General features: G+C 43.6%; 3 protein-coding genes and 1 long non-coding RNA gene across 6 annotated transcripts; 2 read left to right on the forward strand and 2 right to left on the reverse strand.

Annotated features, from left to right (window-relative positions):
- Positions 1-18,475: 18,475 nt before the first annotated feature.
- Positions 18,476-19,936, reverse strand: LOC127312663 (arogenate dehydrogenase 2, chloroplastic-like). The gene has a single exon (XM_051343202.2). The coding sequence runs from the start codon at positions 19,831-19,833 to the stop codon at positions 18,685-18,687; it is 1,149 nt and encodes a 382-aa protein (XP_051199162.1). The 5' UTR covers positions 19,834-19,936; the 3' UTR covers positions 18,476-18,684.
- Positions 19,937-20,023: 87 nt separating this feature from the next.
- LOC127312662 (uncharacterized) lies at positions 20,024-24,797 on the forward strand. The gene is made up of 6 exons (XM_051343199.2): positions 20,024-20,357; positions 21,649-21,800; positions 21,972-22,094; positions 22,316-22,517; positions 22,992-23,106; positions 23,210-24,797. The coding sequence occupies exons 1-6, from the start codon at positions 20,076-20,078 to the stop codon at positions 24,373-24,375; spliced, it is 2,040 nt and encodes a 679-aa protein (XP_051199159.1). The 5' UTR covers positions 20,024-20,075; the 3' UTR covers positions 24,376-24,797.
- Positions 24,798-31,296: 6,499 nt separating this feature from the next.
- LOC127312660 (uncharacterized) lies at positions 31,297-34,214 on the reverse strand. Of its 3 annotated transcripts, none has more exons than XR_007858489.2 (5): positions 33,876-34,214; positions 33,525-33,805; positions 33,370-33,419; positions 33,125-33,264; positions 31,297-33,024 (listed from the first exon to the last, which is right to left on the reverse strand). It is a non-coding gene; the product is annotated as an uncharacterized lncRNA (long non-coding RNA). The 3 variants fall into 3 exon arrangements; XR_007858488.2 differs by having other exon boundaries at positions 33,525-33,741; positions 33,876-34,211; XR_007858490.2 differs by lacking the exon at positions 33,876-34,214 and adding an exon at positions 33,806-33,830 and having other exon boundaries at positions 33,525-33,741.
- A 945-nt stretch (positions 34,215-35,159) lies between these two features.
- Positions 35,160-36,595, forward strand: LOC127312659 (arogenate dehydrogenase 2, chloroplastic-like). Its single transcript, XM_051343198.2, has one exon. The coding sequence runs from the start codon at positions 35,218-35,220 to the stop codon at positions 36,352-36,354; it is 1,137 nt and encodes a 378-aa protein (XP_051199158.1). The 5' UTR covers positions 35,160-35,217; the 3' UTR covers positions 36,355-36,595.
- Positions 36,596-72,089: the final 35,494 nt, after the last annotated feature.

Here is a 72,089-nt window from a genome sequence, read left to right on the forward strand (position 1 = left end):
GCATAACAAGTTGCAACAATATCATCAAAGTACCAACTACGGACACTAGGCACTATGCCCTAACAATCTTATGCTATTACATGACCAATCTCATCCAATCCCTACCATCCCCTTCAGCCTACAGCGGGGGAATTACTCACACATGGATGGGGGAAACATGGCTGGTTGATGTAGAGGCGTTGGCGGTGATGGCGGCGATGATCTCCTCCAATTCCCCGTCCCGGCGGAGTGCCAGAACGGAGACTTCTGGCTCCCGCGATGGAGTTTCGCGATGTGGCGGCGTTCTGGAGGGTTTCTGGCGACATCGACTTCTCCCCGTGCGTTTTTAGGTCGAGGCTGATAAATAGTCCGAAGGAGGGCGTCGGAGGCCGGCCGAGGGGGCCACACCACAGGGCCGCGCGGGCCCCCCCTGGGCCGCGCCGCCCTATGGTGTGGGGCCCTCGGGCCTCCACTTCAATTGCCCTTCTGGCTCCGTAAGTATCCTGGGAAAATAGGGCCTTCGCATAAATTCCGAGGTTTTTCCCGAAAGTTGGATTTCTGCACAAAAACGAGACACAGACGATTCTGCTGAAAACAGCGTTAGTCCGTGTTAGTTGCATCCAAAACACACAACTTAGAGGCAAAACAATAGCAAAAGTGTTCGGGAAAGTAGATACGTTTTGGACGTATCAACTCCCCCCAAGCTTAGCTTATTGCTTGTCCTCAAGCAATTCAGTTAACAACTGAGCGATAAAAGAACTTTCATGAACACATTTGCTCATATGATGTGTATATTCTCATGCTATGGCTAATACTCGAGCAGTTCATAATGAGATATATGCAAATAAGATCATCTAACAGCTATGTCAATCATGGAGAGGTACCAACAATTAATAAGAAGCATCATGAATCATGTGTATAAGCAAGATTGCAATGTTCATAAGAGAGTATGATAAAGTGGTATCTCGCTGGCCTGTATTTGGTTGGCAAAACATAAATGCCCGGGCACCTCTGGAGTTCATAGAAAGACTAGAAGTAGTGATTGTCAAAAGATAAATGCATCAAAGTTATACCACAATCAATCATATTTTGAGACAAGCATATTGTACTAAGAATGACAGTTGTGCTCTCAAGATAGTGCTCAAAGAAATAATGGAGACACGACATAAAAGTAAAAGATTGACCCTTCGCAGAGGGAAGCAGGGATTAACATGCGCTAGAGCTTTTCATTTTTATAAAGACAGGAGTAAAATTATTTTGAGAGGTGTTTGTTGTTGTCAACGAATGGTAATGGGTACACTAACTACCTCGCCAACCGGACTTTCAAGAGCGGCTCCCATGAATTATTGCATATTTATTTGGCACTCCTTCCAACCTTTCTTTCACAAACCATGGCTAACCGAATCCTCGGGTGCCTGCCAACAATCTCATACCATGAAGGAGTGCCTTTTTTATTTTGGTTTTATTATGATGATGACACTCCCCCCAACCTTTGCTTACACAAGCCATGGCTAACCGAATCCTTCGGGTGCCGTCCAACAATCAAAAACCATGGAGGAGTGTCTAATTAAGTTAATTAATTCGGGACTGGGAATCCCATTGCCAGCTCTTTTTGCAAAATTATTGGATAAGCGGATGTGCCACTAGTCCATATGAGAGTCCGTCAAAGTAAATGACAAGGTTGAAAGCTAAACACCACATACTTCCTCATGAGCTATGAAACATAAACACAAATTGAGAAGCATTTTGAAGGTTTTAAAGGTAGCGCATGAGAATTTACTTGGAATGGTTTGAAATGCCATGCATAGGTATTTATGGTGGACACTCTGGAATAACTTGGTTTTCATGTGTTTGGAAGTACGAGCAGCGTTCCCGCTCAGTACAAGTGAAGGCTAGCAATAGACTAGGGAGCGACAAATCAAGAGAGCAAAGAATCGTCATAATCATGCTTGCGGCAAAATAAATTAACGGAGGCATAAAAGTGATACAAGAACTCTGAAGCAATATAAATCATCGAGGCTTAATTGACTTTTTGTTCAGTCATATGCATGCGTGAGCATGTGCCAAGTCGATATAAATGAATTATTCAGAGGAGGATACCACAATGCCATACTTACTTATGAATAAAACAATGCAAACAAACATACATGACATGCTACTCATATTAATAAATTGGAGCTAAACATGAGAGGTCATGAACTACTAGACTTTCCCAAATAACATATACCTCACATGAACCAACTAAGCATGCTCACATGGATGAGTATATGTACAAAAATGAAAACAAATAGAGTTCATACCAGCCTCTCACCACAATCAGATTGTCGTAGATCGTCATTATTGCCTTTTCACTTGTGCAGCTTGGATAATATGAAATGAAAACCACGCTCCAGCCACCGAAGACCATTGAACTCATAAAGAACTTTACAAACCAGAGAAGAACAGCAAATATTTTTGGTGTTTTCAAATTGCAAATAAGAACAAGAGGAAACAAACAAACAAAGCAAAATCTTTTTGGGTTTTCTTATAGCAAACTAGCAATAGCAAATAAAGTGAAACAAATGCAAGAAACTAAAGCAAACAAATGGTGAAGAGAAATAACAGAAATATTTTTGGTATTTTTGTGTTTTGGGAAGGAAACAAAGCGAAATCAAGAAATAGCAAACTAAAAGAAACACAGAAAAGCGAAATGGCAGAAATCTGCCAAAACCTGACAGCAGTACAGAAATCGATTTTAACAAAAATCTTACTTTGCTCAGATCGAAAAGTGTTCAACTAATGAAAGTTAGATAACAACCTGGGGAACCTACACAAAAATTTGCAGCTCAAAATGACGCTCTGGCTATTTTTGACGATTTTTACGGTAACGTTCCAGAATCTGTTTTCAGGCAGCACTTCCCCAAATATCATCTTCCTCTCATTAGAAAACCACTCAATCGAACAAAACAAGTATGTACAAGTATCCAGCAACCATAATATGCAAAGAATGAGTGATGCTGGTATACCTCCCCCCAAGCTTAGGCTTTTGGCCTAAGTGGAGTTCAATCCCATCGATCCCATGAAGTAGTGTCTCCGTAATATGAAGATGGGTCGTATTCCGGGTATGTGCTAGAAGAAGCACCCGGATATGTGACGGTGTGGTCGTAGGAGGTCCCGACGTCCTCGGAGTTATGTTGCTGGTGGAAGTCTCTTATCTTCAAATGTTCATCCACCTCCTCCTTAGTACACGACCATGACTGCCTGTCAATACTCAACAAACTAGGTTGGGGAAGAGGGATTTCCTTCTCCTCCCCGTCAGAAAACAACATTCTATACACCATACTATCTAAAGTAGAGTCAGTAGTAACAAAATGATGACTCTTCATAGCAGTAATATCAAGTCTCCTAGGGGCCAATGGCACATCATTAGGATCAATAGGAAGATTAAGATATGTTAAAACGCGCAGAAGGCAATGGTTCCTCCAAAAATAGGCCCCCTGGTAGTCAGGCGGCGAGCAATAAGAGCACCAAGGTGATAGGAGGTTTGACCAGTAAGTGCAATATTCAGGAAAGCAAGATGGTAGCTAGAGATATTACTAGTGTTCTCCCTACCAAGAATGCTAGTAGCAATGTAGTATGCAAAATATTTAATGGCGGGGAGTTGAATGTTCCTTATCTTGCCCCGCTGAATGGTGCGACAATCATCGTCGGTGATCCCACGGTAGAGCTCCAGCAAGTCCCGGGGGTTGTCATCAATCCTACTTGCTGTACCTACAGGGGCAATATCCAAGGCACAACAAAAATCCTTCAATGGCATAGTTACAGTATTACCATAAATCCTGAACGCAACTGTTGGCTCATAGTGTTTGTTGTTGAACTGGAAACTCTCGACGAAGATTTTGGTGAGCAAGTAGTATTGCTCCCTTTCATCGCCCATATAAGTGGTTAACCCTGCCCTGTTGACAAGGGTTAAGAAATCCTCCGTATCCCTGCATTCCTTAGAAAATCATAACATGGAAAAGTAGAAGCATTAGGAGGACCGTTGTCCTCTTCAGGCGCGAAGCTAGGCGCGAGGATATCTTCATTATATGATTGCCTAATCCGGGTGGCGGCCCTAGAAGGTCTCCCGGTGCTGGTTGTCCCCTTCTTGAACAACTCTCCAAAGCTAAACTTCTTCATAGCTTCTCTGAAATTTTCAACAAATGACATAAAAAAATTTGATTTGGTGACATATAATTGAGGGAAACTACCATAGGAACTTGCTAGAGTACTAATCATGCATCAAAACTAGTTTCTACCACTTAGAACAAGCATGCAAGCTCACTAAACATGTTACCTACAGCAGCAAAATATTCAAGATGTACTCAACCAAACGAAATTCCACTTGGATGGGTGGAGGAGTCACATACCGAAGAGCAAATGTGCCAAATTTCAGACAGAAATCTGGGCTGAGCAAAGAGATCGAAAAATCCGGAGCTCTGGAGCAAAAACGCGAGTGAGAGGAACTTGGTACGAGTTTTTCGGGAGAGAGACTGTGCAGGCGAAAGAGATGACAAAGTGGGGCGAGGGGGGCCCACACCACATGGTGGCGCGGCCACCTCCTTGGCCGCGCCGGCCCGTGGTCCGGCGCCCTCTCGGTGCCCCACAGTCATCCTCTCGGTGTTCCCAGGTGCCTCGTCGAAAAATAGGACCAACGGTATAATTTTTGTGAATTTTTGAAAACTTTGAAAAACGCACATTTACGGGTATTTAGTTTATTATTACCGGCCGAAAAATTTCGAAATCTTCAAATAACTAAAGAACTTTGCAAATTAAAAGTGCTACAGCAACTAGAGCAAGTGGAGGAAGAAAGATATGTTGTTTACCTCCTCTATGCATATAAAAAGTATCCTTAACAAGGTTGATCAAGTCTTGTCACCAAATAAATTTTACATAGCATAAGAAGAAATAAACCTCAAATCAATCATGTTACCTTGAATTGTATTGATATGGATCCAATCACGAGAATTTGATATTCTTCCTTAGGCTCATATATAGGACAATCAATAGTTCCCACTTTGATAGTTCTCACATTAGAAATAGTATTAACTCCACACGCTTTCTCAATCTTCTTAGGAAAATAAACGGTATGCTCCCTATCATCAACATTGAAAGTAACCTTTCCTTTATTGCAATCAATAACAGCCCCTGCGGTGTTAAGAAAAAGTCTCCCAAGAATAATAGACATATTATCATCTTCAGGCATTTCCAACACAACAAAATCAGTTAATATTAAGCAGTTAGTAGTAACTTGAACAGGAACATTCTCACATATACCAACAGGAATAGCAGTAGATTTATCAGCCATTTGCAAAGATATATCAGTAGGTATCAACTTATCTAAGTAAAGTCTCTTATAAAGAGAAAAAGGCATAACACTAACACCGGCTCCCAAGTCACATAGAGCAGTTTTAACATAATTATTCTTGATAGAACAAGGAATAGTAGGTATAACTGGGTCGCCCAACTTCTTCGGAACTTTGCCATTGAAAGAGTAATAAGAAAGCATACTGGAAATTTCCTCATTGGGGATTTTACTTTTGTTATTAACAATATCTTTCATATACATTGAATAAGGTGGCAATTTAATAGCATCAGTCAAAGGGATTTGCAAGAATAAAGGTTTCATCCAATCGCAAAATTTATTATAGTGTTCTTCTTCCTTTGATTTTAATTTCTTAGCAGGAAAAGGCATTTGCTTTTGCACCCAAGGTTCTCTTTCATTACCATGTTTCTCAGCAATAAAATCTTCTTTAGTGTACTTTTTATTTTTAGCATGCTTTTCAGGTTCTTCTTCAACCTCTTCTTTATCAGAAGCATCATTCTTATCATTATCATTATCATTATCATGTTCATTACCACTTTCAGTTTCAGCATCAGAAATAGAAATACTATTAGGATCATTAACAGGTTCAGAGGATTCTACAACATTTTTATGTTTCTTCTTCTTTTTCTTCCTAGAATGAGCACTAGGTTCAATGCGTTGAGAATCTTGTTCAACTCTTTTGGGATGCCCTTCAGGATATAGAGGATCCTGGGTAGAGACACCACCTCTAGTTGTTACTTCATAAGCATGTTTCTCTTTAGAATTATTCCCTAACAAGTCATTTTGCACTTTAGTGAGTTGATCAATTTGAGTTTGAGTCATTTGAAAATGTTTAACAAGCATCTTAACATCATTGGAGGTTCTCTCCACAATATCATGCAATTCACTAATAGCTTGAGAATTTTCCATTAAATGATTCTCTACTCTCATATTAAAATTTTCTTGCTTAACAATATAATTATCAAACTCATCTAAGCATTGTGCAGGAGGTTTCGAATACGGAATATCTTCCCTAGTAAAGCGTTGAAGGGAGTTTACCTCAATCATGGATGAAGGGGGAATTATCTCACATATATCTTCAATAGGAGGTAGATTCTTCACATCTTTAGATTTAATACCTTTCTCCTTGAGAGACTTCTTGGCTTCCCTCATATCTTCATCATTCAATTTAATTAAACCCCGCTTCTTCAATATTGGAGTTGGAGTTGGTTCAAAGCGTAGTCCAATCATCATGATTCCGGCTTATTTTAGCCAATAATTCTTCAGCGATGCCCTGGAGTTCTTTTCCTGAAAACACAACCAGCACAACTATCCAGGTATGCCCTAGACTCAATGGTTAGTCCACTATAAAATATATCAAGTAAATCATGCTTTTCCAAATCATGCTCAGGTCGAGCTCTAATAAGAGAGCAGAATCTCGACCAAGCCTCGTGCAATTTCTCTTCATCTCCCGATTAAAATTATAAATTCTCTGCAAAGCAATATGTTGAGCACTAGCAGGAAAGTATTTGCGGAAGAAAACATCAAGCAATTCTTTCGGACTTTTAATAGAATTAGGTGGCAAATTATTATACCAAGTTTTAGCGTCATCCTTTAATGAGAATGGAAATATTTTAGCAACAAAGTAAGTACGCATCTTAACATCATAATAAAACAAGCTACTAAGAGTAGATAGCTCAGTCATGTGTTCAACAGCACTTTCTTTTTCAGTACCACAAAAGGGTGTTTTCTCAACAATAGCTATATGAGATAGATCAAGAGAAAAATCATAATCTTTATCCCTAATGTTTATAGGAGATGTGGCAAACTTAGGATCAGAGACAGTTTATATCTAACAGCATGTTCTGCAAGCAACTTTTTAATTTTTCTTGCATCAGTAGTAGCATTGCATTTTTCAATAAAATCATCATTAAGCTCCACATAATCTTCCTCAGGATCATCACTAAAATAACCAAGTTCAGGTGAACTAACAGGTGTAGTAGCATTAGGAGTTTCAGTATTTTCAATTTGTCTAGACCTAGCAATTGTAGCATCTAGAAAAGATCCCAATGAACCACTATCATCAAGCACAGCAGAAACATTATCAATATTATGAGAGTGTTCAGATTCAGCAGATGTACCCGCATGCGAAGCATGTGGCGGTGAAACAAGTTTATCAATCACAGATGGTGAATCAAGAGCAGCAGAGGTATTCAGAATTGTACCTTTTATTGTAGTGGATGGTAATATGGCGATCTTAGTATCGCGAGGTTTACCCATGATGGAGAATTTGCAGCGAACAATATTAATCCAAGTGAACTTCCAAATAAAGCTATGCTCCCCGGCAACGGCGCCAGAAAATAGTCTTGATGACCCACAAGTATAGGGGATCGCAACAGTCTTCGAGGGAAGTAAAACCCAATTTATTGATTCGACACAAGGGGAGACAAAGAACACTTGGAAGCCTTAACAACGGAGTTGTCAATTCAGTTGCACTGGAAACAGACTTGCTCGCAAGGGTTTATCGAGGTAACAGGTTTATAGCAGTAGCGATAGTGAAATAACAAAGAACAGAGTAACAGAGACAGCAGTAGTGATTTTAGTAAACAGCAGGATTAAAATACTGTAGGCACGGGGACGAATGACGGGCGTTGCATGGATGAGAGAAACTCATGTAACAATCATAGCAGGGCATTTGCAGAGCCAAGTACAAAGCAATCAATAGGCATGTGTTCCATATATAGTCGTGCATGCTCGCAATGAGAAACTTGCACAACATCTTTTGTCCTACCAGCCGGTGGCAGCCGGGCCTCAAGGGAAACTACTGGATATTAAGGTACTCCTTTTAATAGAGTACCGGAGCAAAGCATTAACACTCCGTGAACACATGTGATCCTCACATCGCTACCATTCCCTCCGGTTGTCCCGATTGTCACACTTCGGGGCCATCGGTTCCGGACAGCGACATGTGTATACAACTTATAGGTAAGACCATAAACAATGATTATCTTGATGAAACAATAACATGTTCAGATCTGAGATCATGGCACTCGGGCCCTAGTGACAAGCATTAAGCATAACAAGTTGCAACAATATCATCAAAGTACCAACTACGGACACTAGGCACTATGCCCTAACAATCTTATGCTATTACATGACCAATCTCATCCAATCCCTACCATCCCCTTCAGCCTACAGCGGGGGAATTACTCACACATGGATGGGGGAAACATGGCTGGTTGATGTAGAGGCGTTGGCGGTGATGGCGGCGATGATCTCCTCCAATTCCCCGTCCCGGCGGAGTGCCAGAACGGAGACTTCTGGCTCCCGCGACGGAGTTTCGCGATGTGGCGGCGTTCTGGAGGGTTTCTGGCGACTTCGACTTCTCCCCGTGCGTTTTTAGGTCGAGGCCGATAAATAGTCCGAAGGAGGGCGTCGGAGGCCGGCCGAGGGGGCCACACCACAGGGCCGCGCGGGCCCCCCCTGGGCCGCGCCGCCCTATGGTGTGGGGCCCTCGGGCCTCCACTTCAATTGCCCTTCTGGCTCCGTTAGTTTCCTGGGAAAATAGGGCCTTCTGCATAAATTCCGAGGTTTTTCCCGAAAGTTGGATTTCTGCACAAAAACGAGACACCAGAGCAGTTCTGCTGAAAACAGCGTTAGTCCGTGTTAGTTGCATCCAAAACACACAAATTAGAGGCAAAACAATAGCAAAAGTGTTCGGGAAAGTAGATACGTTTTGGACGTATCAGGGTCCACAGTTCACTAGAGGTGTCTCTCCCATAAGATAAATAGCATGTTGGGTGAACAAATTACAGTTGGGCAATTGACAAATAGAAGGCATGACCATGCACATACATGATATGATGAGTATTGTGATATTTAATTGGGCATTACGACAAAGTACATAGACCGCTATCCAACATGCATCTATGCCTAAAAAGTCCACCTTCAGGTTATCATCCGAATCCCTTCCAGTATTAAGTTGCTAACAACAGACAATTGCATTAAGTATGGTGCGTAATGTAATCAATAACTACATCCTCGGACATAGCATCAATGTTTTATCCCTAGTGGCAACATCACATCCATAATCTTAGAGGTTTCTCTCACTCCCAGTTCACGGAGACATGAACCCACTATCGAGCATAAATACTCCCTCTTGGAGTTACTAGCATCAACTTGGCGTAGCCTCTACTAATAACGGAGAGCATGCAAGATCATAAACAACACATAGATATAAATTGATAATCAACATAACATAGTATTCTCTATCCATCGGATCCCAACAAACACAACATATAGCATTACAGATAGATGATCTTGATCATGTTCGGCAGCTCACAAGATCCGACAATGAAGCACATAAGGAGAAGACAACCATCTAGCTACTGCTATGTACCCATAGTCCAAGGGTAGACTACTCACTCATCACTCCGGAGGCGACCATGGCGGTGTAGAGTCCTCCGGGAGATGAATCCCCTCTCCGGCAGGGTGCCGGAGGCGATCTCCTGAATCCCCCGAGATGGGATTGGCGGCGGCGGCGTCTCTGGAAGGTTTTCCGTATCATGGCTCTCGGTACTGGGGGTTTCGCGACGAAGGCTATTTGTAGGCGGAAGGGCAGGTCAGGGGGCCACACGAGGGGCCCAGATGACAGGTTGGCGCGGCCAGGGCTTGGGCCGCGCCACCCTACCATCTGGCCTCCTCGTGGCGCCACTTCGTTGACTCTCCGGTCTTCTGGAAGCTTCGTGTGAAATAGGCCCCTGGGCGTTGATTTCGTCCAATTCCGAGAATATTTCCTTACTAGGATTTCTGAAACCAAAAACAGCAGAAAATAGCAACTGGCTCTTCGGCATCTCGTTAATAGGTTAGTGCCGGAAAATGCATAAATATGACATAAAGTATGCATAAAACATGTAGATATCATCAATAATGTTGCATGGAACATAAGAAATTATCGATACGTCGGAGACGTATCGTGGGCGCCAAGGCACAGGCCGCGCCACCCTCAAGGCCCGGGCCCACAGGGCCCTACTCTGGTGGCTCTCGGGTGTTCTGGAAGCTTCGTGTGATTCTAAGATGCTGGGCGTTGATTTCGTCCAATTCCGAGAATATTTCCTTACTAGGATTTCTGAAACCAAAAACAGCAGAAAACAGAAACTGGCCCTTCGGCATCTCGTCAATAGGTTAGTTCCGAAAAATGCATAAATATGACATAAAGTATGCATAAAACATGTACATATCATCAATAATGTGGCATGGAACATAAGAAATTATCGATACGTCAGAGACGTATCAGCATCCCCAAGCTTAGTTTCTGCTCGTCCTGAAGGTGTAAACGATAACAAAGATAATTTCTGGAGTGACATGCCATCATAACCTTGATCATACTATTGTAAGCACATGTAATGAATGCAGCGATCAAAACAATGGTAAATGACATGAGTAAACAAATGAATCATATAGCAAAGACTTTTCATGAATAGTACTTCAAGACAAGCATCAATAAGTCTTGCATAAGAGTTAACTCATAAAGCAATAATTCAAAGTAAAGGTATTGAAGCAACACAAAGGAAGATTAAGTTTCAGCGGTTGCTTTCAACTTATAACATGTATATCTCATGGATAATTGTCAATGCAAAGTAATATAACAAGTGCAATATGCAAGTATGTAGGAATCAATGCACAGTTCACACAAGTGTTTGCTTCTTGAGATGGAGAAAAATAGGTGAACTGACTCAACATAAAAGTAAAAGAAAGGCCCTTTGCAGAGGGAAGCATTGATTGCTATATTTGTGCTAGAGCTTTGATTTTGAAAACAAGAAACAATTTTGTCAACGGTAGTAATAAAGCATATGTGTTATGTAAATTATATCCTACAAGTTGCAAGCCTCATGCATAGTATACTAATAGTGCCCGCACCTTGTCCTAATTAGCTCGGATTACCTGGATTATCATTGTAATGCATATGTTTTAACCAAGTGTCACAAAGGGGTACCTCTATGCCGCCTGTACAAAGGTCTAAGGAGAAAGCTCGCATCGGATTTCTCGCTATTGATTATTCTCAACTTAGACATCCATACCGGGACAACATAGACAACAGATAATGGACTCCTCTTTAATGCTTAAGCATTCAACAATTATTAATTTTCTCATATGAGATTGAGGATATTTGTCCAAAACTGAAACTTCCACCATGGATCATGGCTTTAGTTAGCGGCCCAATGTTCTTCTCTAACATTATGCATGCTCTAACCATTCTAGCGGTAAATCTCCCTTACTTCAGACAAGACGGACATGCATAGCAACTCACATGATATTCAACAAAGAGTAGTTGATGGCGTCCCCAGGAACATGGTTATCGCACAACAAGCAACTTAATAAGAGATAAAGTGCATAAGTACATATTCAATACCACAATAGTTTTTAGGCTATTTGTCCCATGAGCTATATATTGCAAAGGTAGAGGATAGAAATTTTAAAGGTAGCACTCAAGCAATTTACTTTGGAATGGCGGAGAAATACCATGTAGTAGGTAGGTATGGTGGACACAAATGGCATAGTGGTTGGCTCAAGGATTTTGGATGCATGAGAAGTATTCCCTCTCGATACAAGGTTTAGGCTAGCAAGGTTTATTTGAAACAAACACAAGGATGAACCGGTGCAACAAAACTCACATAAAAGACATATTGTAAACATTATAAGACTCTACACCGTCTTCCTTGTTGTTCAAACCCAATACTAGAAATTATCTAGACCTTAGAGAGACCAATTATGCAAACCAAATTTTAGCAAGCTCTATGTATTTCTTCATTAATAGGTGCAAAGTATATGATGCAAGAGCTTAAACATGAGCACAACAATTTCCAAGTATCACATTATCCAAGACATTTTACCAATTACTACATGTAGCATTTTCCGTTTCCAACCATATAACAAATTAACGAAGAAGATTCAACCTTTGCCATGAATATTGTGAGTAAAGCCTAAGGACATATTTGTCCATATGCAACAGCGGAGCGTGTCTCTCTCCCACACAATGAATGCTAGGATCCATTTTATTCAAATAAAACAAAAACAAAAACAAACCGACGCTCCAAGCAAAGTACATAAGATGTGATGGAATAAAAATATAGTTTCACTAGAGGAACCTGATAATGTTGTCGATGAAGAAGGGGATGCCTTGGGCATCCCCAAGCTTAGACGCTTGAGTCTTCTTGAAATATGCAGGGGTGAACCACCGGGGCATCCCCAAGCTTAGAGCTTTCACTCTCCTTGATCATGTTGTATCATCTCCCTCTCTTGATCCTTGAAAACTTCCTCCACACCAAACTCAAAACAACTCATTAGAGGGTTAGTGCACAATCAAAATTTACATGTTCAGAGGTGACACAATCATTCTTAACACTTCTGGACATTGCACAAAGCTACTGAAAGTTAATGGAATCGAAAAATCCATCAAGCATAGCAAAACAGGCAATGCGAAATAAAAGGCAGAATCTGTCAAAACAGAACAGTTCGTAAAGACGAATTTTATTGAGGCACCAGACTTGCTCAAATGAAAATGCTCAAATTGAATGAAAGTTGAGTACGTATCTGAGGATCACTCACGTAAATTGGCATAATTTTCTGAGTTACCTACAGAGAATTAGGCCCAGATTCGTGACAGCAAAGAAATCTGTTTCTGCGCAGTAATCCAAATCTAGTATGAACCATACTATCAAAGACTTTACTTGGCACAGCAATGCACAAAACTAAGATAAGAAGAGGTTGCTACAGTAGTAACAACTTCCAAGACTCAAATATAAAATAAAGGTGCAGAAGTAAAAACATGGGTTGTCTCCCATAAGCGCTTTTCTTTAACGCCTTTCAGCTAGGCGCAGAAAGTGTATATCAAGTATTATCAAGAGACGAAGCATCAACATCATAATTTGTTCTAATGATAGAATCAAAAGGTAACTTCATTCTCTTTCTAGGGAAGTGTTCCATACCTTTCTTGAGAGGAAATTGATATTTAATATTACCTTCCTTCATATCAATGATAGCACCAACAGTTCGAAGAAATGGTCTTCCCAATATAATAGGACAAGATGCATTGCATTCAATATCCAAGACAACAAAATCAACGGGGACAAGGTTATTGTTAACGGTAATGTGAACATTATCAACTCTCCCCAAAGGTTTCTTTGTAGAATTATCAGCAAGATTAACATCCAAATAACAATTTTTCAATGGTGGCAAGTCAAGCATATTATAGATCTTTCTAGGCATAACGGAAATACTTGCACCAAGATCATATAAAGCATTACAATCAAAGTCATTGACCTTCATCTTAATGATGGGCTCCCAACCATCCTCTAGCTTCCTAGGAATAGAAGTTTCGCGATTTAATTTCTCTTCTCTAGCTTTTATGAGAGCATTTGTAATATGTTTCGTGAAAGCCAAATTTATAGCACTAGCATTAGGACTCTTAGCAAGTTTTTGTAAGAACTTTATAACTTCAGAGATGTGGCAATCATCAAAATCCAAACCATTATGATCTAAAGTAATGGGATCATCATCCCTAATGTTGGAAAAAATTTCAGCAGTTTTATCACGAGTGCTTTAAATAGATTTAGCAGTTTCAGGCAGTTTTTCGCGCTTTGCATTAGAAGTGGAAACATTGCCAACACCAATTATTTTACCATTAATAGTAGGAGGTGCAGCAACATGTGGAGCATTAGCATTACTAGTGGTGGTAATAGTCCAAACTTTAGCTATATTATCTTCTTTTTCATTTTCTTCTTTCTCCCACCTAGCACGCAATTCGGCCATCAATCTTATATTCTCATTAATTCTAACTTGGATGGCATTTGCTGTAGTAACAATCTTATTATTATGATTTTCATTAGGCATAACTTTCGATTTCAAAAGATCAACATCAGCAGCAAGACTATCGACTTTAGAAGCAAGTATATCAATTTTCCCAAGCTTTTCTTCAACAGATTTGTTAAAAGCAGTTTGTGTACTAATAAATTCTTTAAGCATAGCTTCAAGTCCAGGGGGTGTGTTCCTATTATTGTTGTAAGAATTTCCATAAGAATTACCATAGCCGTTACCATTATTATAAGGATATGGCCTATAGTTGTTACTAGAATTGTTCCGGTAAGCATTGTTGTTGAAATTATTATTTTTAATGAAGTTTACATCAACATGTTCTTCTTGAGCAACCAATGAAGCTAACGGAACATTATTAGGATCAACATTAGTCCTATCATTCACAAGCATAGACATAATAGCATCAATCTTATCACTCAAGGAAGAGGTTTTTTCGACAGAATTTACCTTCTTACCTTGTGGAGCTCTTTCCGTGTGCCATTCAGAGTAATTAATCATCATATTATCAAGGAGCTTTGTTGCTTCGCCAAGAGTGATGGACATAAAGGTACCTCCAGCAGCTGAATCCAATAGGTTCCGTGAAGAAAAATTCAGTCCTGCATAGAAGGTTTGGATGATCATCCAAGTAGTCAGTCCATGGGTTGGGCAATTTTTAACCAAATATTTCATTCTTTCCCATGCTTGGGCAACATGCTCATTATCCAATTGTTTAAAATTCATTATGCTACTTCTCAAAGATATAATTTCAGCAGGGGGATAATATCTACCAATAAAAGCATCCTTGCATTTAGTCCATGAATCAATACTATTCTTAGGCAGAGATAGCAACCAATCTTTAGCTCTTCCTCTTAATGAGAAAGGAAACAATTTTAATTCTATAATGTCACCATCTACATCCTTATACTTTTGCATTTCACATAATTCAACAAAATTATTGAGATGGGCAGCAGCATCATCAGAACTAACACCAGAAAATTGCTCTCGCATAACAAGATTCAGTAAAGCAGGTTTAATTTCAAAGAATTCCGCTGTAGTAGCAGGTGAAGCAATAGGTGTGCATAAGAAATCATTATTATTTGTGGTTGTGAAGTCACACAACTTAGTATTTTCAGGAGTACCCATTTTAGCAACAGTAAATAAAGCAAACTAGATAAAGTAAATGCAAGTAACTAATTTTTTTGTGTTTTTGATATAGGAAACAAGATAGCAAATAAAGTAAAGCTAGCAACTAATTTTTTTGTATTTTGATTTAGTGCAGCAAACAAAGTAGTAAATAAAATAAAGCAAGACAAAAACAAAGTAAAGAGATTGGAAGTGGAGACTCCCCTTGCAGCGTGTCTTGATCTCCCCGGCAACGGCGCCAGAAAATCTGCTTGATGTCTACGGGTGCTTCTATTCTTGTAGACAGTGTTGGGCCTCCAAGAGCAGAGGTTTGTAGAACAGCAGCAAGTTTCCCTTAAGTGGATCACCCAAGGTTTATCGATCTCAGGGAGGAAGAGGTCAAAGATATCCCTCTCAAGCAACCCTGCAACCACAAAGCAAGAAGTCTCTTGTGTCCCCAACACACCTAATAGGTGCACTAGTTCGGCGAAGAGATAGTGAAATACAGGTGGTATGAATAAGTATGAGCAGTAGCAACTACGCCAGAAAAGTGCTTTGCTGTCCAGGACTGGCGTGTAGTTGATGGTGGTAATATTGCAGGCAGTACAGATGGAGTAGAACAGTAAACAAGCAGCGATAGCAGTATTTAGGAGCAAGGCCTAGGGATCATACTTTCACTAGTGGAAACTCTCAACATTGCAATCATAAAGGAATATAAATAAGCACCTCACTATGCTATTCTGAATTACTCTCTGGCAAGATAACGAACTCTAATTCATCATGTAGGCAAACCTTAAAGATGTATTCCCAAGTACTAATGAACACCCCACACTGTCACTTTGAGCATTCACAGGAGGTACTAACACACCACAATTTCATAGAGACATCCAACTCAAATCATAACTCAGTGAATAAGTATTCTGTGAAATATAGCCTAAGAGACCCACACGGTGCACACACTGTCACCTTTACACACGTGGGACAAGGAGTCTCCGGAGATCACATAAGTAAAATCCACTTGACTAGCATAATGACATCTAGATTACAAGTATCATCATATGAATCTCAATCATGTAAGGCAGCTCATGAGATTATTGTATTGAAGTACATAGGGAGAGAGATTAACCACATAGCTACCGGTACAGCCCCTTAGCCTCGATGGAGAACTACTCCCTCCTCATGGGAGACAGCAGCGGTGACGAAGATGGCGGTGGAGATGGCAGCGGTGTCGATGGAGAAGCCTTCCGGGGGCACTTCCCCGTCCCGGCGGCGTGCCGGAACAGAGACTCCTATCCCCCAGATCTTGGCTTCGCGATGGCGTCGGCTCTGGAAGTGTTTCTCGTGCCGTGGCTTTTCCGTATCGAAGATTTAGGTCAGGGACCTTTTTATAGGCGAAGAGGCGGAGTCGGAAGGGCGACGAGGCGGTGACACACTAGGGGGGCGCGGCCAAGGCCTGGGCCGCGCCACCCTGGCGTCTGGGGCCACAGGGCTCTACTCTGGTGGCTCTCGGGTGTTCTGGAAGCTTCGTGTGATTCTAAGATGCTGGGCGTTGATTTCGTCCAATTCCGAGAATATTTCCTTACTAGGATTTCTGAAACAAAAATAGCAGAAAACAGGAACTGGCCCTTCGGCATCTCGTCAATAGGTTAGTTCCGGAAAATGCATAAATATGACATAAAGTATGCATAAAACATGTACATATCATCAATAATGTGGCATGAAACATAAGAAATTATCGATACGTCGGAGACGTATCAACGTCCACGAAGAGCGTGTTGCGGCGGAAGCGGTCGACCGGGAGGGAGTGCAGGACGGCCTTGGCGGAGAGGATGGAGGTGGCGAGCAGGACCACGTCCGGCTAGCTCTCGCAGAGGTCGTTTGCTGGAGAGGGAATTATCTTCACAAATGTAGCATACGTCGGGTAGATACCATCAGCTAGATAGTACTCCTTGTGGTATGCGTGACCGTTTACCTCAAAGTTCACGGCAGGAGCTTATCCCTCAGCTAGCCTGGCAAACACCGGAGAGCGCTGCATCACGTTAAAATCATTGTTTGTTCCTGCCATGCAAAAAAATGCATGCCAAATCCAAAGGTCCTGGTCTACCACCGCCTCAAGAATGACACTGCACTCACCAGGATGCCCCTTGTAGATCCACTGCCAAGCAAAAGGGCAATTCTTCCAGCCCCAATGCATACAGTTAATGCTTCCGAGCATCCCATGAAACTCTCTTGCTGCATTTTTTTGTAGGATCCGAGTTGTATCATCTTCTCTTGGTGCTCTCAAAAAGTCTTTAGCAAACACCGCTATGACGGCTCGGCAAAACCTGTAGAGAGTTTCTATACATGTCGACTCTGTCATCCGTAGGTAGTCATTGAATGTATCTGGAGGAGCTCTGTATGCAAGATAGCGCATTGCAGCAGTGCACTTCTGAATTAAGGTGAATCCCCACAAACTTGTGCAATCTTGCTTGGCAATGAAGTACTTGTCGTACTCCCCGACGCCGTAGACAATCTTCAAGAAAAACTCCTTCTTCATCCTAAACCGGCGCCGAAATACCTTCGGCGAATGAGTCGCGTCGTCGTTGAAGTAGTCGACATCAAGCAGCATTGTGCCGGCTTGACGATGCCGATTGATGTTCCTCCTCCCTGGCTTTGAGCCGCCGCACCGAGGCACGACGAAGAAAGGCCGGCGAACGCGCAACATGCTCGTCAGAATCAGCTGCTGATGTTGCCGCCGGATAGCCTCAACGTTGTGCTCCTTCGTGAACAACTGCACCATCATCTCATCATCGTTGTCCATCGCGGCAATCGGACGAACACCTTGCGGGCTGGGCGGTTGTGCCACGGTGACGGCGAGCTCTGTTCCGGGCGAAACAGCGACCACCGATTGCGGGGGTGGTGGCCGTGTCGATGGACGATGGTTCCTAGACAGACTGTGGTGTCTATTCGCGCCCTTGGTCAAGGGCCGACACGGGGATGCCAGCGATTCTATTGGGTTCGAAAACTAGCCGGCGCCATTTGGGGCGCACCAATGCGAGCCCAAAAACCATGTTGGCCCCCAAAACGCTATCGGGGACACCGGTGGAGATGCTCGTTTTCGGTTTCTCAAGATTTTATATTGGTTGTGTTTGTTAGTAAAATTTCTTGATCTACTATGTTTATCATGTTTGTTTAAATTTCAAACTCATAGTTATTCAACTAAACAAATAGTTGAAACCCAAATTGAAGTGACAAGATTCGCAAAAGTTTCGAGCGTACATACGGGTCAGCAACTTTTGAAGACTGGACCCAACAAATACGAGCTACACTGCATTGACTCCATTCATCATGAATTCTTGATGATATCAGGGAAGGACCACGGTCCACTGGGCAGATGGATGCCATGACAGGATATAAAGGGCGTTTAATTATTGTCCTGACTTGTCATCGTGGGCGTCTTGATCATGGTCGGTTGACTTGGTGGCGGAGGAGGAATCCGACGGGCTGCCAGTGTTCAACGGCGGCGAGGAGGAACCGGGACTGTCCGTGTTCAACGGCGGCGACCCCTCAAAGAGCTGCTTCCGGAGCACCTCGTGGAGCTCGTCAAAGAGCCTCCTCTTGATTTCGTCCATGGCGGACTCGAGGCGGTTGAGCAGCTCGGTGGAGTTCTGGTTGTACATGAACAGCCCATTGTAGAGGTCGAAGCTGTCGCTGCAGGTGTTCGCCACGAGCCGGAGCAGCGCCTGGTACCCCATGGTGTCGATGGGCGTCGGCTCGAGACCGAGCAACGCGAGCATCCTCCCGACGGTGTGCGTGAGGAACTGCGTGGCGGCGGCGAGCTCGTCGTGCCTGGCGCAGGACATCTCCTCCATGCGGCACCCCTCGCGCGCGAAGACGTCCAGGAAGGCCTCGGCGCGCGCGCGGCGCGCCGGGCAGTCGCCGACGCGGACCCTGTCGAACACGAACGGGTGGCCGCGCCAGCCGCCGCCCGCCGACTCCGGCCCGAACATGGGGTGCGTGCAGATGATGTCGAAGTCGTCCGGGAGGGAGGCGAGCAGGAGGTTCTTGGGGAACTCCTTGACGGAGAGCACGTCCACGAAGAGCGTGTTGCGGCGGAAGCGGTGCACCGGGAGGGAGTGCAGGACGGCCTTGGCGGAGAGGATGGAGGTGGCGAGGATGACCACGTCGGGCTGGGACTCGCAGAGGTCGTGCGGGTCGGCGAAGAAGGTCGCGCCCAGTGCGGCGGCGGCGGCGGAGTGGTCGGTGCGGGAGTGGGCGAGGAGCGTGTGGCCCTGCCGCGCGAAGGTCCGCGCCAGGAACTGGCCGAAGTTGCCGAACCCCACGATGGCGATCTTCAGGCGCGGATGCTGGTCGTCCGGCCCCTCATCGGCGCCGGACCCGGCGTCGATCGGCTGCCCCGCGGCGGCGTCCGTGGCATGTACGGCGCGGAGGCGGAGCGGGGCAGCGGCAGCTGCCACGGGAAGGAGGCCCTGACGCCGCCACCGGCATGTCGCCTTAGTGGTGGTGGCGTGCCAGGACGAGGGTAGGTGGAGGCGGCTGGAGGTGGAGGAAGACATCGCGGCGTCGGCGCGGCGTCGGCGGCGGCGCACTATTTATTTCGCCAGACAAACAAACGGGTAGGAAATTAGGTCTGGAGCCGGGCCGGGCCTCTTTCACGGGCCGCGTCGGCCCACTGGGTAACCGTCAAGCAGACGGACGAGGACACGGAGAGGCCCAGGAACCCACCCACCCCGGCTCGGCGGCCGGGGGAAATTGGGATTTGGGGGAGGACGAGGAGCAGGGAGGTGACGGCGGCGAGATGGAGGAGGGGGTGGAGGGGAGCGGCGGCGGCGGGCTGGGGCGGAAGATCCCGGCGGGGGAGGTGGAGCTCAAGGAGAAGTCCGGGACGGCGTGGAGCCACTCGTTCCTGAACCAGAAGCCATGGCACCCGCTCTCCTACCCCAACCAGCGCCGCAAGTGGATCGCCGAGCAGATCCACACTAACCGCGCGCGACGGGACGAGGAGGTGCAGCGCGAGTTCGCGCAGGAGCAGGAGTTCTTCCGCCAGACCGCGCTATTCTCAAAGAAGGACAAGGAGAAGGTATGCATATATAAAGACGCCGTGCTTCTCTTTTATACCAGTCAGCTTCTCATGGATACTAGCCTGAACTACTGTGATTGCCATAGTGGTAGTCTAGGGGTGATGGTTTCATGGTTTTGTTCATTATGGTTTAGGCTTTCATGTGCTTAATCGTGCCTTGATGCTGTTTTTTGTTGAGTAATGACCTAAGCTATAGGTTTATTGCCTGTTTCGAATGGTTCTAACCTTTGTGTGGTAACCTGTATTTTAGCTCACAATCATTACAACCATTCCAAACAGAGGCCCTTACTGGAAATAAAAACTATTCGTCCTGCGCAATTTGTTCAGCTAACATGGTGGATCGCCCCTCACTAGCCTTTCTCTAAGACCTTTCTTTATTTTTATCAATCCAAAATCCATGAATGGCTGAAGTTGGAGTGTTACTGAATTAATGCTGACTAGCTGAATGCTCGTGCGCTGCTAGTGCTACGGCCTCTTAACATTTCGAAGAGGTCAAACTTTCCACTTTGCAGTATCAAGTTATGGGCCACGGACATCTCTATGAGTGTTCTGGATATTAATTTGTCCCTCGCCGGTGCAGCGACTCTTCTATTAAGACTACACTGCCGCGAGCACCTGACGATTTTCTTCCTTCCCTCATTGCGAACCTCTCTTGCTGCCATCCTCATTGTTATCGATCTCCCTCGCCGACTCTCTAAAATATGAAAACCTGGAGTACTTACCTGCAAAAACTGGATGTTTGGAATGGTTCTAACCTTTGCGTGGTCACCGGTATTTAGCTCACAAATATTGCAACCATTCCAAACAGGCCCTTACTGGAATAAATAGTGACAAACAATTTGTCCTACGCAATTTGTGCAGCTAGCATGGTGGTCACCCCTCTTTAGCCTGTCTCTAAGACCTTGCTTTATTTTTACCAATCCCAATTTCCATGTATTTAGCCAGATGTCATCTGCTTCATGCAGATCGCAGCGCCAGGGTAAAGAATAAACTAATGGCTGTACAGCCCTGCTCTTGCCCTATCTAAAAGTTAGAAATATATCGGCAAGTATATAAATTACAGGTTTGACAAGAAATGAGAAAAATCCACTTCTTTCTTTCTCTGCACTTATAATGAAGGTTCTCAAATCCATCCAGTGCTTTGATACCTACCAACTTTGGTTGCTTCAGACAAATCTTTAACTGCCTGTACCTTGTAATAAACATCATCCCATATTTGAACATTACATTCGACTTTTATCACCCATGGAGAACCGCTCTCATCAATCTTCAATTTGCTTTACAACTTCAGATGGAGGTAATGAAAGCTGTGAGTTTCATGTACGTCCGCCCACCTGGATACAATCCAGAGAGTGCAAAAGCTGCTGAAATTGAAGATGAGAAGAGGAAGATGGATCAAGGTGATGCAGGTGAAGGCGCTGTAGCTGCAAGTACCTCTTCAATGTAATGGCACTAACCTTTTTTCCTGTCCCAAGTTACACTCTAGTATCGTAAAAGCTTGGTCTGACACTCTAGTATTTGGAATGAACTTAGCTTGCTTCTCTGATCAAGTAGATATCAAGTAAGTTGGTGCCCTGTTTTTTCTCCATTGATTGTATATTATGTTTGCTGCAGACCTGACAATGAACTCGACAAGACCCAGTCAGGCCCAGATAAGAAAAGGAGTAGGCCGAAAGATGTCTTTGGCCGTTCATTGCCTACCGAGCAAGAATTTGAAGTTCTGAAAAATGCTCCGAGGTACTTTTTTCTTGTTTTTTGATGATGTTTTCAACAACAATTCAACATGAGACTTTGAACTTCTTCCGTCTGGACAGACATTTTCCCCGCTCTCTCAGAAACTGCCAACAGACAAGAGACATATTTTACATTTATTTCTTTCCTTTTTTTTCATTTCTGTATGCTCTCCTTAGGTTACTGCTAATTCACTGATTTGATACATGTTTTGCTCTTATTCTCAGGTTGGACACAGGTGCCCCTGCTAGACCTAAACCATTTGGAGTTGAAGTTCGTAACGTTAGATGTTTAAGATGTGGAAACTATGGCCATCAGAGTGGTGACCGGGAATGTCCCATGAAGGATATTATAATGCCTAATGAGGAGAGTCGATTGAAAAGGGATGATCCACTTACAGCGATAAAGGCGCAAACTGATTCAAGTGAGGTTAGATTTTTTTATTGGAAGTGTACTTCATTTGCAGCTTAAAACGAAATAAGGAATACTGGAAATAGTGAGCTATACCTACCGGGTTTATAGCTGTCTGACCTTTCCCCTTGTTCCATACCTCTGCATAGGATCTTGTCTTTTATAGTAATCTACTTAATTTTTCATATTTCGATGTATCCTTGGTGTAATAGATGTGCTAGCTTTGTTGTCTTTTAGCCTTTTCTTCTAAGAATCAGTGGTCCTGAAAGTTCAAATATTGTGTTGTTGTATTGATTTCAAAAGGCAGATATTAACTCCTTTTGAGCTGAATATTTATCTGGTATCTGTTTCAAAGATATTTAAGCATGGTTATTGTTGTGGTATGGATGAACATATACATCCTTCTAACAAAGAACAATGTCTTTAGACTTATTTCTTATCTCATTGTATTTTGTTTAAAAAATAAGTTTTAATGTGAGAATTCCGTGTCAGCCTTTGAAGTGGGAGCTTAAGCAAAAGCCAGGCATGAGCCCTCCTCGAGGTGGATACAACCCAGATGATCCTAATCAGCAGATTGTAGGAGAAGATATATTTGATGAATATGGAGGTAGAACTTCTATGGATAAAACATACATTGCCGTCCCACACAAAAAATAATCTACTCTAAGATAAATTTATGCAATATTTTGACTTACATTTTCACATTTTAGGATTTCTTGGTGATATTGACATTCCGGCTCTCCTTACCAACTTTTCCACAAGTAAATCGAAGAAGAGTTCCAAGCGAAAAAGCAAGCACAAGGACTCTGAGCTTGGTGCTTATGCAGAATTTGGAAGACACCATAGTAGTTATCATTCACCAACAGATTCGGAACCTCAAAAGAGCATTAGGACATCAGCAAGCCAGAGAAAGAAAAAATATTGTTCTGAATCATCATATTCTGATGCGGAGGTGGAAGATGGAAAGCGAAGAGCTAAGCAGAAGTCAAGGCACAGGCACAAGAAGAAACATGTGTCTGAATCCTCTTCCGATTCGGAAGTCGATGCCTCAGATTTGGAGCCTGAGAAGAGCAATAGGACATCAGCAAGCAAGAGAAAGAAAAAATATTGTTCCGAATCATCATATTCTGATGCAGAGGTGGAAGATAGAAAACGAAGAGCCAAGCAGAACTCAAGGCACAGGCACAAGAAGAAACACATGTCAGAATCCTCCTCCGATTCAGAAGTCGATGCCTCAGATTTGGAGCCCGAGAAGAGCAATAGGGCATCAGCAAGCAAGAGAAAGAAAAAATATTGTTCTGAATCGTCATATTCTGATGCAGAGGTGGGAGATAGAAAACGAAGAGCCAAGCAAAAGTCAACGCACAGGCACAAGAAGAAACACGTGTCAGAATCCTCTTCTGATTCAGAAGTTGAAGTTGACACAAGAAGGCATCCTAAGAGAGAGCATATGAAGAAGAAGAAAGAGGCAATGGAAATTACCCCATCTTCCCTCTCTAGAGATAAAGGATACACAGTAAGCAAGAGGCATTCGAGGGAGAAGCAGCACAACAGTGACTCAAGTTCTTCTGAGAGCAGGTGGCATCCAACACGATGGCAGGACAAGCGATCCCACAGCGACGCAAGTTCTTCCGAGGACAACCGTCATTCAAGGAGATCAAGGGAGAAGCGACATCGCAACATGCCAGATTTTCCTGACAGCAATAGGCCTTCACAGAGATCGAATGAGAAGCGGGACTATACCGACTTAAGCGCTCATGAAAGTGATAGACGTGCAAGGAGACCAAGGGAGAAATCACGCTACTCTGATCCAAGTACTTCAGAGTATTCAGATTCTGATCGGCGCAATAGTCACCGCCGCCGTAGAAGAAAGTGAGCAGCAGTGCTTGACAGTGTCTCTCCACAGGAGATATCAATCAGCCTTGCCATTCTTGTGATTGCATTAGATAGATATGTGCCAAGTTCTGAAGATCACCAAGGTCCACGGTGGGCATTATGTCAGCTGGGTTTAGCTGCTGCCTCTTGATCAACCACCAGCTCTTTTGTGACACGACAATAACGTGTACCAGTGTGATCAAATTTTGTCAGCTGAGGGAAGAAATGGTGTGCCTTTTGTTGTATATCATATTACAATGTTGTTGTATTTTGTAGATGTTTAGATCTCATTTGGAACTTGTTGTGTTATTATGGGAAACTCTTCTGAAATTTCTGTTCTTGGGACATGCCTCACCTTATATTTGACAATCTCGCGGTACCGCTGACACAAATAAATTGGGCTATGTTAGCTCTTCTATTAAACTTGGAATTGACACTATGGTGGAGTATGACATTCCTGTTTGTTTAACTAGCTTCTGCTGATTTTATCATTTGTTTATGTTAACTTATATGTCCATTTTAATCAGATTGAGCAAAGCAACTGAAAACTTCACCCTAGAAGGTCTTGCAGAAAATTAGACTGTTGCTTGTATGAGCGAAACACCGATAGCTAGACTGTCGGGACTGTAACTCCGGCGTCACACTTGGCAAGTGACCTGAGACACGTCTAGCCAACAAGCCCAACACACCATCATCATAAAAAGAACAGTAATGCTACACCTACGGAATTATCCTACAGACGGAACGTGGATCAGCACGATTGGAGAGTTTGCAGCAGTTGCTCCGAATACTACTCATCCAGATTCACGGCAGATTGCCACATCGTCCCGTAAGGCTTCTCCGTAACAATTTGTTTGTAAAAAGAATATGCATTCAGTTCGTAGACGTCCCGCAGAAAGGGTAATACTCCCTAAGGATATCTTAGATTTGACAAATCTAAGACATGCTTTAAGGTGATCAACAGATCGGCCAGCTCGTCGTGGAAGAACATGGGCCACTAATTGGGACTAAGAAATTTGCAATGCAACTCTCATTGGCTACCAAAACTTGATCTAAGGTCCAGAATTGATCCTATCAAAATCACGATCCTTTTCTGATTCCCCCATGTTGCTACGAAAGTTGCACTCCCATTGGCTACCAAAACTTGATCTAAGGTCCAGAATTGATCCTATCAAAATCACGGTCCCCGGCCCTGACCTAGCGCTGTTCATACTTTAGGACTAGCTAGCAATTGTTTTTTGGCGCGAGCTAGCAAATTAGTTAGTTAGTTAGCGTACGTGCGGTCAGCATAGTACACATATGTTGCTAACTAGTTGAATTCCCGTGTGTTGCTACGGTTTAACAAATTTAGTTTGTGCTGATTGCAACCTTAATTTCCATCCCTTATTTTTTATTATATCAGTTAAATATAGGCATTGTGCTTGTGAATATATATAGTGTGCCTTTATTCTAATATAGATTCCCATATCATTTTAACATATAATTTGTCCGGCTCAAAATGCATGACGAAAGAAAATCCATGTATGAAATAATAAATGAAGCTATTGCACTGAACTAACAATTTTCATTTTAAACTTGAACAATATACATGTTAGGTGCTTACAAAAAATAATAAATTTTCGTAAAACCAATGACCAAACTTGTCTATAGAAGTGGGTATGCCCACTGTACATGTGTAGGCAAAAAAATAGATTTAAGTTACTGTCATAACTAAGGATTGTGAACCATTGTTTATGCATCAGCTGAAATGTTACCAATTTATGTTACTTGAGACATAATAGGAATCATTATTATTTGGATCCTCTTCTTTCATGACCACCGAGACGATCCTAGAACCATTTCTTACCATGTATGCAGTTGATCCTGGGCTGGGTAGATCAGTTGTCATGATAAGATCATGTTGTTATCACTGTTTTTTCTCATCTATATCAATAACAAACCGGAGAAGAGTGAATAGTTAATTTTTAAAGTCGACCACATTTGTAATAGTGATGATGCATTCATTCATCAGAAGTTCCACTCAAAATTTTCATGTAAGCAAATAAACTTGCTTCATGGAAGTGCAAGAGAAAGCAAAATTTGTTCATCGTATGATTTGAATTACAAAAATAAAGTTGTTCCATCAAAATTTGAGAGAATTGCTAATCCGTTTTGATAACATTGACAAATTCAGATATTTATTCCAAGCAACGTTTAGAGCCTGCAGAATAGGAAGATGTGATTCACCTTGTCAATCTACAAAATAAGTGAACAATGGAGACAGGGTGGGTGTTAATACTGTTATGCATATCTGAAGTATAGGTAAACATGTTGTATCCATAAGTAAGTAGGACCAATGTCCAATAGTTACATGTGAACAAAACTAAAAAAAAATCAGAAAATGAAGTATTTATTTTATCTTACCTTTCCTTCGCGCAATTCATTTATAGCATCTTCAATCGATGAGAAAATTTTGTAGATTTGTTCGCATCACCTTCAGCATCACTGGCAAAGAAATATCATGTTTCATGAGTGATTTCAGCACCAGCTGTTCGAAACAAAGCGGCAAATCTGTTGGTATAAATATCCGTGTGTTGTTAAAAAATAATACATGATTTATTGTTATATTTAAACATCAATTAATGATCTCTTTAATCAAGTAACATGTCACATGTAGTTTAATGGGAGAACAAATAATTTAAGTGTTAAATCAAAATGTACTTAAGCACGAAGTTCATATATGAATTCCTCAACATAATATAAAACATAGACCAGAATACACCACACTAATGTGGTCGTAAAAATAGAAATTTAGGATCCAAGACCACATGATATAAACTTATTTTAAAATTTTAGATTATCAGTAGATGGCAAGAGCAAACGGTCGATGTAGTAAAATTGGTACTGCAATAATAAAAAACAAGAAGGTTTGAACCAAAGGTTATAGGTTACCGACGGTTTTTTGGAAAGCCTATAACTTAAGAGTTGTCTCAGAAGCAGCTGACACACGACAACTAAGAAAGATCAACAAATAGCTATTGGAAAGAGCATTTCATTTGAATCAATCAACAAAATTGCCAGAGTCCTCTCCTTCTCCTATGTTGATCATGTAGACATAATATCATTAATTTCTGAAAGCACATCACAGTAGGAGTCCAATTGCCATTTTCTTGTGATCCTCTCTGGAACACCAAACAGATGGGGGATTCAAATCTCCAGATCCCGCTGATAATGAGTAGCTTCTGGGTCCTATGGGCCTGACCCTTTGTTCCAAAACAAATCTCCAGGTCGAAAGAGTATTCTATGGTACAACCAAGGTCCAACTTAGTCTACATAGTATAGCATATGATGTTTGAAGAGGTTGGGAATATTGTCATCATCAAATGGAAGAGTACCACGAACAAGAGCATAAGGGATAACTCCACACTACATAGCTCCAAACATCAACCTCATGTTTAGCATACAATCTATCTGAGATAACCTGGCCAGGTGGCCCGGTCTCAGGCCCGGTTTGGTCCGGTTGACCAAGCTGCACGAAAAACTCTCAGATCTGTCCCCAACGGTTATATCTTCCCTTGGGCTATAAAAGAGGCTTCTTTCCCAACAGTTTTCTAGGGTTCTTGAGCATGTTTTTTTCCACCATTGTTGAACCTCTTGAGCTTGCTTCCTCTCCCTTCCCTCCCATGATTCTTGCTCATTCTTGAGGGATCTAAGAGAGGGGATCTAGATCTACAACCTCCACCAATCCATTTCTCCTCTAAGTGAGGGGAACTCTTGGGATCTAGATCTTGGAGTCATTTGTTGATTTCCTCCTTTGTTCTTCCTCTCTAATTTCATCCTAGCATTTGTTGCTTTGGTGGGATTTGAGTGTGAAGGATTTGAAAACCTCTAGTGTTCTTGCTTTGCATCATTGCATAGTGTTGAGCTCTCCACCACGATTAGTTCGAGTGAGAGACTGTGAGGTTGTTACTCTTGGAGGGAGACCTCCTAGTTGGCTTGGCGGTTGGTTCTCCGGTGATCTCTTCAAGGAAGATTGTGAAGAGACCCAGGCTTCTCCTTCGTGGAGCTTGTGAAGTGGTTTTGGAGCTTGCCATCTCCAGAGTGGAGGAAAAGCTAACTATAAGGAAAGGGCCATTAGCCTTCGTGGGTTTGGCTCGGAGAATAGGGTGAGCCTTCGTGGCATTGGGGAATCCTTCGTGGGACCTCCACCCCTCCAAACGTGACGTACCTTCTTGCAAAGGAAGGGAACACGGGAATACATCCTCGTCTCCGCGTGCCTCGGTTATTTCTATACCTGAGCTTTCTTTCGTTGTGATAGCCATCGTGCTTGAAGTACATATATCTTGCTATCACTTGTGCTACATATATCTTGTGCATATCTTGCTTAGCTCTAGTTGTTGTTGTTGCACTTAGGTGAGCCTAGCATATTTAGGGTTTGTTCTTGTAAAATAAACGTTAGTTTAATTCCGCATTCTTACAAGCCAAATCCGTAAGAGTTTTTAAAACACCTATTCACCCCCCCCTCTAGGCGACATCTCGTTCTTTCATCCCCGAGGTTTATGCTGATACAGACAACCACCCTAGGCTTAGGACCAGCCACACAAACCGATGGACACACCGTATACGCCCAACTAACATCGACATTCGCTAGGTAAAAAAGAGGACCCAATGTGAGCACATAAACATAGCAAAGGCCAACAAAGAGAATGATGAGCGTTCAAGAGGGTGCCAAATCTAGCAATACGAGGGATGGAGGAACTATAATGGAGGTGCCTCCAAGGAGGGAAACGACGTTAAATATGTAGTTCTCGTCGGCAATTGGCAAAGCCATGAAAGTATTTTCCCAAGTTTAGTCCACACACAGAAAGCAGGCATCACCAAAAGGGCGACGAGTGTTATTATTGATGCCCACAAGTATAGGAGATTACTGAAATCTTCGATGGACGAGCATAGGTTAAGCTTGGGGATGTTGATGCATGTAAAATGCATGCATGAACTTTGTAGTTTGTTGACACATATTCGCATATATTTGCAACATATATGATGGTATATCCATATTTTATATTGATTTTTGGAGATTTACCAATGATCATCTTTATTTGGTTTATAACTCTGCAGGACAGGGAAACCATGTTTTGTGTATTTTTAACTTTCAGGGACCTTAACGAAGTCAAATTGAGCTAGAATTTTGGGGATGTCAATATTTCATCAAGAGATGCATTTGGAGCGCTTGGACCTTACGAGATGTGCCAGGAGGGACAAAAGAGGTCTGGGAGCGCGCCCAGGCATGGAGGGCGCACCACTTTGACCTTCTGCTCCGTTTTCTCTTTTCCGGCAATCTCAACCGGATCCATAGTTTGATGCTTACCCTTGATGGTCCTGCCGGATCCCTGGGAAGGATCCAGGTGAACCGGAATGAGAGGAGGTGGGGCGGAGGCGAGTGGAGTGGCCATGATGGGATCCGCCTGGGAAGGAGGAGGAGAATACATATCTGCATAAGAGGCTTACGTTAGTAAACTAGCCGTAAACAATACATTTCATTCATTCATCCCTACGAGCTCTGATTGATAAGCTTGAGGTCGGAAAACTTACCAGCAATGGAGGTCGCGGTGGATGGACTGGCCGGCGGTGAGGTTTCGGTGCGGTGGCTCACCGTACTTAAGAACAACCGAAGCTCCGGCGAGGCGGCGCGAAGAGCTCGGAGGCGACCCAAGAGTGAGAGCGACGTGAGGGGATAAATGAATGTATTAAAGGGTTAAACCCTGGAGCGGTGATAATTATAGCCGGGAAATGAGATTCGTCCTTCGCATCCTGTGGTCGGAACGCAAGCGTCGCGCCGTTGGATGAGCGACATGTGTCCTAAACCATAGCGGTAAATTCAGCAAAAGGATTAAATTACCGTTGGAATTACCCGAGAATGGAGCCTGAATTGGCGGAACCATTCGATCTCCTTGTGGGATCCGGGTAACTCTGAGGTACTTAGTTCAAAATCTGCGGGATGATTATCCAGAGAACAACTTTGAAAAATTCGGTCGATGGATGAAGTCCTGTGGGAAAAAAAGACTTTTCCGGCAAAGGAGCTGGAAAGACATTTTTGAAGTCGGAGTACTTCAAGATTTCCATAACTTCCGGGAAGCTAGCCGGAGATTACAGAGGCATGAGCAAGACGAAAGATATGGTGAACCTCGGAGAACTCTAGAGGCTACTGTTGTGGATAACCTTCCCACCCCGGTACACCTTGGTGGACCCAAACCGTATGCCATGTCAGTTCGAGAGGAAGAAATATAACTGCATAAGAACAAATTTATAACATCTGAAAAAACAAATCAGTTTCTAAGTTTGAAGACCAAATTATACCACTCCCTCTACACTGAACTACTGAAAAAAATAGGCCAAACGCTGCGATCTAGGTGGATGGCGATTGGGCGAGAAAATCTCCATGTACGTTCATCTAACCCCTTCGATTTGCATGCAACAAGATAAAAACCGCAACAGGTAGAGAATCTCAAGCATGTATTGATTAGTAAATTTGGTTGATTAATGTTGTGAGTGATTTTAGAAGGAAAGGGAGTGTTGTGGGTATGATTAACACTAGTAGTTGGGGCGCCCCTTGGGGCGCCTCCTCGCTGGTCCTCTGCGTCCAAATCAATCCCAATTAGACAGCTTCTGGTGCATAAATGTCTCATTCGCAGGGCGGCATAAATGTCTCATTCGCAGGTAGCCCTGTACAAATCGAAGGTGATGAATATGAACAAATTAAAGGTTACCAGCTACAACCACACACAGTAAAACAAAACACATGATCATTTCCACTCATCCGTCGTTCTGTTTTCTCCACATTGAGCTGTTTAGAGATCGCAGACCTGTGAACATCATTATTTGGCAACGTATTTCAAGTGGAAATATTGACTGCTCTTGCACGATATACATACAACACCAGAAATTTCTTATTCACAAACATAACTGAAATGAAGAAACACATAAAAGACAACAGAACAAAACACATGATACTGCAGTATCACATTGTCATGAGGCCCTGGCATATTCTTTGAGTAGCAGGTATTGGAGGGAACATCTGAGTAGCAGGTATTGGAGGGAACATCTACGAATGCTACAACTACATACTGTCTGCGTTGTGTCAAACCCGTTCTCACCAACGAAGTCCCCCTCCTCTCAAGTGTTTGCCTTCACCTACTCCTTGTCAATAGGTCTTCAGGTTTCTCCACATCGGTATAACATGGATAAATATTTCGAACTTAGCAATCAGAGTAGCAAGTACATATTCAGCAGAATGTTAGCATAGTTGAAGTGTGGATATTTGGAAGAAGGGGCTACAAGAATAGCACGGCAAGTGTAGTGCTGTTCTTTAGCCACAAGGATGCAAGTTGCAGATGGCTCACAAGTCAAAGTAACATTTATACCATTCGTTGCAACATCATGTTCCATTGTTAGCTGATTGCATTGAGAAAGTGAGATATGCGGAGATACACACAAATATAATGTTCGAAAGGGGAATGTTACAGGAGTCATTTTCCAAAAAATGAAAACTTTAGCAATACAATTACAGAAAAGTAAATAAACTAAATTATTTATGAGCCCAAATAAAGCGTCAAGTCGTCTAGCTTCTACAATCTGGATTTAAGCCTAGTATAATCATTAGTAGTGGTAAGGCAGAAGCATTTAAAAAAGGATCTTTGTTGGCATATAAAATGCAATCAACATTCAATCATACATAACTATTTCTAGGTAATCATCTACACCACCAATCCTAACAATAATGACAGCTCCATTGTTGGAAGCAGCAGAGTGTCCTATCGGTCCTAACACAGTTCCTAGAGAAATATAGGACTGAAACGATACTGGGACCTAGTACTACAGTGCATGATACATCAGTTCTGTATAAGGTTGACTACACACACACACAAAATGCAACGTAAAAGTTGAGACATCCTTCTTACTTGTTCTTTCTAGAAGTTAACTATGTAGCATCAGAAGCTTTATATTAGTCACCGAATGCACCATGTAGCAGGATACATTGAAATATTAAAATGTAGTGTTAGGCCTAACCATCAGCGATTGATTGCACATCCTCAAACCTGAAATGTCTCCTCTTTAAAAAATATAAATCAAACTTTGGCCTGGGTGATTTCTATTCCTCTTGTCAAGCACATAAATGTTTGTGTCAAGAAAACAATAGGTAAAAAGAGGACATTTCAAAATGCAACATCAAAGAATCTTGTCATTTACCATGCATTACTGAGTTAATTAATCTTACATGGTTCACATATTTTAGTATGGCGTCAAGGAAAATGCAGAGAAAGCAGTAACTGACAGGTAACACAAGCTATTTGTGGGTTCATAATCAACAAGACAAGTAGTCGGTAAAGGCCGTTACCCCCACTTTTCGAAGATAATTACACGATAACCTTCAGTACCTTCTTCCCACCTCCAAAACCAATTCAGAGAATAAGCCACTGTAAGCTACGAAGAAACTGTTGAAACAATGCAGTACAATCTGCACACAATTAGACATTATTTTCGCTCCAACAAATTATGCTATAAGCATTAAAGAAACCGATACCGTAAAAGCGTGTCTGAGATAGGAGGTAACTCTTTTTGCCTCGACGATGAGAAATATACTATCCATGAACTTGGTGTCCAGTGTCTTGTGCTGCGACCAACAAAAACAACAAGAACATAATAGAATGGCCAAGATCAATCATCCATGTTATCTGAAGGAAATCCTCGAACGGCGGGAAAGATATATATACCATCCAGAGGTCCATGGCCTTGACGGCCGTGCCATCGGGGAGGCGGATGGCATCCTAGTGCACCGCGAGCTTGGCGTCATCTTTTCTGTTACCATTGACCAGCAGCACTGCCATCCTATACCACGAGGCACAACTCAGATCTGCATAGCACATCATACAACCTCAGTTCAACAACGTCATGTATATATTCAGTTTACAATTCGTTACAATGTAGGAAGTTTCAACAAGCTCGTTCACCGTTTTACCTATTGACTCCCCTGCATCCAAAGTTTCTTCCCTTGAACGGCAAGACGATCTGCGCCAACACCATCATCAGTTTAAACCGTCCATCAGTTGCATTGAGGCCCCATGTGAGGACCGAAGAAATATTATGAGACAAGGAAAAAAAAGGGATCGCTACCTATCTTCCCACATGAAGATCATCAGTTGCATTGAGGCCAGTAGGACACCTACTTGAGCGTTCATGGGGAGCTCACCCTGCTCTGCACCCTAAATTTGCGCCCCTGTAGGTGGCCCTCGTCAAAAGGGGGAGAAAGGAGGAGGCAAAATCTGCACCAACCTCAACATCTTGTACCCACTGTAGCCGTTTGAGAACCGCTTTCCACCGGCGGCCGCCACTGCCATGAGAACGAGAGGATCAATGGATGGTAATACTTGTGAGATGGGAGAGGATTCAAGAACCTGGATGTGGAGGATCCATGGAAAACCGACTAAAAAGCAAGGGGCACAAGATGTGATCAAGGGGTGGTACCTGGATGTGGAGGATCCATGTAAAAGGATCTTAACCACAGTTTCGGATGGAGAGCAAGGATGGGAAGAGAAAACGCTGGCGCCATCCACAACCATATCTGCTTCATACCGACACCAGATGCGGAGTCAAGGGGTGGTACCTCTTGTTTCCGCCCAATCCATGTCGCTCCCCACCTACAGCCATGCCATTTTTTCAGAAGCAGCGGTTAGGTATGGAGGCAGAGGAGATCGATGGCGAGGAGAGCGGAATCGCCAGGGGAGGAGAAGATGCGGCGGCGGCAGCCCCCGAGGAAATTTGTGGATAGGTATGGCAGGATGCGACCTCCTTTTCCTCTTCTTGCGGTCTAATTTTCTCTCTCTCTCAATGGAGCCAGCTATAGCTTGACACGTGGGCCAACGGTTGGAAACCAAGCAAAGCAGCACCCAACCCCAACGCGCAACGCGGCTATCGTGGAGCGCTCCTGGATGGGGCAAGCATACATGCACTTCATGTTTCTCAATGTATACAACAGTAGTGCCAACGATCCGGTAAGTCCGGATGGCCCACAAATGATGGTGGTGGCATATGGCTCAGCGGGCGGCTAAATTGCTGTTGATTGAAGATGAAAGAAGTTCATCCCAGATACAATGAGCCGTATCCATACATGACTACGCAAGGAGTCGGATCTAGAAGGTTCTCGGAAGGAGCCGGATCTTGAACGACAAGTTAGGAATATGTGTATCCTTGACGTGTACGGCAACGTAATGTTTCGTAAATATGTAACTTGTATCGGGTAGGTTCTATCCGTAGAAACCCTAGGATCCGGACGTCTATATAAGCCGGATCTCGGGAGACTTAGAGACACAACCACAACTCATAGATCGTCCACATAATTCTAGACAAATAGCACTAGGTCCTTCCTCCGTGCAGCGTGCTCTAGAGCTAGGTAACTCGCGTACTCCTGTCCCGATAGCTCTCCGCCCTGGCCTTATTTTCTCCTCCCTCCATGAGGATTCCTCCTCCGAGGTATTGTCGAGTAGGTAGCTACTCGGAGCTCGGTGAAAGTAATTTAGGACAATTAATGCACTATTTAGCCTGATATATCTTGGTATATCTTTAAAATAACTATTAACCCAATAATTTGGTCCAGAGGATAACTGTTACAAATTTATCTAGATTTGCATGTAGATCCTGCGATAATATGAAATGAAACGAGGAAGTGTGTTTGGACAAATTCGACGGCTGAATCACATGCTCTGGAATCGCATCCCACGCGTATTTAAATTCTCCCCGGAGCGGAGCGGAGCAAAGCCCAGACCCAAAAAACACCAGAGGCCCAGAGCCAGAGGAAACGGCACTCAAGATGCTGTCCTCTTCCACGGCTTCCTCCCTCCGCCTCCACCAACCAACCAGACCCCACCGCCGCCGCCCGCCGTCCCCGCCGGCGAGCCACCAATTCCGGTCGCCCGCCTCCCGCCGCCATCTCCCCTCCGTCCGCGCCCGGCGCGGCGGCGGCGGCACCATCCGCGCCATCGACGCCGCCCAGCCCTTCGACTACGAGTCCCGGGCGGCGGGGCTGCTGGAGGAGCGGCAGCGCCTCAAGATCGCCATCGTAGGCTTCGGCAACTTCGGGCAGTTCCTCGCCCGCACCTTCGCGCGGCAGGGGCACACGCTCCTGGCCCACTCCCGCTCCGACTACTCCGCCGCCGCCGCCTCCCTGGGCGCGTCCTACTTCCAGGACCCGCACGACCTCTGCGAGTGCCACCCGGACGTGGTCCTGCTCGCCACCTCCATCCTCTCCGCCGAGGCCGTCCTCCGCACGCTCCCGCTGCACCGCCTCCGCCGCAACACCCTCTTCGTCGACGTCCTCTCCGTCAAGGAGTTCCCCAAGAACCTGCTGCTCACCTCCCTCCCGGAGGACTTCGACGTCATCTGCACCCACCCCATGTTCGGCCCGGAGTCGGCCCGCGACGGCTGGGACGGCCTCCCCTTCGTGTTCGACAGGGTCCGCGTCGGCGACAGCCCCGCCCGCCGCGCCCGCGCCGACGTCTTCCTCAACATCTTCGAGCGCGAGGGCTGCCGCATGGTCGAGATGCCCTGCGCCGACCACGACGCGCACGCCGCCGAGACGCAGTTCCTCACCCACACCGTCGGCCGGATGCTCGCCACGCTCGACCTCCAGCCCACCCCCATCGACACCAAGGGCTACGAGACGCTGCTCCGACTCGTCGACAACACCTGCAGCGACAGCTTCGACCTCTACAACGGACTCTTCATGTACAACAAGAACTCCACCGAGCTGCTCAACCGCCTCGAGTCCGCCATGGACTCCGTCAAAAAGAGGCTCTTTGACGGCCTCCACGAGGTGCTCAGGAAGCAGCTCTTCGAGGGCAAGGCATCGCCGCTCAACGCCGACGTGCACCGGAAGCCGCTCCTCCTGGAGGGCAAGGCCTCGCCGGCACCGCCCACCCCCAACAACACCGCTGTACACCTCAAGTAGGCCTCCCCCTCCTCTTCCAATGCCTGAATTTGATCCAGAGTGTATGCTCGATTTCTGATATCGCAGCTCACATAGCTTGCATTGCATTGTGTTGTATTGTACCAATTTGTATTTGCGCCGAGTGATTTCCCCTTTGGGGGAAAAATTGAATGTATGTATCCGAGTGATGTAGCAATAAACTTCACAGTCTGAAGAAAACCGAGGAATAAAATTGATAGTACTCAGTATAACCTTTCATCAAGGAGAATGAGGAGTAAAACTATTGGCTTTGCTTGTGTGCCACTGAGGATCTTGGATGAGTAAATTCTAGTGCCAAATCAATGGACTTTCTGACATTTGGATTTGGAAATCCTTGTCTGTTGCCCCCAGATGTTTCTTCAGTGTGTGTGTGTGTGTGTTTGTTGGGAGAGCGACATGGGACGAGGTTACGTGCCATCTGACTGCGCTGTTCATCTGGTTAATAGGCTGCTTTCCTGACAGCGGCATCAGCAATACCATCGCACGGATCTGTGTGCTAGTGATACATAGTCAATTGCACATCATGGAACATAAACCACTTCTGTCACGTCATATAGGTTGCTCAGTACGTTGATCGTCATGTAGGTTTGAGTTTACGGTTTCTGTTCTGCGACCCCGAGCATGTCCCAACCAGGTAGTGCAATTTTGCAGAGAGACGGTGCAACTCGTGTGAAATTTTGTATACAATCCAGTCAGAGTGTTCAAACAACTTAGTCCCCAAATGATCAGAATTCAGACATCAGGCTACTACTACTTCACTTGTACTCCACATTTCCAAAATGTAAGTGTAACTTTCATCCCAAGTCTTTTTTTTATTGGTATGATAAATCTGACCGAGTTTACAGAAAGAACACATCATCGCTTACAATACCCAAATAATACGCTATTGGGAGAGCGACATGGGACGAGGTCAGGTATTCAGGTGGCCTGCTGCTACTAATCCAACTCCGTTGTTCATCTGGTTGATAAGCTGTTTTCCCTAATAGCGGCAGAATCATAGTTTAATTGCGAATCACGGAATCAGGATACCACTCCTATCATGTCATATCGGTTGCTCAGTACGATCGAGATCATCGCTGAGTAAGCACGACGGGATCTGCCAGTCACCCCGAGCATGTCCCAACCTGGTAGGCAATTTTGCAGAAAACCGTGCAATTCATATACAACTTTTTTTTTGAACAGGAGAAGGGTCCAAAGGACCCGAAGCTTCATTTAACTCGGCAGGTTACAAGTTACAAGCAAGACCCCGAAAGAAAAAGAAATAGAATTACACAGCAGTCCTTGCTTTTTGCAAAAAAGACCTCGCAGAAATTGTGGAAACGCGATCAAGTCCTTCTCTGCCGACACCATTGTTGACCTTGCAGCGACGGCCACCCTCTCCACTCCGGGGACGAAACCACTTGGTGTAGAGGCGGCGGCGATGCGTGCCGTGCTGCAGGCAGAAAGTCCTCCGACGCTGGAGGAAGAGAGATCATGTGAGTTACAACTCAGCAGGCGCAGAGTGGCCCCGTCGGCTGAGAAAAGCAACGGCGAAGAGTGCCGCCGCTTGGGAATCTCCGCAAGAGAAGCTTCGTCATCTTCTCCACCACCCCCAGATCCCGCTGTTTCCCAATCTTGGTCGCCACCACGGCTACCAAAACGGAGAAGAACAACCGCATCCAGGGGCAGCAGCACCACGAACCACCACCTCGTCGAAGAAGAAAGAAAGGTGGCGCGTTGTTTCCCCCCCTCGCCTCCACGGTCGGCCAGGAGAAACAACCGCACACCTTTGACCACGCCGAACCACCTCTCCCCCTCGCCGCCATGGCCGGCCAGGAGAAGCTTCACAACGCCTTTCTTTCTCATCAGACGGTGGCCATCAGCATCTGCTTTATTTGGGGAAGCGGTGCTCCATCCCTTTGTATCCTGCTCCGACCAACAGAGCAAGAGAAGCACAAAAATGAACCCTAGGCTTGAGATCTGGCTGGGGAGATCCCAAGATCCGCTCCATCTACTGGGCAGAGAGCCCACTACCGGCAAACAGCCGCTACTACATCTAGTATATACACAGCGGGCATCCCCTCCTTCTCTTCTCCAGACGGCGGCGCCGCCGGAGTTGAGTCGGAGGAGCCCCCGGGGGAGAAGGTGGACTCTTAGTTACTGTAGATGAGGGAGAGGGAGGAAGGGGGGAAATGACCAACGGCGCCGATAATTCGTATACAACTTGACTGGGAATTATTCGTTCTCTGAACTAGGTAGTTGTTGCGTGGTTGCAAGCATGGCATACCTTGTCCAAACGGACTGGTCAACGAATAAATGTAGTAGATGTAATCCATCTTTCCCAATATACAAGATGTATAAGTTTTGTGCTAAGTCATTCTTTAAATATAATTTTGACCATTATAAAAAGTTTTAATATCAGTTATAATAACAAGCAATACTATGAAAACATGTTTTATAATGGGTAAGTTCTAGTCCAAAATCTATGGCCTTTTTGACATTGGGATTTGGGGGCCTCTTTAATTCAAAGGATTTGAATATGATTTTTGAAAGATTTAAAATCTTTCTTTCAGATTTTTCTGTATGGCTGTTGTTTCATTTGTAGGATTGAATCTCATAGAACTTTTTTGAAAGAAATACTTTGCAATTGATTTCACAGAAAATCTAGCATCCACTCAAACCTCTTTTCTATAATCATTTGTTTTTCTTGTGATGGAATCAAACAATTTTTTTGGTCCATACAACATCCAGTAGAATTAAAATGCGCATGACATTGCAATACCCATTTTTTTTTATTTCTATCCTATGTTTCTAGAATCCTTCAAATCAAAGAGGCCCTGAAAGTCCTTGTCTGTCGCCCCAAATGTTTCGTCAGTGACTCAGTGTGTTTGTTGGGAGAGCAACCTGGGACGAGGATAGGTGCCATCTGCTGCTAATCTAACCCCTCTGCCGATCTGGTTGATAAGTTGCTTTCGTGACAGCGGCATTTACTAACGCCATCAGACTGTGTTGTGTGCCATAATCCATACTTTAATTGCACGCATTATGGAAGAGGAAACCAATCCTATCATGTCAAATAGATCGTTACCTGTAAGTCGCCCCGAGCATGTCCAAACCAGGGAGTGCAATTTTGCAGAGAAACTGTGCAATTTCGTGTTGAGTTTTGTCTAAAGTTCTTCAATCTCAGAGCACAGAACTCATCGTCTTTCTCCTTCTCAGCCTACTCTCCGCCCCCTTAGGCCTTGTTTGGTACTAGAGTTTTAGTGGGGATTAGTGGGGATAATCCGTTCCAAACTTTAAATCCCCACTTATCCCCCCAATACATGTTTGGTGCTAGAGTATGAGAGAGTTTAATCCCCACTTATCCCAATTTTTCCCCACTTTTCCCCCAAATTTTAGTGTAATTTTTTCAATCCCCAATACTCTACCCCTACCTAGTGGATTGGGGATGGGGTTTTGTGGGGATTGGGTGACACCAGAGATTCACCCAATACTCTAAAGTATTATGCCCACTAATCCCCACAAAAACACTAGTACCAAACAAGCCCTGAATGTCAGGTAACCCCAGGCTACTACTTCTTCACTTGTGCTCCTCAACGGTAAACGTGTAACTATATGACCGGCCAAATATGCGAAGATGTACTACTTGCTTCTCAAACGCAAACGCATAACTTATCCTAATTCCTAAGTCATTTTTTTGTAATTTTTCATTAGTTTAGAAAAACACATCATCATTACAATACACTGTCTAAACATACATTTCATAATTTTTCTTGAAAAAGATATACATTTACTAATGGAGTTCTGGAGGTTATCTGCTGTTGTACATGTCGAATTTTTCTATAAGCTTTGTGAAACCTATTAAACTTTGAATTACGACAGAGTTTTTCTTCCACGTGAGGCAAGCTTTGCGTTTTCTGAAGTATTACCTCTATTTCGAAATGTAAGTCTTTTTAGAAAGCTTTAGAGCATCTCCAGCCGCGTCCCCCAAAGCGTCCCCCAAACCGCGCCGGATTGAGCGTTTGGGGGACGTGTTTTGTTCGTGCCGCCTTTGGGGGACGTCGCTCCCCAGCCGCGCCCCCAAACGCCGCCCCCAGACATTTAAAATACTTCTTTTTAACACAGAATAAAAATGTTTGCGAGGATTGTTTTCAAATTAAATTACAACAAACAATAAAACAAGTAAACAAATATAATAAATAGGGGTAGATGCTACATCAAGGTGCCACGGTATTTCCTTTGATCCTCCACAAATGCTCAACGAGATCAACTTGAAGTTGCTCATGCACATTGCTGTCACGGATCTCTGCGTGCATGGCGAGAAAATCAGCAAAATCTGCAGGCAACTCATGATCAACCTCCGCAAGAGGGCCTTCACACTCATAGGGATCAACATGTGACCTAGCATGATTCTTGCGGTCATCCTCGATGATCATGTTGTGCATGATCACACAAGCCTGCATCACCTCCCACATTTGGTCGTGAGACCAGCTTAGAGCAGGGTACCGGACAATGGCAAATTGTGCTTGAAGCACACCAAATGCCCGCTCGACATCCTTCCTGCAAGCCTCCTGTCGCGTAGCAAAGTGAGAATTTGAAAGATCGAGATGTCGCCTAGAGGGGGGGGGGGGGGGGTAAATAGGCAATTAAAAACTATTGCGGATTTGTCTTGTAATAATGCGGAATTAAACTATCGTTTAGTTTACAAGCACAAACCCTAAATATGCTAAGCTCAACTAAGTGTAACAATATCAACTAGAGCTAAGCAAGATAGGCACAAGATATATGTAGCACAAGTGATAGCAAGATATATGTACTTCAAGCACGATGGCTATCACAAGGAAAGAGAGCTCGGGTATAGAAATAACCGAGGCACGCGGAGACGAGGATGTATTCCCGTGTTCCCTTCCTTTGCAAGAAGGTACGTCACGTTTGGAGGAGTGGAGGTCCCACGAAGGATTCCCCGTGCCACGAAGGCTCACCCTATTCTCCGAACCACACCCACGAAGGATAATGGCCCTTTCCTTATGGTTAGCTTTTTCTCCGCTCCGGAGATGGCAAGCTCCAAAACCACTTCACAAGCTCCACGAAGGAGAAGCCCGGGCCCCTTCACAATCTTCCACGAAGAGATCACCGGGACACCAACCAAGCCAACTAGGAGGTCACCCTCCAAGATTAACAAGCTCACGGTCTCTCACTCGAACAAATCGTGGTGGAGAGCTCAACACTATGCAATGACGCAAAGCAAGAACACTGGAGGTGTTCAAGTCCTTCACACTCAAATCCCACCAAAGCAACGAATGCTAGGATGAGATTGGAGAGGAAGAACAAGGGGAAAAGTCAACCAAAGACTTCAAGATCTAGATCCCAAGAGATTCCCTCACTTAGAGAAGAAATGGATTGGTGGAAGTGTAGATCTAGATCCCCTCTCTCAAATCCTCAAATATGAGCAGGAATGGTTGGAGGAATCAAGAGGGAGAGCAAGTTCTTCAAATAGAAACAATGGAGGTGAGAGAATGAGAAGAACTACTCCAGCTCAAGGTGGAAGAAGCCTATTTATAGCTAAGGTGGAAATAGAACCGTTGGGGGAAAAGACAGGAAAAAAACAAAGGAAAAAACGCCCAAAAAAGCAGCCCAGCCGGCGGCCCAGCCGGCTGACCGGAGCTGAGGCCGGACAGGCCGGACAGGCATCCGGCCCAGCCGGATCTGGGACCGGGCGAGGCTGTGCGCACGCACGGGCGGCGGGGAGCAAGGCGGCGCGGGGAAGGTGGGCCGCGCGGGCGCTAAGGCCCACCGGGCGGGAGGCCGGCTGGCCGGGGCGGAGCCGGGCGGGCCGGCGGCTGCCGGGCCCGTGGCCGGACCGGACCGGGAGGCCCACTGGATGCGGCCCCGGATGGCACAAGCCTCCAGGCCGGATTCGGCCGGGTGGGCGGCGCGGCCCGGCAGGCCGGGCGGCCGGCCGGCAGCCTCTCCCCTTTTTTCTTTTCTTTTCTTTTTATTCTTTTCTCTTTTTCCCTTTTCTTTAATAACTAATGCTCCTGAACTCCGATTCGAATGAAACTAATTTTGTTTGGAAGATAACAACAAATGCTATCTTATAGAAAGTGAAAACCCAAGAATCTGTAGGAGGGGATTTTATCATGAATATAAAAGGTAGAACCTTATATCATGAATAACTGGTGAAATCACCCAACCTCGAAAACGCAATAGAAGATGCATGTGAACTCCGTTTTCGATGAACTTGGGCTTGTTGTAAAGCTAGCAACAAGCTCAAGAACCTCACACCGAGTAATACCAAGAAGCAATAATAATATGCAACGCATGCAAGGATTGAGCTCCCTAAGACGATGTGATCAAGTTACCCAACCGAAAGCCCCTCTTAATAGTGCGGCTATCTATCCTATAATCCGGTCTCCCATCAACCAACTCGAGATCGGTAAAAGGAAAACCTATCAAGGTCATACCTTTGCCTTGCGCATCCCATCACTTGATCATTGTCGCTTCGTGTATACTCACAAATGCTCCCCCATACACTATGATGGGAAAGCCCCATTGATGCACAACTTCACATGTCCACTATCACCAAATGGACGGCAAGCTTCAAGCATGTGATCCACTCAAGATGCTCATCTTGAACTTGCCCAACTCAACCTTGTATCTTCTCATACTCACTTAAGATAGAGCATGGCTAATATTGAGTTCCACATAAGAACTCCATCTTCATTTCTTCTTCTTGATCATATCACATATATATATATCTTCATACCGATGATCTTGATGCCAATACACAAGGTATATCTTTATCTTCATGGCATCCATACTTGAATCCAACACATGGAGAGCAAGTAGTACCTATGGAATATTCCTTCATATAAACTCAATGAAAACATTAGTCCATAGGAGTTGTCATTGATTACCAAAACCACACATAGGAGCAATATACCCTTACAATCTCCCCCATTTTGGTAATTGATGACAACCACAATAAGAGGGTTTATATAATGAATATTAGAAACAAGTACGCAACTTATCCGAGAATAAGTTGTATACAAGAGGTTGTATTTGATATGGTCAAGTAACACAAAGCTACTAGCCCATAACAAAACCGGTTCTACTCACACAACTACAACAAATGCAAGAGATGTGAGTAGACCCAATATATATAGAGAAGACTCCCCCACAATATATGCACGTGTGATGAACATGAATTCATTGCATACATTGTCAAGATTAACCTTTGGGATAGTTTCCACTATATATATACAACCATGCAAGACATATAAATATGGAATGCATGAGAGGCAAAACACTTAAGCACAAACCAATTCTTAAGTATAAAACCATTCCCTTAAACCCTCTAAACTTCTCCCCCATTGGCATCGATTGTCAAAATGGGTGAAAAATATAGAAGGCCAATATAATGTGAGTTCCTCCCCAAAGTGTGAACTTCTCATAATTTGAGTGGAATCAAATGCACATATCCAATGATGAATACTTGAAGGAAGTCAAACTATATTGAGGATCAAAGATTGCATAAAGATAATATGGTGAAGTGAGCTTCAACAAATAAAGCAAGCAATCAAAGATCCAATTGGACAAACAAAGATATCATGATAAGAGAGATATAGTGCTCTAAATAAAATAAGAAAGCTCCCCAAGGTTCGTGCACAATTTATAATGTTTACATTTGAATACAATATGCACAAACATGGAATCCTCACTCCCTATATCATTTAGAACACAACTAGGATAAATAGAATATGCTTATCAAGAACAACTTGAGTCCAACAATTACGAGATATGAGTGCACGAAGAAAAAAACAAATAAACCAAGCACTCATAAATCTTCTTTACCAACAACACTAAAATCAAAAACATAAGATGGTTGGCAAAGAACAAGGATATCAAGGTGATGGATTAACGCTCTCATGTATATGAGTTTCTAAAGTGGACAAGATGATCCATAAAGAAACATGCACACACAAGAGATTAATAAAATAAATAGGACAAGATATCCAAGATGAAGTCATAAAATATACCAAAGGATGTTTTCTTAAGAAGCATATATAGCCTATGGCTCCAATTTTCACTTATGGTATATGAATGAGCTTCAACCAAGAAAAATCTCAAAAACATCACAACTAACGATAAGGGAAGTAAAGCTAGTTGGAAAGTTTTGAGAGAGGCAACAAGTATCACAAATAGGGATGTATTTCGCAATTTTTTTTAAATCAAAATTGCACATAAGAATTCTTTGAGGAATTGATATGCAATAAATTGCTAGAGGGCATATTTGGGTAGGTGAATCATAACCATGATTTATATATATTCCCAACATATGCATCTTCTCAAATTACTCAAATGTACAATAAGAAGTTGTGGGGACCCTGCATACCACTGCATGTTGTAGTATGCCAGTCGTTGATATAACATTCACGGAGTACCATTCCGCAAATATTACATCCCTCAGAGTAGTACAACAGAACATAGCAGGTCCATAACTCATTCATTTATTATTACAAGCATAATACACATATCGTCTCGGAGCTCCTCTTGGGTCCTAAGAGGTATACTCCTGGGTTCGAGGCGAACCCAACTTAGCTTACAATATAGAAGTCTCATTAAGTTATACATTTATCCTCTCGAGCAGCTAAGTATTAAGAGTTCGGGCTGCTCGGCTACTACTACTACTCGATGATTCTAGGCTTGATCTCCTCCGGAAGCCTCCCCGGTTCCGTAGACTATGAGATAGTCTACGCCTTCAATACCTCCAGAGAGGTCTGGTTCTTCATAGCCGATGATCTCGGCTCCTTCAGAGTTGTCGTAGTCCTCCTCCAGACGATTCAGACAATCTAAGCAAGGGATTTAAGATTGGGATGAGTACGAGCGTACTCAACAAGTTCATTATAGATAAGAGGTGTTTAATGCACTATCTACGATATTAGACCAGAAAGTCTAATACCAATGCAGGTTTTGGTAAACATTTCTTCAAGAGATTGCTTTTATTTCAAAGAGCTATGTCTGTCAGCCTTCACCGGTTTACTAGAACTTCATGGAGCTCCTTTCCGGCCGCGTTCGCAGTTCCTTATCCCGGAACAGGGAGTGACAGGTCACGGTTCTTTACACTCTGCAGAGATGTGTTGCTTTACCCATAAGAGATCTTAACCTTGGTGCCAACCGGGCAGCTTTCCCGTCCACACTTCCTTTGGTGTGAGGCCCGGTATAAGGTCTAGCCAATCATGTTCCTCCGCTACCTCGAACACCCACCCTTTGTTGCATGCCCCGACCCTGGGTCCTCGCCGGTCCCATTATTCCCATAGATTTCAGGGTGGACCCCGACCACGACGACAGTCTAGGATCGAACCAAACTCCTTCGCTGGTAGCTGCAACCCATCATAGACCGCAATACCGTGGGGACTTAGGGCTTCCCCAGCCTACCGCTTGTTCTTCGGGCGACAAGTGTCTACGGACAATGCCGTGGGGACTTAAGGCTTCCCCAGCCTACCGCTCTCCCCCGACAGATACAAGTGTCTACGGTAAAGCGCATCCGTTGATGAACGAGAGGTGGAAACACTTTTGACTACTCCGTCCCACTCCGGATCTTATGGTTAACACGGGTATTACAGCACAAGAATCACTGGACGACATTTGTTGTTAATCCTAGATGGATATTAACCCTTGCAATGGAACCTCCACCATATCAACACAATCCATGGTTCCATTGCCCACCACATAGTCATATTCATAGTTATGAAAATAGTGGTTTTGGTTTTTATGCAATAGTGATAATCATAGTACTTTGCAAGTAATTTGATAAAGATACTCAAATGGTATGAGCAAGTGATGAACTTGCCTGAACACTGCAAAGTTTTGCAGTTGGATGGTGTGGACTGACCCTTGTCCTCTGTCTCTGAAAAATAGCATCATTGTCCGATAAGGGCAATGGTTAAAGAAGCAATTATGCATGATTCCAATTTTAGGGTTTGTTCCCCCCTTCCGATGTCGTTATTATTCCATGTGAGAGATTAATACTAAGAACAATTTGGAGATACTTAATTTAGGGTAAATACAACCTTGAAATATTGTCAAGGTGTTTTTAAAGTCCAAATGCATTAATGGACTTATTTTCTTTATTGAAAATAATATGTGTGATTTAAATGATTATTTAAATCATCAAATGAAGACTTATTCCTAATTGTCTTCAAAAATTCACTTTTGTATTTTATTATGATAGAGAATTTTATGCTGATCTATTTTCATATTTTTAATTATTTTTTAGAGTTTTTAAACATTTCTTATGTAATTTCAAAGTTTCTGTTTTAATTCATTTTGTGAAATGACTATAATGCCCACAGGCCCACTGTCGGGGTGGCCCGGTGGTTAACCCTAACCCGAGCCACACTTGGGCTCGGTCGGCCCACTCGCCCCTTTCTTCCTCGCGCGAAACCCTAACCCCTCTCTCGTGGCTCTCGCGACGCCGTGGTCGCCTCGCTGCCGCCGACCAATTCGGCCAACTCCGGCGGTCGCCGCCGGCGAGATCAAGTGGATCTGATCCGCCTTTCGACGGCGGACACGGTGGTCCGCGTCGATCTGACGCTGGCGTCCTCGTTCGCTCGCCCCCGTCGCCTCTGCTCGCCTACTGTGGGGATCCATGGCGATCTCCTCGCCGCCGATGCTCCTGGTGCTGTGGCGGTGCTGGGGCGCTCGCGCTCAGCGACGTCAGGCCAGGCGCGGCTTGGTGCTGCCGTGGTGGCCCGTGCCGCCGTGCCGCCGTGGCACGCTATGGTGCTCCGCTCCAGGTACGTGCGCCGCCATCCTCTTCCTTCTTCCTTCTCTACTGCTAGTTCATCCTCCTCTCCTGTTCTTCTGAGCTAGCTCGCCACCGCCTTTCTTGTTCCTTGTGCCTATACTTTGTTACGTGGCTGTGCTCATTGCTGCTGCCTACATGCGCCATGGCTCCTAGCTAATGTGCTTGCTCTACTGCTATGCGTATGCTGCTTGCTGTGCTGTTACTGCCATGCTTCTGTGCTTCCTAGCTACTTCTGTTCATGGTGATCTCCTGCTGTGGCCCTCCTGTGATTGCTCATGAGCATCCAGTGATGCTCATGGCCTACTGGCTTGCTCCTATTATTTTTACTATCACTTGGACATATTGGGTGTGCATAATCTTGTCCCTGGCTTGATTATATTGTGCAATTTCTTGCAAATTTGCAAGAACCAGTGCACTTGGGTGCTCTTCAGTGTGCTATCATTCATAGTCTTGTGCTCACTTGAGCATGCCTGTGGGCTAAACAACACCATCCCTTGATGATGTGCTTCTGTATACAATTATATAACATGTATTTGATTGTCTGCTAGGCCATTATTCCTGTTCTGTGACCAATTAATTTATAGGGTGCATGTGTTGATGCTAGGCTTGGCTCTAGCATGCTCGCAAGCTCGATGATCTTATAATCATCGGATGCTTGGTGATGGTCTTGTTTCATGCTTATGTTTAGCTGGTGCTCTCCTGGTGTCTGTGTGATGCATACACTTGTGCTAGTGAGTGTTAATGCTTGCTCAAGCATCATCTGATGCTTGCAGTGAGCCATTGGTTCACTGGCAAGGAGTTGGTGCTTGGTTACTGGTCTGTTTCATTTATCTGTAATTCCTTGCTTGGCTAAATAGATAAATGATGTGAGCTGTTTATCAGTAATGATCATCTTACAATTAATAAGATTGAGCTAGAGGGATGCCAACATCTATTGGGAACCCTAGCTCCTTTTTGAACCCATCTGGGTGATGATATTTGTGCATGGCTTCTCTGTGGGATTTGGTGAAGTGGTTGAGGTGGCCCTGACAGCAAATCTTTGCTGTTAGGGTAGCTCCCACCTTTGTTGGCTTGCTGTAATTTGTGGATGCATTACTGGAAGAAACCATGTTGGTTTTCCAGTATCTTTGCTGTTGACAACAAAAATAGACATGATCTGTCTAATATCTGATGGCTTGCTTGGCTTTAGGTGCTAGATGATTTTGAATGGCTAGTTAGGGATTAATCCAGGTTGGATTTCTCTGGTATGTCATCTTGTTGACATGCCAATGTTCCCCTCGGAAATCTCCCACTGTCTGTTCTCTAGTTTGCTTGCACCAAAAGGCTTAATAGCCAGATGATGATACAAACTGGTACTCACACCCTTTTGCTTGTGTGTGATTGATGCATATGCTTATTTATGAGCAGAACTTGGTTTTGCTCAGGTTGATCTGATGTATACCTCACTCCAGCTCCTAGAAATATTGTTGGTGTAGAGGGTTTGCTTCTGTGATGATCTTTTGCTTGCCCTGCTCCTCCTAGCAAGCTTGTGGTCTTGGTTTAATTTCTGGTGATTGTGGAGTGGATGAAACAGCTTTAGCTGTTCATCTGTTCTTGGTGTTCTTGAGCTATTCTTGCTGTTCTTGGTGGCTTACCACTGCTGCCTGTCGATGGATGAAGCAAATGACTAGGGTTTTGGCTGGGAAAAGCTTATATGTGGCCAGCCATTGCATCCCTGGTCGACAGCTCCACCTTTCCCTTTGGGTGACTCACTGTGTGTGTGTGCTGCATGCACACAGCCCTGTGAGCAGGCTGTGTGTGTGTGTAGCCAGGTGCTGTGCACTTGGACCTGGAACTTGACTGTGGCATGGATCAGCTCGGCCACTTTGGTCCTATCTGCTTATTTCATATTTTCATTTGATTTCTAACCTGCCAAGTGGCTATGCCACTTGGCATAACTTTTATTTGTTGTGATTATGTGCAGGGATCAACAATTGATCAAGATGAATATGGAGGTCATCAAGTCCAAGATCAAGTGAAGATAACTTTTCTTTTTATTTTCTTTTATAATTTTTTTCCAATTCTTGTAAAGTGTTGTATATTCCTTTTTCTAATTATGGATATTGTAAATGACATTGTATTTTGTGTGTATATCAATAAAGCTCCCATTTTCCTTAATGAGCTTTATATAATTGTTGTATTATTTATATTCTTGATTACTTTTAATTATTTATTAAATTATCTTAAGTTTGAATGATGTGGTATCAATTTGATGTTTGAATATGAAATTCAAATTCAAATTTGGTTTGAATTCAATCATGCAACTTAATTTAGAATTCAATCATGCAACTTAAGATTGTGATGCATCATCTCTTCTCTCTTCTCAAAACCCTAATCTAGCTAAGTAGGAACAAGTTCATAGCTCTCTCGAAACCCTAACCCTGTAAAGTGTCGAGAGAGAAACATGTCCCCCTTCGATGCAGTTTTGTTTTAAAAGCGCGAAATTTCCCCGTAAATTACAATGCAATGCACATCCCCTTCTAAAATCTACCCCTCGTGCATCTCTAAACCTGGGACATTACAGCCTTTCCCCCTTAAAGAAAACTTCGTCCCGAAGTTGTGGTTGTAATACCTGAAGAGTTCGGGGTATGTTTTCCTCAGGTCTTCCTCTTTTTCCCAGGTGGCTTCCCTCTCGGGATGATGCTTCCATTGTATCTTGCAGTATTTTATGGCTCGATTCCTGAGTTGTTTCCAGTTCTCCTCGAGAATCTTCACTGGCTTCTCGATGTAGGTCAAGTCTGGTTGTAACTCGAGCTCATCATGTGATACTGGTTCATCTGGGGTCTTCAAACACTTTCTGAGTTGCGACACATGGAATACGTTATGAACCTGAGATAACCTTCCCGGTAGTTCCAATTCAAAGGCTAACCCTCGGTTTTGACTCAGAATCTTGAAAGGTCCTATGTACCTAGGGCTTATCTTTCCTTTTACTCCAAACCTCTGAAGTCCTTTCATCGGGCTCACCTTGAGATATACCATGTCTCCAACTTGTGGCTCTCATGTCCTTCTCTTTTGGTCAGCATAACTCTTCTGTCGATTCTGGGCTATCTTCAACCTATCTCTTATAATGTCAATGACTTGTTGCTTTTCCTTGACATAATCAGGATTAAACTCTTTACTTGCACCGGCTTCATACCAACATATTGGTGATCTACACTTTCTTCCATACAGAGCTTCGAACGGTGCCATCTTGATGCTGCTTTGATAGCTATTATTGTATGAAAACTCTGCTAGTGGCAAGTGCTCCTCCCATGATCCTCCGAAGTCTAGGGCACAAGCCCTAGGCATATCTTCTAAGATCTGATTAGTTCTCTCGGTTTGTCCACCGGTCTGAGGATGATAGGCGGTACTATAATCCAACTTGGATCCTAAGGCTTCGTGTAGTTGCTTCCAAAATGCTGATGTGAACACGGATCCTCGATTCGACACGATCTTCTTGGGCACTCCATGTTTACTAACGATCTCTTTGATGTAAAGATCGATGAGTTTTTCTCCTTTATCCTGCTGGTTTACCGCTAAGAAGTGTGCACTTTTCGTCAACCGGTCCACGATTACCCATATCATGTCCTTCTTTTTATTGGTCATGGGTAGTCCGGTGATGAAATCCATTCCTATCTCCTCCCATTTCCATTCTGGAATTGGTAAAGGTTGTAACTTTCCTGCCGGACTCTGGTGTTCAGCCTTCACTCTTTGGCAGGTATGGCATTCCGCCACGTATTGTGCTATTTCTCTCTTCATGTTGTTCCACCAGAATAGCTCCTTTAGATCCATGTACATCTTTGTACTTCCCGGATGAATAGAATATGGTGTTTGATGGGCTTCCCAGAGTATTACTTCCTTGATTTCAGCAATATCTGGAACACAAATCCTCTTTTGGAACCATAATGATCCCGATTCTCCTCGGTGAAATTCTGATGGTCTTCCTTCATCTATCCTTCTCATCTCCTCCATGATGAATGGATCGTCCAACTGACCCATCATTATTTCATTCTTCAAGTTAACATTTAGCTCATCGGCTACTTGCAAAGCCGATAGTCCTTCATGAGCTTCCTTCTCCCAAAGTTGTATTTGGGCTTGGCTTATTTCCTTCCTCAATTCTGGTGATAACTCTTGTTCCACTCCTCCGGTGCTCTTCCTACTCAAGGCATCTGCTACAACATTGGCCTTTCCTGGAGTATAATTGATGGTCAAATCATAATCCTTGATCAGTTCAAGCCATCTTTTCTGCCTCATATTGAGTTCCTTCTGAGTGAAGAAGTATTTGAGACTCTTATGATCCGTATAGAGCTCACACTTGGCTCCATAGAGAAAATGTCTCCATGTTTTGAGTGCAAATACAACTGCTGCTAATTCTAAGTCATGCGTTGGATAGTTCACTTCATGAGGTCTGAGTTGCCTCGATCCATAAGATATTACTTTCCGATCTTGCATGAGTACGCAACCCAATCCATGCTTGGATGCGTCACAGTACACGGTGTAATCCTTGCCAACTTCAGGAACTGCTAACACCGGTGCCGTGGTGAGTTTCTCCTTCAGAGTTTGAAAACTCTTCTCACACTCCTCCGACCACACGAATGGTGTATTCTTTCTTAACAGCTTTGTCATTGGTCCTGCTATCTTGGAGAATCCTTCAATGAATCTCCGATAGTATCCTGCCATTCCTAGGAATCCTCGGATTTCCTTTACAGTCTTGGGTGCTTCCCATTCTAGAACTGCTGCTACCTTGCTCGGGTTAACAGCGATTCCATCTTTGCTAATGACATGACCAAGAAATTCCACTTGATCTAGCCAAAATTCACACTTGCTGAATTTGGCATAGAGTTGATGTTCTCTTAGTGTTTGCAACACTAACCTCAGATGTTCAGCATGTTCGGCTTTGTCTTTGGAATAGATCAAGATATCATCAATGAATACGATGACAAACTTGTCTAGATATGGCATGAAAATCTTATTCATGAGATTCATGAAAATTGCTGGGGCATTGGTTAATCCAAAAGGCACTACAAGGTATTCATGATGTCCATACCTTGAAACAAAGGCTGTTTTCGGAACATCTTCCTTCTTGATCTTTATCTGATGATAACCGAATCGTAGATCAATTTTGGAAAAAACTCCTGCGCCTCTAACTTGATCGAATAGATCTTGTATTCTTGGAAGTGGATATGATACGTCTCCGACGTATCAATAATTTCTTATGTTCCATGCTACATTATTGATGATATCTACATGTTTTATGCATACTTTATGTCATATTTATGCGTTTTCCGGAACTAACCTATTGACGAGATGCCGAAGGGCCAGTTGCTGTTTTCTGCTGTTTTTGGTTTCAGAAATCCTAGTAAGGAAATATTCTCGGAATCGGACGAAATCAATGCCCAGCATCTTAGGATCACGCGAAGCTTCCATAACACCCGAGAGAGGCCAGAGGGGGGCCACAGGGCCACCAGACGTGTGCCCGGCGCGGCCAGAGGGGGGGGCCGCGCCGCCCTAGTGTGTGGGCCCCCCAGAAGCCCTCCGACTCCGCCTCTTCGCCTATTTAAGCCTCCTCGACCTAAAACCTCGATACGGAAAGGCCACGGTACGAGAAACCTTCCAGAGCCGCCGCCATCGCGAAGCCAAGATCTGGAGGACAGAAGTCTCTGTTCCGGCACGCCGCCGGGACGGGGAAGTGCCCCCGGAAGGCTCCTCAATCGACACCACCGCCCCATCTTCATCACCGCTGTTGTCTCCCATGAGGAGGGAGTAGTTCTCCATCGAGGCTCGGGGCTGTACCGGTAGCTATGTGGTTCATCTCTCTCCTATGTACTTCAATACAAGAATGTCATGAGCTGCCTTACATGATTGAGATTCATATGATGATGCTTGTAATCTAGATGTCATTATGCTAGTCAAGTGGATTTTACTTATGTGATCTCCGGAGACTCCTTGTCCCACGTGTGTAAAGGTGACAGTGTGTGCACCGTGTGGGTCTCTTAGGCTATATTTCACAGAATACTTATTCACTGTTATGAATGGCATAGTGAAGTGCTTATTTATATCTCTTTATGATTGCAATGTGTTTTGTATCACTATTCATCTATGTGCTACTCTAGTGATGTTATTAAAGTAGTTTATTCCTCCTGCACGGTGTAATGGTGACAGTGTGTGCATCGTGTAGTACTTGGCGTAGGCTATGATTGTGATCTCTTGTAGATTATGAAGTTAACTATTGCTATGATGGTATTGATGTGATCTATGCCTCCTTTCGTAGCGTGAAGGTGACAGTGTGCATGCTATGTTAGTACTTGGTTTGGTTATGTTGATCTGTCATGCACTCTAAGGTTATTTAAACATGAACATTGAATATTGTGGAGCTTGTTAACTCCGGCATTGAGGGTTCGTGTAATCCTACACAGTTAGTGGTGTTCATCATCCAACAAGAGGGTGTAGAGTCTAGCATCTATCTATTTATTTATTCTGTTATGTGATCAATGTTGAGAGTGTCCACTAGTGAAAGTATGATCCCTAGGCCTTGTTCCTAAATACTGCTATCGCTGCTTGTTTACTGTTTCACTGCGTTTCTACTGCCTGCAATATTACCACCATCAACTACACGCCAGCAAGCACTTTTCTGGTGCCGTTACTACTGCTCATACTTATTCATACCACCTGTATTTCACTATCTCTTCGCCGAACTAGTGCACCTATTAGGTGTGTTGGGGACACAAGAGACTTCTTGCTTTGTGGTTGCAGGGTTGCTTGAGAGGGATATCTTTGACCTCTTCCTCCCTGAGTTCGATAAACCTTGGGTGATCCACTTAAGGGAAACTTGCTGCTGTTCTACAAACCTCTGCTCTTGGAGGCCCAACACTGTCTACAAGAATAGAAGCTCCCGTAGACATCAATCACTTTTCTGGCACCGTTGACGGGGAGGAAAGGTAAAAGGCACTCATACTTCGGTTCCAGGTAACAAGATGCTTTCTCGGCGCCATTGTGTTTGTGCTCGAAGCTATTTCCTTTAGATCCTGCAATTGCATCTTTTTGTTTCTTGTTTACACTAGTAAGGCATAATGGACAACAATGAGCTTCTTATTCTATTTCCTGATTTAAGACATGGATGGTTTGATCCGAAAATTAAAAAAACCCATGGAACATATTAGGATGAACACTTTGAACACTATTGTTGCTAATGCTATGGAAAATTCTAAGCTTGGGGAAGCTGGTTTTGATGAGCATGATCTTTTTAGCCCCCCCCCCCAAGCATTGAGGTGAAAATTTACTTTGATGATACTTTGCCTCCTATTTATGATGATTATAATGATATTGGTCTTTTGGTACCGCCTGTTATGGAGGATAAATTTGATTTTGATTACAATATGCCTCCTATATTTGATGATGATAATAATGATGATAGCTTCTTTGTTGAATTTGCTCCCACTACAACTAATAAAATTGATTATGCTTATGTGGAGAGTAATAATTTTATGCACGAGACTCATGATAAGAATGCTTTATGTGATAGTTATATTGTTGAGTTTGCTCATGATGCTACTGGATATTATTATGAGAGAGGAAAATATGGTTGTAGAAATTTTCATGTTACTAAAACACCTCTCTATGTGCTGAAATTTTTGAAGCTACACTTGTTCTATCTTCCTATGCTTGTTACTTTGCTATTCATGAACTTGTTTATTTACAAGATTCCTATGCATAGGAAGCATGTTAGACTTAAATTTGTTTTGAATTTGCTTCTTGATGCTCTCTTTTGCTTCAAATACTATTTCTTGCGAGTGCATCATTAAAACTGCTGAGCCCATCTTAATGGCTATAAAGAAAGAACTTCTTGGGAGATAATCCATGTGTTTATTTTACTACAGTACTTTTATTTTATATTTGAGTCTTGGAAGTTGTTACTACTGTAGCAACCTCTTCTTATCTTAGTTTTGTGCATTGTTGTGCCAAGTAAAGTCGTTGATAGTAAGGTTCATACTAGATTTGGATTACTGCGCAGAAACAGATTTCTTTGCTGTCACGAATCTGGGCCTAATTCTCTGTAGGTAACTCAGAAAATTATGCCAATTTACGTGAGTGATCCTCAGATATGTACGCAACTTTCATTCAATTTGAGCATTTTCATTTGAGCAAGTATGGTGCCTCTTTGAAATTCGTATTTACGAACTGTTCTGTTTTGACAGATTCTGCCTTTTATTTCGCATTGCCTGTTTTGCCATGCTTGATGGATTTTTCGATTCCATTGACTTTCAGTAGCTTTGTGCAATGTCCAGAAGTGTAAATAATGATTGTGTCACCTCTGAATATGAAAATTTTGATTGTGCACTAACCCTCTAATGAGTTGTTTTGAGTTTGGTGTGGAGGAAGTTTTCAAGGATCAAGAGAGGAGAATGATACAACATGATCAAGGAGAGTGAAAGCTCTAAGCTTGGGGATGCCCCGGTGGTTCATCCCTGCATATTTCAAGAAGACTCAAGCGTCTAAGCTTGGGGATGCCCAAGGCATCCCCTTCTTCATCGACAACATTATCAGGTTCCTCCCCTGAAACTATATTTTTATTCGGTCACATCTTATGTACTTTACTTGGAGCGTCTGTTTATTTTTGTTTTTGCTTTTTTTTGAATAAATGCTTGTGTGGGAGAGAGACACGCTCCGCTGGTTCATATGAACACATGTGTTCTTAGCTTTTAATTTTCATGGCGAAGGTTGAAACTGCTTCGTTAATTGTTATATGGTTGGAAACGGGAAATGCTACATGTAGTAATTGGTATGATGTCTTGAATAATGTGATACTTGGAAATTGTTATGCTCATGTTTAAGCTCTTGCATCATATACTTTGCACTTATTAGTGAAGAAATACATAGAGCTTGCTAAAATTTGGTTTGCATAATTGGTCTCTCTAAGGTCTAGATAATTTCTATTATTGAGTTTGAACAACAAGGAAGACGGTGTAGAGTCTTATAATATTTACAATATGTCTTTTATGTGAGTTTTGCTGCACCGCTTCATCCTTGTGTTTGTTTCAAATAACCTTGCTAGCCTAAACCTTGTATCGAGAGGGAATACTTCTCATGCATCCAATATCCTTGAGCCAACCACTATGCCATTTGTGTCCACCATACCTACCTACTACATGGTATTTCTCCGCCATTCCAAAGTAAATTGCTTGAGTGCTACCTTTAAAATTTCCATTCTTCACCTTTACAATATATAGCTCATGGGACAAATAGCTTAAAAACTATTGTGGTATTGAATATGTACTTATGCACTTTATCTCTTATTAAGTTGCTTGTTGTGCGATAACCATGTTCCTGGGGACGCCATCAACTACTCTTTGTTGAATATCATGTGAGTTGCTATGCATGTTCGTCTTGTCTGAAGTAAGGGAGATTTACCACTAAAATGGTTAGAGCATACATAATGTTAGAGAAGAACATTGGGCCGCTAACTAAAGCCATGATCCATGGTGGAAGTTTCAGTTTTGGACAAATATCCTCAATCTCATATGAGAGAATTAATTGTTGCTACATGCTTATGCATAAAAGAGGAGTCCATTATCTGTTGTCTATGTTGTCCCGGTATGGATGTCTAAGTTGAGAATAATCAATAGCGAGAAATCCGATGCGAGCTTTCTCCTTAGACCTTTGTACAGGCGGCATAGAGGTACCCCTTTGTGACACTTGGTTAAAACATGTGCATTGCGATGATAATCCAGGTAATCCGAGCTAATTAGGACAAGGTGCGGGCACTATTAGTATACTATGCATGAGGCTTGCAACTTGTAGGATATAATTTACATAACACATATGCTTTATTACTACCGTTGACAAAATTGTTTCTTGTTTTCAAAACCAAAGCTCTAGCACAAATATAGCAATCGATGCTTTCCTGTTTGAAGGACCTTTCTTTTACTTTTATGTTGAGTCAGTTCACCTATCTCTCTCCACCTCAAGAAGCAAACACTTGTGTGAACTGTGCATTGATTCCTACATACTTGCATATTGCACTTGTTATATTACTTTGCATTGACAACTATCCATGAGATATACATGTTACAAGTTGAAAGCAACCGCTGAAACTTAATCTTCCTTTGTGTTGCTTCAATACCTTTACTTTGAATTATTGCTTTATGAGTTAACTCTTATGCAAGACTTATTGATGCTTGTCTTGAAAGTACTATTCATGAAAAGTCTTTGCTATATGATTCATTTGTTTACTCATGTCATTTACCATTGCTTTGATCGCTGCATTCATTACATGTGCTTACAATAGTATGATCAAGGTTATGATGGCATGTCACTCCAGAAATTATCTTTGTTATCATTTACCTGCTCGGGACGAGCAGAAACTAAGCTTGGGGATGCTGATACGTCTCCGACGTATCGATAATTTCTTATGTTCCATGCTACATTATTGATGATATCTACATGTTTTATGCATACTTTATGTCATATTTATGCATTTTCCGGAACTAACCTATTGACGAGATGCCGAAGGGCCAGTTGCTGTTTTCTGCTGTTTTTGGTTTCAGAAATCCTAGTAAGGAAATATTCTCGGAATCGGACGAAATCAATGCCCAGCATCTTAGGATCACGCGAAGCTTCCAGAACACCCGAGAGAGGCCAGAGGGGGGCCACAGGGCCACCAGACGTGTGCCCGGCGCGGCCAGAGGGGGGGCCGCGCCGCCCTGGTGTGTGGGCCCCCCCAAAAGCCCTCCGACTCCGCCTCTTCGCCTATTTAAGCCTCCTCGACCTAAAACCTCGATACGGAAAGGCCACGGTACGAGAAACCTTCCAGAGCCGCCGCCATCGCGAAGCCAAGATCTGGGGGACAGAAGTCTCTGTTCCGGCACGCCGCCGGGACGGGGAAGTGCCCCCGGAAGGCTCCTCCATCGACACCACCGCCATCTTCATCACCGCTGCTGTCTCCCATGAGGAGGGAGTAGTTCTCCATCGAGGCTCGGGGCTGTACCGGTAGCTATGTGGTTCATCTCTCTCCTATGTACTTCAATACAATAATGTCATGAGCTGCCTTACATGATTGAGATTCATATGATGATGCTTGTAATCTAGATGTCATTATGCTAGTCAAGTGGATTTTACTTATGTGATCTCCAGAGACTCCTTGTCCCACGTGTGTAAAGGTGACAGTGTGTGCACCGTGTGGGTCTCTTAGGCTATATTTCACAGAATACTTATTCACTATTATGAATGGCATAGTGAAGTGCTTATTTATATCTCTTTATGATTGCAATGTGTTTTGTATCACTATTCATCTATGTGCTACTCTAGTGATGTTATTAAAGTAGTTTATTCCTCCTGCACAGTGTAATGGTGACAGTGTGTGCATCGTGTAGTACTTGGCATAGGCTATGATTGTGATCTCTTGTAGATTATGAAGTTAACTATTGCTATGATGGTATTGATGTGATCTATGCCTCCTTTCGTAGCGTGAAGGTGACAGTGTGCATGCTATGTTAGTACTTGGTTTGGTTATGTTGATCTGTCATGCACTCTAAGGTTATTTAAACATGAACATTGAATATTGTGGAGCTTGTTAACTCTGGCATTGAGGGTTCGTGTAATCCTACACAGTTAGTGGTGTTCATCATCCAACAAGAGGGTGTAGAGTCTAGCATCTATCTATTTATTTATTCTGTTATGTGATCAATGTTGAGAGTGTCCACTAGTGAAAGTATGATCCCTAGGCCTTGTTCCTAAATACTGCTATCGCTGCTTGTTTACTGTTTCACTGCGTTTCTACTGCCTGCAATATTACCACCATCAACTACACGCCAGCAAGCACTTTTCTGGTGCCGTTACTACTGCTCATACTTATTCATACCACCTGCATTTCACTATCTCTTCGCCGAACTAGTGCACCTATTAGGTGTGTTGGGAACACAAGAGACTTCTTGCTTTGTGGTTGCAGGGTTGCTTGAGAGGGATATCTTTGACCTCTTCCTCCCTGAGTTCGATAAACCTTGGGTGATCCACTTAAGGGAAACTTGCTGCTGTTCTACAAACCTCTGCTCTTGGAGGCCCAACACTGTCTACAAGAATAGAAGCTCCCGTAGACATCAGGATACTTATTCTTGATTGTGACATTGTTCAAATTCCTGTAGTCTCCGCACATCCTTCTACCACCATCTCTTTTATCCACGAAGATCACAGGTGATCCCCATGGTGAAACACTCTCTTGTATGAATCCTTTCTGTTCCAAGTCATCCAATTGCTCCTTAAGTTCTTTCAACTCCTTAGGCCCCATCTTATATGGTGCTTTAGCAATCGGAGCTGTTCCTGGAATTAGGTCGATAGTGAATTCTATCTCCCTATCTGGTGGCATACCAGGTAATTCCGTAGGAAACACATCCTGGAATTCATTTACTACAGGTATCTCTTCCAATTTCATCTCCTTCATGCTGTTCAGCTGTAGCTCAACTTCTATCTGTGTATGCTTGTCTCCTTGGTAGATCATTCTACTTCCATCGGGGCTTTTCAAAGACACGGTCTTGCTCACACAGTCGATCAATGCTCCGTTAGCTTCTAACCAGTTCATACCAAGAATGACATCAATGTCCTTCATCGGTAAAATGAACAGGTCTGCGTCAAATGCGCATTTATTGATCATGATGACTTGTTTTTGTTTGGTATGGTTTACTACTATCGTTCCCCCCGCAGAAAGTATGGTTATGGGTGTTTCTAACTTAGTGCAACTAATCCCATGTTTGATGATGAATTGCTGAGAAATGAATGATGTAGTTGCACCAGTATCGAAAAGTACTTTGCCAGGATGAGTGAGTATCTGGAGCGTACCTATCACTGCCTGATCGGAGTTAACCACCTCCTCCAAGCTGGTGCAGTTCAACTTGCCGAAGGGCTTCTTATTCTTCTAGTTCCCTCCGTTATTTCCTCCTCGGTTTCCTCCTCCTCCTGACTGACCTCCTCCCGTATTTCTCTTGGGGCAGTCCTTCAGCATGTGCCCCTCCTGACGGCAACCAAAGCATATTATCCTGGGCTTCCTGCAATCCTTGGCAAAATGTCCTGTGAGTCCACAGCTTCTGCAAGCTATTTGATTTGCAGTCTGAAATGCTTGGTTCTTCCTGCTACCGTAGTAGTTGCTGTTGTTGTTGTACCTTGGCTTGAAACTCAAGCTGGTATTGGGCTTGTTACTAACAAACCTCTTAGGCTCAAACTTGGCCTTCTTCCTTTTCTCATCCTGCAGTTGCTTGAAATCGTCCTCAAGAGTGATGGCTGCATCCACCAACTCTTGGAATTCCGTCGCTCTCATCATCCTAAGCTGAACTTTAAACTGGGGACTTAATCCCCGCAAGAACCTCTTCTTCTTCTTATCCTCGGTGTTGACCTCCTCAACAGCATACCGGGATAGCTTCAAAAACTCCCTGACATTGGTCAGGATAGCTTTATCCTTCTACTCGAGACTTTCGAATTCTCGACGCTTCAGTTCCACTATGCTTTCAGGGACATTGGATTCCCTGAACTTCCTTTTGAACTCTTCCCAGGTAAATACCTTTTCAGCCGGATACACGGCTACAATGTTATCCCACCATGATGCTGCTGGTCCACACAATAAGTGTGTAGCATAACGAACCTTCTCCAGGTTGTTGCAACCAACAGTATTGAGCTTTCGCTCAGTGTCAATAAGCCAGTCTTCCGCGTCCATTGGCTCGGGCGCGTATGCGAAAGATATAGGCTTGGTATTCTGGAAGTCTGATAAAGTGACTCCCTGGTTTTCGGGTATCTCCACCCGGTTCTGTTGTAGCAGCTCCTGGAAGAATCTATTCTGCTGCTCCAACGTTACACGTTGTCTTTCTTCCATCATCTGCATGTACTGGACAAAGTTCTGCTGCGTCATGGGTGGTGGTGGTGGTGGAAACTGATTCCTGGCTGCTTCATCAGCCTCTTCCTTTTGCTTCGCTTCGCGCTCCATGCGCTGCGCTTCGGTCTCCTCACCTATCGCTCCCGACATAACCCCCTAGTTCTGCAACACAAGATGATACTCATAATTACTCCATGCGCAAGTTTTCTGAGCTCAACTTTGTGCACAGAACTAGTCACGCAATGGAAATCAAGAAGCAATTCCAAATCATACAAAACATATACCATATATTTACATACTTAAGTGGTCTTATTACAATACTCAAGTCGATGTGAGTATGCAAACTCACTTATTAAAGTATATGTACAAATTTCTACAAATATTACACACTACAATACACGTGGTACTTGTGTATTGTAGTCCCGCCTTCCTTGGTGGTCTCTAGTCGATCTTCACTCCCGGTACATCCCAGGCTTCCATCCGGTCGAACGTGTCGTCCTCCTGACAAAACCTGGAACATAAGGTCTCCCCGTCGGCTGATAGTCGGAATCAGATGATGATCCTAGGGAGAAATCAGTGTTCACGAACTGGTCATTCAGTGCATCATAGTCCACCCATCGGGTGTACCCTCCAGTGACTCCACCATAGGTATTACCACCATCAGTATCCGACTCAATCAGTATAGGATACTCCTCATAATCCCCCCTATTATACTGATTGTTCTGGAACTGGTTTGTGGCGTCCTCATTCATCTCCGCATTATCTCCGACTGGATCGCCGGAGTTGCCTGTGTCTGACCCCCAACGCCAACCTGTTGAGTTCTCCTTCGCCGGTAGCTGCAACCCATCATAGACCGCAATACCGTGGGGACTTAAGGCTTCCCCAGCCTACCGCTTGTTCTTCGGGCGACAAGTGTCTACGGACAATGCCGTGGGGACTTAAGGCTTCCCCAGCCTACCGCTCGCCCCCGACAGATACAAGTGTCTACGGTAAAGCACATCCGTTGATGAACGAGAGGTGGAAACACTTTTGACTACTCCGTCCCACTCCAGATCTTATGGTTAACACGGGTATTACGGCACAAGAATCACTGGATGACATTTGTTGTTAATCCTAGATGGATATTAACCCTTGCAATGGAACCTCCACCATATCAACACAATCCATGGTTCCATTGCCCACCACATATTCATATTCATAGTTATGAAAATAGTGGTTTTGGTTTTTATGCAATAGTGATAATCATAGTACTTTGCAAGTAATTTGATAAAGATACTCAAATGGTATGAGCAAGTGATGAACTTGCCTGAACACTGCAAAGTTTTGCAGTTGGATGGTGTGGACTGACCCTTGTCCTCTGTCTCTGAAAAATAGCATCATTGTCCGATAAGGGCAATGGTTAAAGAAGCAATTATGCATGATTCCAATTTTAGGGTTTGTTTCCCCCTTCCGATGTCGTTATTATTCCATGTGAGAGATTAATACTAAGAACAATTTGGAGATACTTAATTTAGGGTAAATACAACCTTGAAATATTGTCAAGGTGTTTTTAAAGTCCAAATGCATTAATGGACTTATTTTCTTTATTGAAAATAATATGTGTGATTTAAATGATTATTTAAATCATCAAATGAAGACTTATTCCTAATTGTCTTCAAAAATTCACTTTTGTATTTTATTATGATAGAGAATTTTATGCTGATCTATTTTCATATTTTTAATTATTTTTTAGAGTTTTTAAACATTTCTTATGTAATTTCAAAGTTTCTGTTTTAATTCATTTTGTGAAATGACTATAATGCCCCTGGGCCCACCTGTCAGGGTGGCCCAGCGCGTTAACCCTAACCCGAGCCACACTTGGGCTCGGTCGGCCCACTCGCCCCTTTCTTCCTCGCGCAGAAACCCTAACCCCTCTCTCTGTGGCTCTCGCGATGCCGTGGTCGCCTCGCCGTCGCCGAATTAATCCGGCCAACTCTGACGGTCGCCACCGGCGAGATCAAGTGGATCTGATCCGCCTTTCGACGGCGGACACGGTGGTCCACGTCGATCTGACGCTGGCATCCTCGTTCGCTCGCCCCCGTCGCCTCTGCTCGCCTACTGTGGGGATCCATGGCGATCTCCTCGCCGCCGATGCTCCTGGTGCTGTGGCGGTGCTGGGGCGCTCGCGCTCGGCGACGTCAGGCCAGGTGCGGCTTGGCGCTGCCATGGTGGCCCGTGCCGCCGTGGCACGCTATGGTGCTCCGCTCCAGGTACGTGCGCCGCCATCCTCTTCCTTCTTCCTTCTTCCTTCTCTACTGCTAGTTCATCCTCCTCTCCTGTTCTTCTGAGCTAGCTCTGGCCACTGCCTGCTGTTCCTTGTGCCTATACTGTTCTGTGGCTGTGCTCATTGCTGCTGCCTACATGCGCCATGGCTCCTAGCTAATGTGCTTGCTCTACTGCTATGCGTATGCTGCTTGTTGTGCTGTTACTGCCATGCTTCTGTGCTTCCTAGCTACTTATGTTCATGGTGATCTCCTGCTGTGGCCCTCCTATGATTGCTCATGAGCATCCAGTGATGCTCATGGCCTACTGGCTTGCTCCTATTATTTTTACTGTCACTTGGACATATTGGGTGTGCATAATCCTGTCCCTGGCTTGATTATATTGTGCAATTTCTTGCAAATTTGCAACCAGTGCACTTGGGTGCTCTTCAGTGTGCTATCATTCATAGTCTTGCTCACTTGAGCATGCCTGTGGGCTAAACAACACCATCCCTTGATGATGTGCTTCTGTATACAATTATATAACATGTATTTGATTATCTGCTAGGCCATTATTCCTGTTCTGTGACCAATTAATTTATAGGGTGCATGTGTTGATGCTAGGCTTGGCTCTAGCATGCTCTGCCAAGCTCTGATGATCTTATAATCATCAGATGCTTGGTAACTATTTGTTTCATGCTTATGTTTAGCTGGTGCTCTCCTGGTGTCTGTGTGATGCATACACTTGTGCTAGTGAGTGTTAATGCTTGCTCAAGCATCATCTGATGCTTGCAGTGAGCCATTGGTTCACTGGCAAGGAGTTGGTGCTTGGTTACTGGTCTGTTTCATTTATCTGTAATTCCTTGCTTGGCTAAATAGATAAATGATGTGAGCTGTTTATCAGTAATGATAATCTTACAATTAATAAGATTGAGCTAGAGGGATGCCAACATCTATTGGGAACCCTAGCTCCTTTTTGAACCCATCTGGGTGATGATATTTGTGCATGGCTTCTCTGTGGGATTTGGTGAAGTGGTTGAGGTGGCCCTGACAGCAAATCTTTGCTGTTAGGGTAGCTCCCACCTTTGTTGGCTTGCTGTAATTTGTGGATGCATTACTGGAAGAAACCATGTTGGTTTTCCAGTATCTTTGCTGTTGACAACAAAAATAGACATGATCTGTCTAATATCTGATGGCTTGCTTGGCTTTAGGTGCTAGATGATTTTGAATGGCTAGTTAGGGATTAATCCAGGTTGGATTTCTCTGGTATGTCATCTTGTTGACATGCCAATGTTCCCCTTGGAAATCTCCCACTGTCTGTTCTCTAGTTTGCTTGCACCAAAAGGCTTAATAGCCAGATGATGATACAAACTGGTACTCACACCCTTTTGCTTGTGTGTGATTGATGCATATGCTTATTTATGAGCAGAACTTGGTTTTGCTCAGGTTGATCTGATGTATACCTCACTCCAGCTCCTAAAAATATTGTTGGTGTAGAGGGTTTGCTTCTGTGATGATCTTTTGCTTGCCCTGCTCCTCCTAGCAAGCTTGTGGTCCTGGTTTAATTTCTGGTGATTGTGGAGTGGATGAAACAGCTTGAGCTGTTCATCTGTTCTTGGTGTTCTTGAGCTATTCTTGCTGTTCTTGGTGGCTTACCACTGCTGCCTGTCGATGGATGAAGCAAATGACTAGGGTTTTGGCTGGGAAAAGCTTATATGTGGCCAGCCATTGCATCCCTGGTCGACAGCTCCACCTTTCCCTTTGGGTGACTCACTGTGTGTGTGTGCTGCATGCACACAGCCCTGTGAGCAGGCTGTGTGTGTGTAGCCAGGTGCTGTGCACTTGGACCTGGAACTTGACTGTGGCATGGATCAGCTCGGCCACTTTGGTCCTATCTGCTTATTTCATATTTTCATTTGATTTCTAACCTGCCAAGTGGCTATGCCACTTGGCATAACTTTTATTTGTTGTGATTATGTGCAGGGATCAACAATTGATCAAGATGAATATGGAGGTCATCAAGTCCAAGATCAAGTGAAGATGATCTTGTAGTATTTAGGATAGGATCCATCCTTGTACTTTTCTTTTTATTTTCTTTTATAATTTTTTTCCAATTCTTGTAAAGTGTTGTATATCCCTTTTTCTAATTATGGATATTGTAAATGACATTGTATTTTGTGTGTATATCAATAAAGCTCCCATTTTCCTTAATGAGCTTTATATAATTGTTGTATTATTTATATTCTTGATTACTTTTAATTATTTATTAAATTATCTTAAGTTTGAATGATGTGGTATCAATTTGATGTTTGAATATGAAATTCAAATTCAAATTTGGTTTGAATTCAATCATGCAACTTAATTTAGAATTCAATCATGCAACTTAAGATTGTGATGCATCATCTCTTTTCTCTTCTCAAAACCCTAATCTAGCTAAGTAGGAACAAGTTCATAGCTCTCTCGAAACCCTAACCCTGTAAAGTGTCGAGAGAGAAACCTGTCCCCCTTCGATGCAGTTTTGTTTTAAAAGCGCAAAATTTCCCCGTAAATTACAATGCAATGCACATCCCCTTCTAAAATCTACCCCTCGTTCATCTCTAAACCTGGGACATTACAGCCTTTCCCCCTTAAAGAAAACTTCATCCCGAAGTTGTGGTTGTAATACCTGAAGAGTTCGGGGTATGTTTTCCTCAGGTCTTCCTCTTTTTCCCAGGTGGCTTCCCTCTCGGGATGATGCTTCCATTGTATCTTGCAGTATTTTATGGCTCGATTCCTGAGTTGTTTCCAGTTCTCCTCGAGAATCTTCGCTGGCTTCTCGATGTAGGTCAAGTCTGGTTGTAACTCGAGCTCATCATGTGATACTGGTTCATCTGGGGTCTTCAAACACTTTCTGAGTTGCGACACATGGAATACATAATGAACCTGAGATAACCTTCCCGGTAGTTCCAATTCAAAGGCTAACCCTCGGTTTTGACTCAGAATCTTGAAAGGTCCTATGTACCTAGGGCTTAGCTTTCCTTTTACTCCAAACCTCTAAAGTCCTTTCATCGGGCTCACCTTGAGATATACCATGTCTCCAACTTGTGGCTCCCATGTCCTTCTCTTTTGTTCAGCATAACTCTTCTGTCGACTCTGGGCTATCTTCAACCTATCTCTTATAATGTCAATGACTTGTTGCTTTTCCTTGACATAATCAGGATTAAACTCTTTACTTGCTCCGGCTTCATACCAACATATTGGTGATCTACACTTTCTTCCATACAGAGCTTCGAACGGTGCCATCTTGATGCTGCTTTGATAGCTATTATTGTATGAAAACTCTGCTAGTGGCAAGTGCTCCTCCCATGATCCTCCGAAGTCTAGGGCACAAGCCCTAGGCATATCTTCTAAGATCTGATTAGTTCTCTCGGTTTGTCCACCGGTCTGAGGATGATAGGCGGTACTATAATCCAACTTGGATCCTAAGGCTTCATGTAGTTGCTTCCAAAATGCTGATGTGAACACGGATCCTCGATCCGACACGATCTTCTTGGGCACTCCATGTTTACTCACGATCTCTTTGATGTAAAGATCGATGAGTTTTTCTCCTTTATCCTGCTGGTTTACCGCTAAGAAGTGTGCACTTTTCGTCAACCGGTCCACGATTACCCATATCATGTCCTTCTTTTTATTGGTCATGGGTACTCCGGTGATGAAATCCATTCCTATCGCCTCCCATTTCCATTCTGGAATTGGTAAAGGTTGTAACTTTCCTGCCGGACTCTGGTGTTCAGCCTTCACTCTTTGGCAGGTATGGCATTCCGCCACGTATTGTGCTATTTCTCTCTTCATGTTGTTCCACCAGAATAGCTCCTTTAGATCCATGTACATCTTTGTACTTCCCGGATGAATAGAATATGGTGTTTGATGGGCTTCCCGGAGTATTACTTCCTTGATTTCAGCAATATCCGGAACACAAATCCTCTTTTGGAACCATAATGATCCCGATTCTCCTCGGTGAAATTCTGATGGTCTTCCTTCATCTATCCTTCTCATCTCCTCCATGATGAATGGATCGTCCAACTGACCCATCATTATTTCATTCTTCAAGTTAACATTTAGCTCATCGGCTACTTGCAAAGCCGATAGTCCTTCATGAGCTTCCTTCTCCCAAAGTTGTATTTGGGCTTGGCTTATTTCCTTCCTCAATTCTGGTGATAACTCTTGTTCCACTCCTCCGGTGCTCTTCCTACTCAAGGCATCTGCTACAACATTGGCCTTTCCTGGAGTATAATTGATGGTCAAATCATAATCCTTGATCAGTTCAAGCCATCTTTTCTGCCTCATATTGAGTTCCTTCTGAGTGAAGAAGTATTTGAGACCCTTATGATCCGTATAGAGCTCACACTTGGCTCCATAGAGAAAATGTCTCCATGTTTTGAGTGCAAATACAACTGCTGCTAATTCTAAGTCATGCGTTGTATAGTTCACTTCATGAGGTCTGAGTTGCCTCGATCCATAAGATATTACTTTCCGATCTTGCATGAGTACGCAACCCAATCCATGCTTGGATGCGTCACAGTACACGGTGTAATCCTTGCCAACTTCAGGAACTGCTAACACCGGTGCCGTGGTGAGTTTCTCCTTCAGAGTTTGAAAACTCTTCTCACACTCCTCCGACCACACGAATGGTGTATTCTTTCTTAACAGCTTTGTCATTGGTCCTGCTATCTTGGAGAATCCTTCAATGAATCTCCGATAGTATCCTGCCATTCCTAGGAATCCTCGGATTTCCTTGACAGTCTTGGGTGCTTCCCATTCTAGAACTGCTGCTACCTTGCTCGGGTTAACAGCGATTCCATCTTTGCTAATGAAATGACCAAGAAATACCACTTGATCTAGCCAAAATTCACACTTGCTGAATTTGGCATAGAGTTGATGTTCTCTTAGTGTTTGCAATACTAACCTCAGATGTTCAACATGTTCGGCTTTGTCTTTGGAATAGATCAAGATATCATCAATGAATACGATGACAAACTTGTCTAGATATGGCATGAAAATCTTATTCATGAGATTCATGAAAATTGCTGGGGCATTGGTTAATCCAAAAGGCACTACAAGGTATTCATGATGTCCATACCTTGAAACAAAGGCTGTTTTCGGAACATCTTCCTTCTTGATCTTTATCTGATGATAACCGGATCGTAGATCAATTTTGGAAAAAACTCCTGCGCCTCTAACTTGATTGAATAGATCTTGTATTCTTGGAAGTGGATACTTGTTCTTCATTGTGACATTGTTCAAATTCCTGTAGTCTTCGCACATCCTTCTACCACCATCTCTTTTATCCACGAAGATCACAGGTGATCCCCATGGTGAAACACTCTCTTGTATGAATCCTTTCTGTTCCAAGTCATCCAATTGCTCCTTAAGTTCTTTCAACTCCTTAGGCCCCATCTTATATGGTGCTTTAGCAATCGGAGCTGTTCCTGGAATTAGGTCGATAGTGAATTCTATCTCCCTATCTGGTGGCATACCAGGTAATTCCGTAGGAAACACATCCTGGAATTCATTTACTACAGGTATCTCTTCCAATTTCACCTCCTTCATGATGTTCAGCTGTAGCTCAACTTCTATCTGTGTATGCTTGTCTCCTTGGTAGATCATTCTACTTCCATCGAAGCTTTTCAAAGACACGGTCTTGCTCACACAGTCGATCAATGCTCTGTTAGCTTCTAACCAGTTCATACCAAGAATGACATCAATGTCCTTCATCGGTAAAATGAACAGGTCTACGTCAAACGCGCATTTATTGATCATGATGACTTGTTTTTTTTTGGTATGGTTTACTACTATCGTTCCCCCCCACAGAAAGTATGGTTATGGGTGTTTCTAACTTAGTGCAACTAATCCCATGTTTGATGATGAATTGCTGAGAAATGAATGATGTAGTTGCACCAGTATCGAAAAGTACTTTGCCAGGATGAGTGAGTATCTGGAGCGTACCTATCACTGCCTGATCGGAGTTAACCACCTCCTCCAAGCTGGTGCAGTTCAACTTGCCGAAGGGCTTCTTATTCTTCCAGTTCCCTCCGTTATTTCCTCCTCGGTTTCCTCCTCCTCCTGACTGACCTCCTCCCGTATTTCTCTTGGGGCAGTCCTTCAGCATGTGCCCCTCCTGACGGCAACCAAAGCATATTATCCTGGGCTTCCTGCAATCCTTGGCAAAATGTCCTGTGAGTCCACAGCTTCTGCAAGCTATTTGATTTGCAGTCTGAAATGCTTGGTTCTTCCTGCTACCGTAGTAGTTGCTGCTGTTGTTGTTGTTGTACCTTGGCTTGAAACTCAAGCTGGTATTGGGCTTGTTACTAACAAACCTCTTAGGCTCAAACTTGGCCTTCTTCCTTTTCTCATCCTGCAGTTGCTTGAAATCGTCCTCAAGAGTGATGGTTGCATCCACCAACTCTTGGAATTCCGTCGCTCTCATCATCCTAAGCTAAACTTTAAACTGGGGACTTAATCCCCGCAAGAACCTCTTCTTCTTCTTGTCCTCAGTGTTGACCTCCTCAACAGCATACCGGGACAGCTTCGAAAACTCCCTGACATAGGTCAGGATAGCTTTATCCTTCTGCTCGAGACTTTCGAATTCTCGACGCTTCAGTTCCACTATGCTTTCAGGGACATTGGATTCCCTGAACTTCCTTTTGAACTCTTCCCAGGTAAATACCTTTTCAGCCGGATACACGGCTACAATGTTATCCCACCATGATGCTGCTGGTCCACACAATAAGTGTGTAGCATAACGAACCTTCTCCAGGTCGTTGCAACCAACAGTATTGAGCTTTCGCTCAGTGTCCATAAGCCAGTCTTCCGCATCCATTGGCTCGGGCGCGTATGCGAAAGATATAGGCTTGCTATTCTGGAAGTCTGATAAAGTGACTCCCTGGTTTTCGGGTCTCTCCACCCGGTTCTGTTGTAGCAGCTCCTGGAAGAATCTATTCTGCTGCTCCAACGTTACACGTTGTCTTTCTTCCATCATCTGCATGTACTGGACAAAGTTCTGCTGCGTCATGGGTGGTGGTGGTGGTGGAAACTGATTCCTGGCTGCTTCATCAGCCTCTTCCTTTTGCTTCGCTTCGCGCTCCATGCGCTGCGCTTCGGTCTCCTCACCTATCGCTCCCGACATAACCCCCTAGTTCTGCAACACAAGATGATACTCATAATTACTCCATGCGCAAGTTTTCTGAGCTCAACTTTGTGCACAGAACTAGTCACGCAATGGAAATCAAGAAGCAATTCCAAATCATACAAAACATATACCATATATTTACATACTTAAGTGGTCTTATTACAATACTCAAGTCGATGTGAGTATGCAAACTCACTTATTAAAGTATATGTACAAATTTCTACAAATATTACACACTACAATACACATGGTACTTGTGTATTGTAGTCCCGCCTTCCTTGGTGGTCTCTAGTCGATCTTCACTCCCGGTACATCCCAGGCTTCCATCCGGTCGAACGTGTCGTCCTCCTGACAAAACCTGGAACATAAGGTCTCCCCGTCGGCTGATAGTCGGAATCAGATGATGATCCTAGGGAGAAATCAGTGTTCACGAACTGGTCATTCAGTGCATCATAGTCCACCCATCGGGTGTACCCTCCAGTGACTCCACCATAGGTATTACCACCATCAGTATCCGACTCAATCAGTATAGGATACTCCTCATAATCCCCCCTATTATACTGATTGTTCTGGAACTGGTTTGTGGCGTCCTCATTCATCTCCGCATTATCTCCGACTGGATCGCCGGAGTTGCCTGTGTCTGACCCCCAACGCCAACCTGTTGAGTTCTCTATAGGAGTCTCGGAACGCTGATGGTTCCCAGATTCCTCTCCACCCTCATATCCTCCGTGGGAACTGCTAGGAAAGTACCTAGGTGTAATTGGCGTGCTTAGTTGTTCAGGATGGTCAATACTAATGTAATCACCAGCTGAATAAACTGGTGTATGAACCTCAGCCTCCACTGGTTCCTTCCCTTTCGCCTCCTCATTGGGCTTAGTGAACTCTTCTAACATTGTATCAATTGCCCTTGACAAATGTTGGTTCAATTGAAAAAACAATGATAGTAAGTTGCGGCTATTGTCCATGTACTTGGCAGCTTCTGCTGGTTTGCGTTTTGCATACTTGGAGTGATTATGCATAGGGTCATCTTCCTCTTCTAGGTGTGGAATGTGGCTAAATTCGGAACCAATAAGCTCTTTCGTCTTATGTTCCCTAATATCAGTAATGGCTCTCATGACTGCAATGTGGTAGGCTGTTTGGATAGTTCTGGCTTCCCCTGCTGGCATTACTATGCTCAACCCTAGGGATTCAGGAAGTCTAAGTCCCACCCTACACTTGGCCAACACTGGTCCGTCGTAGAACAAGTATTTCTTTACTTGGATCTGGGGATCGCACCCAAATTCAAGTAACATGGCACGCAGAATATTTGCGAGTCCTCCATCATATTCACTCAGTGTTGAGTCCACCACTTTCACGTTTCGTCCTGGACGTGAACTTGCCATTGTTGGCTGTAGAATAGAAAGAATATATAAGATTAGTAATAATGCATCATAATAGAGATAATAAAGAATTATCGCCCTAAAAAATATGATTGTTTTATTCTCAAGTGAATATACACCATATTTTTAGAGAATTCTTTACTAATCCTATTTGACTCCTAACGTTTCGTCCCATTTACTAGGTTCCAACCTAAGGTCAAAGCTTTTGCTCTGATACCAACTGTGGTGACCCTGCATACCACTGCATGTTGTAGTATGCCAGTCGTTGATA

The sequence above is a fragment of the Lolium perenne genome, chromosome 7 (assembly GCF_019359855.2).
Source record: "Lolium perenne isolate Kyuss_39 chromosome 7, Kyuss_2.0, whole genome shotgun sequence".
In the NCBI taxonomy this organism is placed as follows: domain Eukaryota; kingdom Viridiplantae; phylum Streptophyta; class Magnoliopsida; order Poales; family Poaceae; genus Lolium; species Lolium perenne.

What these genes read in the sequence shown, in the direction of transcription:
- LOC127312663 (XM_051343202.2), bottom strand. Translation starts at nt 19,833, where the DNA reads ATGTCTTCCTCCACCTCCAGCCGCCTCCACCTACCCTCGTCCTGGCAC.
- LOC127312662 (XM_051343199.2), top strand. Translation starts at nt 20,076, where the DNA reads ATGGAGGAGGGGGTGGAGGGGAGCGGCGGCGGCGGGCTGGGGCGGAAG. An exon ending in GTTCTGAAAAATGCTCCGAG is followed by an intron (nt 22,095 to 22,315) that starts GTACTTTTTTCT and finishes TCTTATTCTCAG; the next exon opens with GTTGGACACAGGTGCCCCTG. An exon ending in CGCAAACTGATTCAAGTGAG is followed by an intron (nt 22,518 to 22,991) that starts GTTAGATTTTTT and finishes ATTCCGTGTCAG; the next exon opens with CCTTTGAAGTGGGAGCTTAA.
- LOC127312659 (XM_051343198.2), top strand. Translation starts at nt 35,218, where the DNA reads ATGCTGTCCTCTTCCACGGCTTCCTCCCTCCGCCTCCACCAACCAACC.